The following is a 72,089-nucleotide window of genomic DNA, read 5'->3' on the forward strand; positions in this document are numbered from 1 at the left end:
TGTGCATTGACATCTGTGCTGGGGGAGTCACTTGTAAACTAGATCAATGTTACAGCCGTGTAATGTGATGGGTTACAATGTGACAACGATAAGATGCAGCATTACAATACGACATCACGCTCTTCATAGGACCCGCTCACCTGACCTGACCTGACCCTGCACTAGTTGTAAGTGTTATAGCTATAACAACAGTGCTGGGGAAATACAACTCACTACTTATTAACTTGAATGAAGCCGTCCAGTTCTGTCTAGTGTATAGGTGTCAGTGCTAGGAGGCTGCAGGAACAGCAAAACAGTTTCCAAGCCAAACTTCACACTCCAGCTTCACCAATAGGGTCACTGACTTTACAGTCCTGTTATCCTGGTCCCTCTAGCAGTGGTGGGCTTTCCTTCCCAAGGCCTTATTCTTCTGATCTGTAGCGGAGGAGCTTCACTACTGAGCATGTACATAAAGTGCAGCACACATTCATCTCAACTAAAACACTGGAAGAGGCAGGACAACCCATATCCATTGGCCACAGGCGACCTGCTTATAGGGTCACAGTGCAGTGAGCAGACACTGTCTCATCACACCGTGACCGAGCACAGAAAAATACACGACATGTGCTGTGTTTTACCGTCATACAGCGTCGGACGCTCAGCCTTCAATGGAGAGGTGAGGAGCGCTTCTTCCTCCTGCACCGGCCTGCATCCTACCTGGGCCGCAGCACATCCGCTCATCTGCATGAGGCCTTATACAGGCAGTCCCCAGGTTACATACAAGATAGGTTCTGTAGGGTTGTTCTTAAGTTGAATTTGTATGTAAGTTGGAACTGTGTACTTTATAATTGTAACTCCAGACAAAAAATGTTTGGTCTCTGTGAAAATTGGATTTTAAAAATGTTGGGTTGTAATAAGAACCAGGATTATCAATAAAGCTTCATTACAGACACCTGTGATAACTGTTACAGCTGATTATTGTAGCCTAAGGCTAAAGTACAGTAAATTACCAGCATCCAGTGGTCTGTTTGTAACTAGGGGTCGTCTGTATGTCAGGTGTTCTCAAGTAGGGGACTGCCTGTATCTATGTGACTAGGCTGAAGCTCAGTAATAAAGACAACCCCAGAGCCCAAATACTGCATCCAGAGCAGACCCAGCAGTGATTCCTCAGCTACACTCCCGGCCTCCTGCACCAGTGATGGAAGTGTCTCTGGTGCTTGTGGCCGCTGCGCTGTGTATCCACATCATGTGACGTGTATAGTACATGTTATTATGTTATTGATCATGTTATTATTACCTGCAGGGTTTGGTGATGTCCCGGCTGTACCCACATGTGCAGTGACTGCAGGCGCAGGGAGCTACACATTGCAGTAAGTGAAAACTTTTTAAAATGTATTTATTTTATATAGCTGGACGAGCTAAAGGGCTTTTTGGGACACTAAACCTGGACCTGCTGGGTTGTTTAGTGTCCCAAATCCCATTAAGTTGTCCTTTAACCCCTTAACGCTCTGCGCCGTAGCTCTACGGCGCAGAGGTGTAAGGGATGTATGAAGAGGGCTCACGGGCTGAGTCCTCTTCATACAAAGGTGAGCCAGTGGCTCATTGTAATGAATGTGCTGCAAAAATGCCATATATTGCAATACAGAAGTATTGCAGTATATGGTAGCAGCGATCTGACCATCTAGGGTTAATGTACCCTAGATGGTCTAAAAGATAGTGAAAAAAAAAAGAAAAAAAAAAGTTTAAAAAAGAAAAAAAATTACTAAAATATTAAAAGTTCAAATCACCCCCCTTTCCCTAGAACGGATATAAAACATAACAAACAGTAAAAATCACAGACATATTAGGTATCGCCGCGTCCCAAAATGCCCGATCTATCAAAATATAAAAACGGTTACAGGCGGCGGTGACCTCCGAGGCGGGAAATGGCGCCCAAATGTCCGAAATGCGACTTTTACACCTTTTTACATAACAAAAAATGAAATAAAAAATGATCAAAATGTCGCACAGACCTCAAAATGGTAGCAATAAAAACGTCGCCTCATTTCGCAAAAAATGACCCCTCACACATCTCCATGCGCCAAAGTATGAAAAAGTTATTAGCATCAGAAGATGGCAAAAATTTTTTTTCTTTTTTGTACACATTCGTTTAATTTTTGAAAATGTATTAAAACACAATAAAACCTATATAAATTTGGTATCACCGCGATCGCACCGAACCAAAGAATAAAGTAGGCGTGTTATTTGGAGCGAAGAGTGAAAGTCGTAAAAACTGAGCCCACAAGAACATGACGCACGTGACGTTTTTTTTCAATTTTTCCACATTTGGAATTTTTTTTCAGCTTTGCAGTACACGGCATGTTAAAATAAATAACATTACGGGAAAGTAAAATTTGTTACGCACAAAATAAGCCCTCACACAGGTCTGTACACGGAAAAATGAAAAAGTTATGGATTTTTGAAGTTGGAGAGCGAGAAATGAGCCGAAAAACCCTCCGTCCTTAAGGGGTTAAGGAGCCGAAAGTGGGGAAAGCCTTTTTTTTGCTGCAATTTACAATGAGGGTGCATTCACACGTTGCATTTTGTCCTGCGTTTTCATTGCGTTTGAAACGCGTTACGACAGCTGAGAAGAGGTGATTTGCCTAATTACATTACTGTTTAAAGTTTAAAGCTCGTTCCTGATCGCAGGCGTTTCCATAGAAACGCCAATGCAATCGGGCCGCGGCTTTGTCTGCGTTTGCGGTACGTGTGGCACCAGCCTTAGCTGTTGTAATGCGTTTTATAACACAATGAAAACGCAACCAAAGCGCAACATGTGAACGCGCCCTGAGCCTATATCCCTGTATCCAGCGCTGTGTATTGGACGGCCATTGTGTTAGAGCCGCACACTGACCCGTGTACAGGGGATGTTACAGAGCAGCAGGTTTCAAAAGGCAATGAAAATACCTCCTGCACACTGGTGTAGTCACCCACCATAGACTGCACTTGGCGTTAAAGGGGTGACATAGCTGACGCCTTGTCTGCCAAGGGGGCAGGGGTAGGTAGATAGTGGGGGGCAGGGGCTAGTGACAGGGGTAGGTAGATAACGGGGGGGGGGGGCAGGGGCTGGTGACAGGGGTAAGTAGGTAGTGGGGGGCAGGTGCTGGTGACAGGGGTAGGTAGATAACGGGGGGGGGGCAGGGGCTGGTGACAGGGGTAGGTAGATAACGGGGGGGCAGGGGCTGGTGATGGGTAGGTAGGTAGTGGGGGGCAGGGGCTGGTGACAGGGGTAGGCAGATAACGGGGGGGGCAGGTGACAGGGGTAGGTAGATAACGGGGGGGGGCAGGGGCTGGTGACAGGGGTAGGTAGGTAGTGGGGGGCAGGGGCTGGTGCCGGGGTGGGTAGGTGGTTAGTGGGGGGGGGCAGGGGCTGGTGACAGGGGTAGGTAGGTAAATTGTGGTGGGGCAGGGGCTGGTGACAGTGGGCAGGGGTAAGTAGTGGTGGGGCAGGGGCTGGTGACAGTGGGCAGGGGTAAGTAGTGGTGGGGCAGGGGCTGGTGACAGTGGGCAGGGGTAAGTAGTGGTGGGGCAGGGGCTGGTGACAGTGGGCAGGGGTAAGTAGTGGTGGGGCAGGGGCTGGTGACAGTGGGCAGGGGTAGGTAGTGGTGGGGCTGGTGACAGTGGGCAGGGGCTGGTGACAGTGGGCAGGGGTAAGTAGTGGTGGGCAGGGGTAAGTAGTGGTGGGGCAGGGGCTGGTGACAGTGGGCAGGGTTAAGTAGTGATGGGGCAGGGGCTGGTGACAGTGGGCAGGGGTAAGTAGTGGTGGGCAGGGGTAAGTAGTGGTGGGGCAGGGGCTGGTGACAGTGGGCAGGGGTAAGTAGTGGTGGGGCAGGGGCTGGTGACAGTGGGCAGGGGCTGGTGACAGTGGGCAGGGGTAAGTAGTGATGGGGCAGGGGCTGGTGACAGTGGGCAGGGGTAAGTAGTGGTGGGCAGGGGTAAGTAGTGATGGGGCAGGGGCTGGTGACAGTGGGCAGGGGTAAGTAGTGGTGGGCAGGGGTAAGTAGTGATGGGGCAGGGGCTGGTGACAGTGGGCAGGGGTAAGTAGTGGTGGGCAGGGGTAAGTAGTGATGGGGCAGGGGCTGGTGACAGTGGGAAGGGGTAAGTAGTGGTGGGGCAGGGGCTGGTGACAGTGGGCAGGGGTAAGTAGTGGTGGGCAAGGGTAAGTAGTGATGGGGCAGGGGCTGGTGACAGTGGGCAGGGGTAAGTAGTGGTGGGCAGGGGTAAGTAGTGGTGGGGCAGGGGCTGGTGACAGTGGGCAGGGTTAAGTAGTGATGGGGCAGGGGCTGGTGACAGTGGGCAGGGGTAAGTAGTGATGGGGCAGGGGCTGGTGACAGTGGGCAGGGGTAGGTAGTGGTGGGGCAGGGGCTGGTGACAGTGGGCAGGGGTAGGTAGTGATGGGGCAGGGGCTGGTGACAGTGGGCAGGGGTAGGTAGTGGTGGGGCAGGGGCTGGTGACAGTGGGCAGGGATAAGTAGTGATGGGGCAGGGGCTGGTGACAGTGGGCAGGGGTAGGTAGTGGTGGGGCAGGGATAAGTAGTGATGGGGCAGGGGCTGGTGACAGTGGGCAGGGGTAGGTAGTGGTGGGGCAGGGGCTGGTGACAGTGGGCAGGGGTAGGTAGTGGTGGGGCTGGTGACAGTGGGCAGGGGTAGGTAGTGGTGGGGCAGGGGCTGGTGACAGTGGGCAGGGGTAGGTAGTGGTGGGGCTGGTGACAGTGGGCAGGGGTAGGTAGTGGTGGGGCAGGGGCTGGTGACAGTGGGCAGGGGTAGGTAGTGGTGGGGCTGGTGACAGTGGGCAGGGGTAGGTAGTGGTGGGGCAGGGGCTGGTGACAGTGGGCAGGGGTAGGTAGTGGTGGGGCAGGGGCTGGTGACAGTGGGCAGGGGTAGGTAGTGGTGGGGCAGGGGCTGGTGACAGTGGGCAGGGGTAGGTAGTGGGGGGTAGAGGCTGGTGACAGTGGGCAGGGGTAGGTAGTGGTGGGGCAGGGGCTGGTGACAGTGGGCAGGGGTAGGTAGTGGGGGGTAGAGGCTGGTGACACGCCGGTCACTGCTTGCATCATTGCAGTGACAGACGCCATAGAGGAGGAGCCCGGAGCCGGCAGCGCTGTTACGTCATGTGTCCTGTACCAATCACTGAGACCGGGAGGCGGGGACAGGGCGGGGCCTGGGGGTCTATATATAAACTCCCCGGTACCGGCACCGGCTCTTATAGAACACACAGACAGCAGAGATGACACAGGACACGGCGCTGGACATGAAGGACGTGGAGCTCAATGAGATCGACCCCGAGAAGCAGCCGATGGCCGCGGGGGCCGGGGAGTCCCCTGTGGGGGGAGAGAAGAACGGGGTGGTCAAGGTGAAGCTGGATGACGAGGACGATGATGGCGGCATCCGGGCCACGAAATTCACCGGCCTGTCCAAGGAGGAGCTGCTGAAGGTGGCGGGCACCCCGGGTTGGGTGCGGGTCCGCTGGGCGCTGCTCGTCCTCTTCTGGCTGGGCTGGGCCGGCATGCTGGCCGGAGCCGTGGTCATCATCGTGCAGGCACCTCGCTGCCGCCCCCTGCCGGCCATGGAGTGGTGGAACAAGGGACCACTCTACCAGATAGGAGACCCCGCCACCTTCCAGGACGCCGAGGGACAGGACGGGGTCGGCGATCTGCTGGGTGAGTCATGACGACAGCAGCGTGACGTCACCGGAAGCTGAGCCGGTCCCTGTCATGTTGCATCAGCTGCTGTGTGCGGCCTGTGCTGGGAGACTCGGGATAGTCGCTGTCAATGAATGGAAATGGACTCTAATAGAGCAGATCCTGAAATTACAGGACAGGAAAGGGATGTGGGGGTCATGTAATGCTTCAGATCTCCTGTGGCGGCGCTGTAGCAGTCAGCATGTGCTAAAGGTTTCATATAGAGGTCCAGGAAATGGGGTGCAGCCTACAGGGAACAGATCTCTTATCTTTTATTGCAAGTTATGACTTCCGTCTGTTTAAAGGGGTTCTTCAGGTGACGTGTCTCTATAGAGTATAGTTCTAGGGATCTATAGGTATGATGGGTTATCCCGGATAAGGGGGGGTCTGACAAGCCGGACCACTGACATAAAGGCATCTGTCACAGAGGGAGAATGTGGCCAGAAGTCCAGCTCCATGTCCTCTGCAGCTCTGTATGAAATGAATGGGAGCTGAGCTACAATTCTTGAGGGAGAAGCTGGACTTCTGTCTAGGAGGGAAAATCTGGTCCTTAAGTTTCACCCCTTGCTGACCTGATACAAAATAATATAACTTTAATAATCCCCTGGTTTGGAGAAATGGTCCAATCTTTTATACCTTCTTAGGTATGAAAATGATTTTACAATATGAACCTTTTATTTATTTTTGTGTGGATTTATTTTGAGGATCTGTAACTTATTTTGTTGTTATTTTTAGGTATACAAAATAGACTGGACTCCCTCAGCACCCTAAAAGTGAAGGGTCTGATGATTGGGCCCCTGCACATCAATGATAAAGATGATCCATCATTAACCAGGCTCAAGGAAATCGAGAAGAAGTACGGAACACTAGAAAGCTTCAAGTCCCTGCTAGAGGCCGCCCGGAAGAAAAGTGAGTAACACACGTTGTATGAGTAGTCCATGTCCTCGCTGTGTGTGTGGTAGTGGCAGGAGGAGCCGAGCTTCTGCCCTGTCCCCGGATGGTTCCTCATGACCTTGTTAACTAACTGGGATTTTGTCTTCAGGCATTCAGATCATTCTGGACCTCACTCCAAATTACAAAGGGGAAGATGTCTGGTTCAACAATGAAATGAAAACCCCAGACAGCATCTTACTGACACAGATAAAGGTGAGGACACAGAGACTGCTCTGTCTCTGTAGAGATCACTTTGCGGAAGGCTAGTTTTGATATACAGGCGGTCCCCTGCTTAAGAACACTCGACTTACATACGACCCCTAGTTACAAACGGACCTCTGGATATTGGTAATTTATTGTACTTTAGTCCTAGGCTACAATGATCAGCTGTAACAGCTATCACAGGTGTCTGTAATGAAGCTTTATTGTTAATCCTGGTTCTTATGACAATCCAACATTTTTAAAATCCAATTGTCACAGAGACTAAAAAAAGTTCTGGCTGGGATTACAATGATAAAATATACAGTTCCGACTTACATACAAATTCAACTTAAGAACAAACCTACAGACCCTATCTTGTATGTAACCCGGGGACTGCCTGTAGTCACACACATCTTATTTCTTTCCAAATGCTTTAACCCCTTCATCGTTTGGAAGAGATCTCCAGTTATGTCCTGGAGGACACAAAGTTCACAAACCATCTTAATTTTTTACTATTCCTCCCTGCAGGACGCTATGAACTTCTGGTATGAAAATGGTGTTGGAGGAATTTACATAAGTGGATTTGAGAGAATCCAGAATGTAAGTGCGTTCTCCTGCCCGGGCCCATGTTCTGTTGTGTTATTAGTTCTGTACAATGATGAAGCTTTATTCTTCTCTCACAGGCGGATGAGATTCTACCTGAACTGCAGAATATCACCGCTAACCACAGCACGGATGGAAAAGCAAGGTGAGTATCCAGAGGTTGTCTGGGAAATCCCACAAATGCACGGAGCAAGATTCTTGGACCACTTGTCACTTGTGGGCAATGGGCTAAAAGGCATTGTCCGGAGGTTGAAAGACATGACTGCTTTCTTCTAGAACACGTTATCTGACCATGGGTAGTGCAGAGAATGGAGCTGAGATGCAGCATTGACACCAGCCATGGTTGGGTGTTTTTGGAAGAAAGTCACGTTTATCAACCTCTGAACAACTCCTTTTAAGACTAGTTCTAAGGTTCTTGTGATCCAACTTCACATGTACATGAACATTATAAGGGGATGTCTCTGATGAGTGAGAATCTTACCTTTGGGACCCCCATATTTATTACAAAGGGGGTTGTCTGAACATCTGGGTCTTGCATGGGCACGGCCACTTATATAAAGTCTGTGCTTGGTTTCTTTTGACATTATGGGGAATAAATTGGGATCACGTGTGTGTGAACCGGAATCCAGTTTTTACAATTTGGGGGTGCTAGCTGTTAGCCCACTGCCTTCAGCTATGTTATTTACCTTTCCTCTGATAGAACAGTAATCATCCTAGCATTATGTTCCGGGGAGAGATAATGTAGAGTGGTGCCTTGTGTCAGTCTACTCCCCGCTCCCCTTTTAGAGCACATGCACACTCTGCATGAGCTTGTGTCTGGGAATATTACCAGCTATAGAGGGATCTTTACCGGTCACATACTAAAGTGTTTGTGTGTTTTCTCTTGATAGGGTGCTGCTTATCGCATCCAACGAGGTTCCCAACAACCAGATACTGGACATCCTCAATGACACGACCTCAGGCATACTAGGCGCTAGCTACTTGTTGAGTAAGGGCAATGAAAGCGACAAAACTCTGGGAGAACGCATCCGGCATTACCAAGGATTTGGGGTGCAGGACAGGATCCTCTGGACAGTAAGTGCACCCCATTGTTTCTGTCTTCTGCACACATCCAGTAGTTCTCGCTGCTTCTCAGTCTTGTGATGATCTGGAAACCAATGTCAATGTATATTTTGTTTTTCCTCTGTAGGTTAGACCACAATTGGGTCACATGGCGTCTGCGGTGAAGGAGAATCTGCTGCGTGTCTATCAGCTCCTGCTCTTCACTCTTCAGGGAACGCCTTTAACCGTGTATGGGGATGAGATCGGTCTTAAAGATTTGCCTGGGCAGGTAAGTGTTCCCCACGCCTCACATTTATTAGCGTGCAGATTACCCAAAAGTCATTAAAAGTTACATCAGTTACTGACTCTGACTCTCCTCTTCAGCCGGCTCGAGGCCCCTACATGCAGTGGGATGATACGAAGAATCATGGATTTTCAGAAGGATCAGTGAGCGAAGCAAATGACCTCAACATGAACATTTCCTTTAAGGTGAGGAGTGGACACATTACCGTTCACAGAACCACAGCTATATCTGTCCTTTATTCAAAGTTTCTTGGAAAACTGTGAGACACATAGTGACATCAGCATCATAGTACAGATGTGCGATAATCTAATCAGTGGGGATCTGTTGCATAGTCGGTACGGATGAGAATAAGACTCGTTCTATGAAGAAAGGGAAGGGATGCAAGGAACACAATTCTCTACTATAACTATCACTGTTCTATACATCTAGACCCCTGTTGAAGCTCTCTGCTGCGTCTGAGGCAGGCTATTCCACACATTCACATTTTACAGTAGAGCTTTTAATATGGAAACTATAGAATTTTAGATTACTGTGCAGATTTCTCAATCGTGCAACCTGTGTTCTTGGGGTCCCAGGAAAGTTTCCACTCGCCACATTAGCTTTTGACCTCTCAAAGTTTTAATGCACTGCAGATGTAGTGTGTGTGTGTGTGTGTATATATATATATCTATATATCTCTCTAAGCGTCAGCGCTCGGTTATGAGTGCACACTCCAGGTTGATGACCTTGGTTCTCAGCAGTGCACTATGTACTATGCACTTGCTTGTTTTTCTCCAATCTTTGCGCTTTGTTCCTCCCTGATATCTGCTGCCCCTGCAGTTCCCTCACATTGTGCACAGCAGACACTTCCCCCTCCTCCTCCCCTCATTCCTGACTCAGCGGATTCTATTGTCCGCTGTAATCCTGTCTCTGCACAACTCTTGGATACAACCTTTGTCCTACTTATCAGCACAGCATGTCGTGTACGCGGCTTAATCTCGTGTACTATCGCCACTTGTTCTAGAACCTGAATGTATTTTATACCCACACTTCTAATGTGTTGTTGTTCTTTTTGTCTCCAGGCTCAGGAAGACGATAAAACATCATTATTAAGTCAGTTCAAGCGTCTGAGCGAGTTCCGGGGGAAGGAGCGATCACTTCTTCACGGAGACTTCATTCTCCTGCACCACACGGACACGGCGCTAGCGTTTGCCCGCGTCTGGGACCAGAATGAAAGATTTGTGAGCGTAGTGAACTTTTCTCCGGATACGGTAACGGAGGTGTCCATCGTACACGAGGAAATACCGGAGCAGTGTTCAGTCGTCATGAGCTCGGACCCCGAGCGGAAGGAAGGGAGCAGTGTAACGGTGAAGAATCTAAAGTTATCAGCCGGAGAAGCGTTACTGCTGAAATATCCATACGGCGCGTGAGCGATCCCAGCGGATATAGCCGTACTCTCACATTCCATAGTCTGACCCTAGTTCCCCCCCTCCAGGAGGCACAGTATTAACCCTCGCCAAGCCCCTTTCGCTCCTCCCTCCCTGTCATCCTTACATTAGCAGTAAGAGTCCACCACCACCATCGATGTCTAAATTTTTAAGAGCAAGAGGTTTCTCGAAACGCGTTAACAGCAATAAGTGTCGTGTGCTTTACCGTGTCGTGATCTTGTAGATGCTCTAGTATGTGTGCGCACACGTGTGTATGGATGATTGTATCACACAGAGATTACAGTATCAGGTCAGGCTGGAGGGAATACTAAAAGGGGAGCAAACGCATTGTGGTCAGAAGAACTTTCCTTTTAATAAAAAAGAAAAAATAGTTTACATGTCGACTGATATTGATGTGTGGTTATTATACAATGAGATGGGGTCTTGTTATTTAAGCACTGGAGTAAAGAGGTTCTGCATCAGTTACAGTATGGAGTACAGATAATGTATCCAATACTATAAACCTGCCGCCTCTCAATTGTCCCATATTCAGCAAGAATGGAGCAATGTCTTTACTCGCCCCCTACAGACTGCAGGAGGAATGGAGATAGAGGCGGGGGAACAAATTTGGCTACACGGGTGCAAAAGAGACAACTGTGGGGGTAACTTAAAGCAGGACTGTAACCACATGCTCCGGGGTCTGTGCCATATTGTTATAATACAGCTATTAGAAGCGTGTGGTATACTGCTGTACAGGCAGAAATTGGGGCCAGGTCGCTGAGCCCTGGGTGGGTCTGGAAGGAGGATGGAAAGGGTTACACCTCTGACCTGAGGGTAGTGAGGAGAGGAAGCCATTCAGCCTTGTGTGTTACTCGTGTAGCTGAATATTGCTGTGTCATCCCTGTGCTTCACACCACACTGCGTGCCTAAAAGAGCTGAGGCTCCCTGATCACTCCCCAAACTTTAGATGTTACAATATTTTTTTCCTAAGTCAATTTTGGTGACCTGAATATACATAGTTCTCTTTTAAAGGGAACCTGTCACCACATTTTTTTACAAATACAGCTAGTGGCAGGTTCCCATAGAGCCCTAGTAACTGACCCCCTTCATTTAGCTAAATATTGTTTCCCTCAGATCTCCATATATTCAACTTTATAAATTTACCTGGTATCCAGGGATATCTATAGCGAGTCAAGGTGGGTGTGGCCTCCTCATCCCTTCCCTTTCTCAGGATTCCGCAGTAATGTCATGTGACCAGGGTGACATCATCTCAGGTCCACATTAGCAAACTGTACCCCATGCACATATATTTGATCAACGAAACCACAGCAGCCTCCGTGGAGAGGAGTAGAAGTCCACTGCGGATGCTGTGATTTCATTGATCAGATCGATATATGCTTGGTTTACAGTTTGCTAATGTTAAGAGGCTAAAGGACCGGACATGTCACCCTAGTCACATGACATTACTGCTGAATGCTCATAAGCGGCCATAACTGTCCATGACCGATAAACCTTCCAGGACCTTTATCTTGTATTCATGAATATTATCATAACTGCTCTTGGTCATTGAGGGTGTGGTCACACGTATAGAAGCAGGCGCAGGGGGCGGTGCTACGGCTGATCACATGTTCTATGGAGTCACAGCGCAGTCGTGTGGCGTCACCCTAAACATCATGACCAAACTACAAGCAACAGCAGAGCGTTCAACAAGACCTGTATCTGACATCATTAAAGAAAATGCTGTGCGCTCTGGGGACTGGAAAATCGCACGGTTGGCGGCTGTGACTTCTCTATAAGAAGTGTAATGTAGCTCAGCGTTTAGGAGCCACAGAGCAAAGCACATGACCGGATGAACTCTGCACTTCCCCAATCACTGGGGATATACAAGTCACACGTCGTGTAAGGTCCACAGACTGGAGAGTGCTCCCCTATCTGTCACAGCGGGGTGCGCCCCTGCACCAGGAATCTCTGGCCACAAATAATCCTGTACATGAGACCTAAGATTAAGTCCCCCAATCCCAACACCCCTCCCTCAGTCTTGCTGTGTTTGCTCCACTCCTTGAAGTTCGGGCAATCCGGAGTTTCCTAAAAGTTGCAGTCACCCTGTCCATCACATGGCACTGTGTATTAGGTTAGTGCCAGACAGGTCAGGAGGTCAATTTTGGTGCCAAATTTAATCTATAAAAAGCTCGTGTGCAACCACCTCCATGTCACGAGTTACACAAGTCTGAGAGTTTCATATTTTGTAAAATTGTGATTATTCCCAAAACATAATTTTATCAGGAAATATTAGTATAAAGTAGCATCCGATGTGAACCGATAATCACAAATGAATAAAGTTTTTTATAAAACATTTTTTTTTTGTTTGGTGTCCAGACTGGATAATCCCCTTCTCTGTAACGCAACCAAACATTGCGACCACCACTGCCTCAGCAGCTTCAGTGTGACCAGGGACCTGCAGACCAGTCACACATTGATCTTCTGCCACCTAGTGGAGAACTTAAACAACTGCAACTTCACATCCTCATTTTTAGCATGACAAAGCAAAAAAAAAAAAAAGGGATATTTACACAGAAATAATGATGTATCTAAAAACCACAAATACAGGCGGTCCCCTACTTAAGAACACCTGACTTACAGACAACCCCTAGTTACAAATGGACCCCTGGATTTTGGAAATTTACTGTAACAGTTATCACAGGCGTCTGAAATGAAGATTTATTGTTAATCCTGGTTCTTATGACAACCCCAAAGTTCTGAAATCCAATTGTCATAGACAGCAAAAAAATTTTTTGGCTTGGGTTACAATTATAAAGTATACAGTTCCGACTTACAAACAAATTCACCTTAAGAACAAAACTGCGGAACATATCTTGTACGTAACCCGAGGACTGCCTGTATATATACAGTATAGGGGGTCTGACTGCTGGAACCCCCATTGATCATAAGAATGGACCCCAGGATGAGCTCATCTCCTGCCGATCCATTTAAGGCCGCGGTCACACATTCCATTAGGCGTCCGTTCATAGCATGAAGCTAGCGCACAGGGGGCGGTCCTGGGCCCGAACACACATGCGTTTCCAGGGAGCACATGCGATCGGCTTATCAATCACATGCGTTTGGGCTGAGGATCGCCCCCTGTGCGCTAGCGTCGTGTGATCGCTGCCTTATAGTGTTGAAAATTTCACTTGGGTATCAACCCGAATTTTCTAGTCCTCATCCAAAACGAATCATTCTCTATGCTGTGGGAGACAGAAATCAAATTTACCCTTTAAAAGGGCAGACATTGAACAAGCAAGACACATACTTCCAGTGTCGGACTGGGGTGCCTGGGGCCCACCAGAGAAATTGATTCTCCCCCCCCCCATACCGCTACCTAGAAATATTTCACAGGAGGCCGAATTGTGCTTAGCCAATAAGAATAACTTCACCTTCTCCGTATGTTCTCCACCACATAAGAAGACAGGGCTATGATATTACAGAAATAGTCTGGATAGTTATCAGATCTTTATCTCTGTGTGGCACATCTCCACACTGTGCAACTAAAAATATCACTGTCACTATAGCATAATGTCACCTGAATAACAATGTCCCACAGTGTGCTCCTAAATAATATTTACCACTCATAACACAACTGACCACACTTTGCCCCCCACAAATATCAAATATACCCCCATAACAAAAACCATACTGTGCCCTCTCCATAAATCAAATATTACATTGTGACTTCTCAGTATATTACAATACACACCCTGAGTAAATAATATGTTACACTTAATAAAATTAAAATTGAATCGGACATCATTCCCTTTAATTACATAATATATAATTTCCAATTAATCATTTCATCTATAGTCCTACAGTGCTCATACTTATTAATTATGTTTTATATAATGCTCTCCTTAATTATTCTTCTTATATTTACTGCTCCTCTTATCAAGTATTTTATATAAAAGTCCTAATAAATACAAATATTTGGTATATATTGGTACAGCACAGTCCTACTACTCCTATCCTGTATATGTGGACACAGCACAGTACTACTACTCCTATCCTGTATATATGGATACAGCACAGTACTACTACTCCTATCCTGTATATGTGGACACAGCACAGTACTACTACTCCTATCCTGTGTATATGGGCACACTATAGTACTACTACTCCTACTGTATATATGGATACAGCACAGTACTACTACTCCTATCCTGTATATATGGGTGCAGCACAGTACTACTACTCCTATCCTGTATATATGGACACAGCACAGCACTACTATTCATATCATGTATATATGGGCACAGTACTACTACTCCTATCCTGTATACATGGGCACATCACAGTACTACTACTCCTATCCTGTATATATGGGCAGCGCACAGTACTACTACTCCTATCCTGTATATATGGGCACAGCACAGTACTACTACTCCTATCCTGTATATATGGGCACAGCACAGTACTACTACTCCTATCCTATATATATGGACACTGCACAGCACTACTATTCATATCCTGTATATATGGGCACAGCACAGTACTACTACTCCTATCCTGTATATATGGGCACAGCACAGTACTACTACTCCTATCCTGTATATATGGGAACAGAACAGTACTACTACTCCTATCCTGTATATATGGGCACAGCACAGTACTACTACTCCTATATCATGTGTCTATGGGCACAGTACTACTACTTCTCTCCTGTATATATGGACACAGCACAGTACTACTACACCTATCCTGTATATATGGGCACAGCACACTACTACTCCTAATCTGTATATATGGGCACAGCACACTACTACTACTCTTATCCTGTATATATGGGCATAGCACAGTACTACTACTCCTATCCTGTATGTATGGGAACAGCACAGTACTACTACTCCTATCCTGTATATATGGGGACAGCACAGTACTACTACTCCTATCCTGTATATATGGGGACAGCACAGTACTACTACTCCTATCCTGTATATATGGGCAGAGCACAGTACTATTACTCCTATCCTGTATGTATGGGCACAGCACAGTACTACTACTCCTATCCTGTATATATGGGCACAGTACTACTACTCCTATCCTGTATGTATGGGAACAGCACAGTACTACTACTCCTATCCTGTATGTATGGGAACAGCACAGTACTACTACTCCTATCCTGTATATATGGGTACAGCACAGTACTACTACTCTTATCCTGTATATATGAGCACAGCACAGTACTACTACTCCTATCCTGTATATATGGATATAGCACAGTACTACTACTCCTATACTGTATATATGGGCCCAGCACAGTACTACTATTCATATCCTGTATATATGTATGTAGCCCCCCCCCCCCCCCCCCAAGTACATATAGTCCACTAGTGCACCCTTATTATATTACATACAGTCCTCTATGGGGCCCTTTAATTATATATATATATACACACATACACATAACATATATATATTACACACACACACACACACACTTCAATGGGGGTCCTTTGCAATGTAGTCCCTTACTATATATAGTTCTGCAATGGGCCCCTTTATAATAGATTTAGTCTGGTAGTTGAAAATAATAAAACTCACTTACCAGTAGCAGTGCTCTCACGTCCTCCATCTCTCTTCTCCCGACAGGAGAGGTAGAGTAAGTCTCTGCACGCTGCTGCTTGTTGGCAGGAAGTGCCTGTGTCTGAGCTGTTCTTGTAATGCAGGGGGTAGAGGCAGAGAGAACTGCAGTGTGTAGACAAGAGAAGCTATTAATGGTCATATCCAGGGGCAACCAAATTGTGTACACCAGGACTGATAGAGACAGGTTGGAATTATATCTGTGAAATGCTGGATTCTTGTTAATAACAGTGAATTAGAGAATGTGTTATTTTATTATCCTGAGTATATTTAAGAATCTGGTCTTTATGGGAATACCCCTTTAAGCAAGTCAAATCGTCCTATTATATTGTAAAGGGGTATGTTACTTATGTATGCTCCAATCCACTGGATAGAACTTGCTGATGGGGGTCAGGCCCCCCACAAACACCTCCACTGATCAAGAGAATAAGGGGCCCCTTGTTCCTACAAATGAAAGGAGTGACTGGATACCATTGAGTCGCTCCTATGCCGCTACAGGAGAGATAACAGCAGAAGTCCCACTGGTCGGACCCTTATGATGCTATAGAATTGAGATAGGTGTACGAAGAGACACTGAAACTTGACTCATCTCAGGCCAAATATGACTCTTCTCTGCTCATTGTCACGACTTTGGAGGAGATTTTCCTTTTTAGGTAAAAGATTTCACATGAAAGGGGAAATTTTAGAAACTAACAGAGGGGGGTTTTGTATCAGAATAAAACATCTACATCACAGTGGGAAAAAAAAACAAACTTTATTTCATAAAAACAAGATATCATGATCCACAAAATTCTTAAATAATACATTCCGGTTCGATTTCATTGCACAATGACCATTAACCAATGTTCACGTCAAGTGTATTAGCCGACCAGAACTATCCGACCCGGCCAACCGGTTACATTCAGGAGATGCCAACCTCACCCAATGCCACCATATTCCATAACATCCCACAAGTGATTCTGGCTAATGCCGGCCACAGAGATTCTGGGAATGGGCCAAACAATCTCACGGACAGTTCCAGGTGTTAGAACAAGAATGACCTCCGATTCCAAAACTCGTCTGTAATGCCGATTCCACCACTGTATAGTCAGAAAAGTGCATGTAGGACAATGCCCGCTCATACATACAGTAGTTATTATGTGGAATAACTTATCACATCCGTGTAATGTTCTACAAAATCCAGAGAAATCCATAAACCTGTGGATGACGTTCCCTTGATAATGGGATATTTAACGCCCCTTTAGGATGGACCCCCATCAGGGGGTGTTCACACTACTAATGTTTTCAGATTGTCCGCTCTTGTATCTAGTCTGGTGTTCCAGCTCCGGATCTCACCCAATACGATACATATTGTTCTGTGTAATCCAAGACGATGCCTCCAAAACGTCTCAAAAGTAAATTTAAGTGCAACACTAGTTAACCCTTTAACTTATTATGTATCTATACGCAACATATATAGTCATCTTACCTGGTACCCCTAGTCCTGTTTTGGTCCCCCACAGAGATTTCTTTCAAGATGGCCAAAGTGTCTCATAATTTACCACGTAGGAAAGTCAGGGTCCTGTCCCTGGACTTCATTGCTCTTACAGGGAAAGGACACAGCACCCCCTTCAAAGTCTAGCCCTACCTAAATCTATAGACCTTGTCACAATTTCCCATATATCCCTAAGATACATTTGGAATAAGAACATTCCACTCCCACTAGAGAAACGCTCAACGTTGTGGTGCCGCCTGGCCAGGGTGCCCAGCCGTGGTGCCGCCCGGCCAGGGCGAGAGACTTATGGCTCCATGCATACGTCCGTATATGGCTAGCTCACAGCTACATAGGGGAGCATTATATCACGTGCGTGCTCAGCTGCCTATGAACAGGGGAGGGGTGAGGAGCCCCAACCCCTTTCTCCACCATAGTTAAGATATAGTGGAGCCTAAGTTTGTTCAATACCAAAAAAATTTCAAGCCAAAATAGCCCATACCCCAGTAATATATCTATGTACAATATTCATTAATTATTTTGTAATATATCTTAAAAGGAAAATGTCTTCTTTCTCCACTTATCTGGCTCTTTCCTGTTTCTAATATATACGTCTATGCAGAGGGCAGGGGGGAGAGGAGGCTACACAAACTATATAGAATATATGTATGATGCTCTACCACAGCTTGGAGACAGGGAAGAAGTCACTTACCTTCCACTTTCCTTTACTGTTAGAAATTAAAGGGAACCTATCAGCAAATACTGACGTAATAAATCACCATCAGTTTGTTGTCATGCCGCTGAACATCTTTGAGAGCATGTGTGTTGGCATCATCCACAAAATTAACTTTGAAGCGAGATGTAAATTGGTTGTATAAAGTCGAGGCGGCTGAGAATTTAGCACTGAAGTCCAGCTCTCCCCGCTTCAGAATGCCTCTTCACTGTAGTTGATAGTCCTGCATCCAGATACATTACTAATTAGAGTCCGGTGCGTGGGGGGTGGAAAGAGATTAACTTCAATTTTAAACTCTCCGCCTACTTGACTCTATACAACCAGTTTGCATCTTACTTCAAAGTTGATTTTCTGGATGATAGAACCAAGCTGGACCAATAAAGAAATATAATCTGTGAGATGTTAAGCTGCTTGACAACATACTAGTAGTGGTTTATTAGGCCCATTTCTGATGACAGGTTCCCTTTAAGGGCAATAATAGGAGGAGGAGGAGGAAAGCAGCCGGATAAGCAGAGGAGGAAGTGTCATTCTATAATAGGATATACTAGGCCATTTCTTTTAGTAATTTTGTTCTATTGCATCATGGAAATTCATTTCAAAGCTGGAGGGACAACACTTGCAGTCTGTGATACGAAAAAGCCACTATACTCCCATTGGTTGAAGTTATCCGATACTTGATGAAATCCTCATTACATATAGATTATGGATTTTGCTTTGGTTATGGAATGGTCACATAGAAACAGCAATAGAATTAATATCCCAGCAAATTCAGGCCCAAAAATATGTTGGAATTAAAGCAAACTTCACCCAATTTTTAGCACTTCCGGTAGGGTTGGTGTCCTAATAGCGGGGGTGGTGCTAAGCTTAAATGTTGACAACAACGTACGTATGACATGGTCAGACATCTAACAACCAATCATCCAAGGTAGTGTATACTAAAAGGGATTGATCGAATGGGACAAGCCCTTTAAGAGTATACAAATTAAATCTAAAATTCGCAATACTAGAAATAAAGAGATGCCTTAAAGTAAATCTGCACCTTTTATCATCAAGTTATTTTTACAACCGCTGATTAATTTCCTAATGTATCATCATAGTTTCTAGAGCTCTGTTTTCTTATATAGAGATACAAATTCCATCTAAAAATGTTGAAGTATAAGATGACATTTCTGTATGCCTGTTGTTACCACTAGGGGGAGCTGACTGGACATTACTGGCTCCCTTCTAAAACAGCACACATTAAGCTAATGAGCTCCACCTAGTGGTGGCAGCAGGTATATGCAATATTAAGAAAATTGATAGTGAAGCATTTTGAAACACTTCGTAGCTAAAAAAAAGTGAAGAATTCTACATTAACTGGTCTAGGAACTTTTTTCTTTTCTTTTAATCCAAAGCAAAATAAGTCACTGTTAACCATGAATATTGCATAATTACATGTGATTGAAAACTTTCTTTAAAGGGGTTGGCCACTTTACCTCACAGTTTTTGTAATGTGTGCAAGTGTGGGGGGCAGGACATTAGGTAATTTACAAATATACATCTATTAATAGTTCTGTGTCGCTTTCTTGATATGTAAAGTGAAGCCTCCTGTCTTTTACCTCATCAGCCAGAGACTCCTGACCATAACATGGCCACAGATGCAGGGTCATGTGATCTCTATCTGTCCGTGAATAATCACCCTGCCTCAATCTTATATTCATGAATTCTATCATAAGGTCCTGGCAAAGCGATTGCTCATGGATAGTGAGAGATCACATGACCCTCCATCTGCGGCCATTTTATGGATTTGAATGTCTGGCTGATGAGGTAAACGACAGGAGGATTCACTTTACATATTAAGAATTACAAATTAAGAGATGTATATTAGTCAATTACCTAATATCCAGCCCCCCACACTTACACACACACACATTACAAAGATCATGAGGTAAATCAGTCAACCCCTTTAACATTGAGTTACTTTGAGGCAGGTTTTCATATTAGTCGGAGAACAACTTTAAATCTCATCTCTTCCTGGGTTTTCTACTTTTTGCGTTTTTTTCCAGTCCTTTGTAAAAAAAATTTCAGTCAGATTTGCCTTACTACAGTGCAACACTCTCATTAAGGCTATATTCACACTGCCGTATGGGGGACGTATATGCGTACGGCACCGTACCGTTCCATAGCCGGGAGAAAGATAGGACATGTCTTACTTCTTTCGGCTCCATGGTCTCTGGTCACAACCTACCAAAATGTGATCAGTATTGGGTGCTGGGACCAGATATCGATGGTCGGCCATCAATTGTAATTCTAGTCATCCTGTCATGCCTTATAGCCTTTGGTTGGGCATTTCCCCTGTAGAGACCACTAGTGACCCAAATGGATCGACATCAGATGGATGGGATCAGAATCTGGATTTGTTCACATTTCTATCCCACTGAGGGTTACACATGGAATAATGAGCTGCAGGGATGGCTCTGAATATGGCGGGGGCGATGCTCTGCAGTACACATATATACAGGTCACATATAGAAATAACACGGAGCCCTCTCGCATGTGATAACAGTCCCTGTGGGAAGGATATCCTCCCGGTATTAACCCTTTACACCCAAAGCATAGATCATCTGCAAATCTGTGTAGCATAAAAATACATTTACTGTACATTTTCGCTTAATATATACAAAATAAGTGCCCCAGTTTAAACACTGAATACGAAACAGCACAAAGATCTAGCTGTATAATGCTCTGCGTGTCTATACACGGACTTGCACACCCGGCTAAACAGCGCTATGCATAGATAATAAAAAAACGAAGGCAAAGCCATTAAACTAGGACTACGCCATTTACACGAGATACAAACATAGAAAGAACAGCAGCCTTTTAGTAGATCTGGTACGAAATGTAAAGCAGAATCTCACACACACACATTCTATAACAATGCAAGACAATAGCTGGATAAAGGAACGATGCTAAATAAATAGGAAGCTCTCCCAGGGTGGGATATAGGGATATAGGTTACCCTCTGCCCGTGATGTGGGTAAAGCCCAAATCATACAGTGAAGTTTACAAACAAGGGGCTGGATATAGACCATGTAAGAAGGTCCTGCAGGGGGTTAGGCCTCACCCACAGGGCCAAAGCCTCACCCACAGGGCCAAAGCCTCACCCACAGGGCCAAAGCCTCACCCACAGGGCCAAAGCCAATCCTCACAAATCACAAGCCCACCCGAGTCTCTTCTTCCTCGAAAAACAGCAGGGCCTAATAATGGCTGCAATTCCGTGTTGCTGTCTGGCCAGGAAAAAGGGCTCCAAAGTCTGGGAGCTGGGACTGTGATTTTGGTGTGAAATCCACCCAGCAAATGCTGCATTTTTCACAGGTAGACCGGTCGTGTTGGTGCCAACCTTACTCCATACAGAGGAAACACAGCGAATGGGTCTCATACATATTAAAGGGGTTGGCCACTTCCAACAAATAACTGATAGTGTTTGTGTAATTGAAAAGTATTAATTTTCCAATATACCTTTAGTATCGATTCCTCACAGTTTTCTAGATCTCTGCTTGCTGTCATTCTATAACAATCCATTTACCATGGATAAACAACGGTCTCTGGTCATGTGATGTCAAACAGGTTCACGGTTCGTTATTATCATAGAGTAAACAGAGCTGTGGGATATAACGAACCGTGCACCTGTGTGACATCACATGACCAGCAATACAACGACCTGTGTCACATCAAATGACCAGGGATATGATGAGCCGTGCACCTATGTGACATCACATGACCAGGGATATAACGAGCCGTGCACCTGTGTTACATCACATGACCAGGGATATAACGAGCCGTGCACCTATGTGACATCACATGACCAGGGATATAACGAGCCGTGCACCTGTGTGACATCACATGACCAGGGATATAACGAGCCGTGCACCTGTGTGACATCACATGACCAGGGATATTACGAGCCGTGCACCTGTGTGACATCACATGACCAGGGATATAACGAGCCGTGCACCTGTGTGACATCACATGACCAGGGATATTACGAGCCGTGCACCTGTGTGACATCACATGACCAGGGATATTACGAGCCGTGCACCTGTGTGACATCACATGACCAGGGATATTACGAGCCGTGCACCTGTGTGACATCACTTGACCAGGGATATAACGAGCCGTGCACCTGTGTGACATCACATGACCTGGGATATAACGAGCCGTGCACCTGTGTGACATCACATGGCCAGGGATATAACGAGCCGTGCACCTATGTGACATTACATGACCAGGGACTGTTTTTTTATCCACAGGAAGTAAACAATGAAGCTTCCTATAGAATGACAGCAAGCAGAGATTTAAAAAAACCTTGAGGAATTGATACAGAAAGTACATTAGAAAATTGTGTAACTTTTCATCATACAAACAACATCACTAACTTGCTGAAGTGGACAAAGCCCTTTAATTCCCTGGCGCTTTCCAATAACTTTTTTCTGGTAATATATAAAAAAATAATCTATGGAGGGGAACACACACACACACACACAACTCGTACACACAGTTATCTGTTACAAGCACACATGGCCCTTAAAAAGCTTGAGTACAAGCCTGTTCATAGTAAAATTTCAAGGTTAGAAACATATATATATAGATATATACATATTATTATAAAGGAAAAAAAAATATATGACATCAATCTGGAACACTGAAATATACACAGTAAATGCTGGTGCAGGGGGCACAGGACACGTAACCCAGCGGTCACATCCAAAAACCTTCCCTGCTTTAACACATTTAGAGCGCGAGGGAAGACTCACATTCACCGATACTTGGACAGTGGCTAGTGTCTATGTATATACTCCGTATACACCGGGCAGTGATGGCGCCCACTTCTCTCTGTACACATAATGCAAACACGGCACATGATTGATAGACGTCCCCATATGTAAAATGGTGGACAGAAGGTGCTCCTCTTGCCTTTTTTTGGTCCGCCTGTAGCCAGGGCCTGTAGTGTATTCAAAAGAAAGCAACCAGTTAAGAATTTGCAGGCCTGTGACCTTGTGGGGGTGCTCTGGATTTGGGGGATCGAGCTGCATTGGTAGCGGATGAGGACGACGAAGAAGAAGAAGATGAAGATCCACTGCGAGCGTCACCTCCCGTGCTGCACTGCTTCAGTTTTCGCCTTTTAGCCAAAGGGGCGTTATCCACACTCTTTAGGAAGACTCCCTCACGTTTACCCCGATTAAATGCCTGTAAAAAAAATGTGGATAGGATCCCTCAGTAAAAACTTTTAAAACATGTCACAAACCCTACGATTGGGAATGCAATATTTTAAAGGGAACCAGTCACCAGGATGGTCATTTTTCACCCTTGGGTGGCCATTGCGGCTCCCTCCCGGAGAGATCACAGCGCTGGACACCGGGAGGGACCGGAGGGGTAAGTACATGTTTATTTTTTTTTTATCCCGTCCCATCCTGGCCACCAAAGGGTTTTTTTTAATACCTTCGGACAACCCCTTTAATCTGCCTTGTAAAACAACAACAACAAAAAAAGTAAAAAGAAAATTATACAAATCATCAACAGGTGGCGCTGCAAACACATTGAGCAGATGCACTGCACAAAGGGAGATTAAATGGGAATAAAACTGCTCAGCAATTATATCAATTAGGCAGAAATTTTCACATTAAGGATAACGTCACGTTGATACAAAGAGCCTGCGAATTAATGATTCAGGAGCAAACATAATAATTATACACCGGAAGAGTCTCCAAAAAACACTTTCCATATTGCTAGATCACCCTGTGCAGGTGCGGATGTACATACTACCACATGTCTGGTCACAGTAGTTCACCTTCAGCTATGTGGGAGGAGGAGGAAGATGGCGAAATACACCTTTAACATAGTGCTGAGCTCATGGATGTACTTACCATGAATGTGGCGTGTACACAGGTTTTTGTCGCCATCCCGCTGGATTCCAGAACATCCGGTGTCATGAGTGGGGTGGACGAGAGGGGTCGCCCTCCTCGTAGCCACTCGCTTTCCTGCAGTTCATTAAGGCTCAGCCGACAAGACGGATCTACAGTCAGCAAACCTGAAAATGGAAGGAAACTGTGTTAATGGTAGAAAGTGCTATAGCTAAAATAAAAAAAAAAAATTCCTTTATATAGCGCACACAGATTATGCAGCGCTGCACAGAGTTTGCCAAATCAGCCCCTGTCCCCAATGGGGCTCACTATCTAATCAACCTACCAGTATATTTTGGTGTGTGGGAGGAAACCAGAGGACCTGGAGGAAACCCACACAAAAATGGAGAGAACATACAAACTCTTTGCAGATGTTGACCCTAGGACTTGAACCCAGGTCCCCAGCGCTGCAAGGCTGTAGTGCTAACCACTAAGAAAAGGGAATACCCTATTCCTATACCAGCTTGGTTGATGCCATGCCAACATACAGGGCATCATCATCACAGGGCACCCAGACACAAAAATGGGTTATACTGTAAGTATATTGAAAAGATGTTAGAATTTTACAATACTGTATATTTGTGAAGACCTATAGACTGAACAACTCCTTCACATAGCTGGCTGTCCTGCTACATCTTTGACAGCTCTGTTTCTGCTTTCCACTTCTCTCATCTCACCACAATTCACAGGCTGCAGAAAAAATCTGAGCTGAAATAGACTTGATCTTAAAGGGGTTGTACAAAGTTTGATTGTTATTCCCTATCCTGTCGATCTAATTGATGGGGAGCCAACTGCTGCAAATCCAAAGATCAAAGCAGGTCATTTTTACACTATCTGATGTAGTTCTGCTGCTCCATTCATTACTATGGGAGTATCACAGCTCCGGTATCTCCGGGAATCCTGTTTCCGGTCTTTAAATGCGCTGGTGATAACCAAGTGCTGTACTTGGCAATTTCCAATGCTCCCCTAGGATTGAATGGAGCAGCAGTACTGATAATTAACCTGTCACTTCATTCAGTGACTTGTGATCAGTAGGGGTCCCATTTACACTAACTGATGTAGTCCTGCCGCTCCATTCATTACTATTGGAGTATCACATCTCCGGCACTCCTGTTTCCTGTCTTTAAATGCGCTGAAGATAACCGAGTGCTGTGCTTGGCAATTTCCGATGCTCCCCTAGTATTAAATGGAGCAGCAGTATTGATAATTATCCTGACACTTCTTTCAATCAGTAACTTGTGATCAGTGGGGGTCCCAGCATTCGGACACCCACTGATCATATTATCACTTAGACTAGGGGATACCAATAGAACTTGGTAAAGCCCCTTTAAACCCTAAGAATGTCAGATTTTTCTTTGCACTTCAGAATCATAGGGTGAAATTTCCAAGAAACATGACTATTAGCCGAATCTACTATTACAGTTCAGTCCCAATCATTTTCTAAGGACATTAGACACAGACCATGGATACCAAAGGCCCCGCACCAGAACCCTTTGTCACACATTGTATGAGCAGGAGATGTCTGCCAAAGGATTGGGTTACACAAGAGAAAAACAGGAAAGGCTAAAATCCTGTTTTGGACAACTAAACATAAGGCTTCCACATGGACGGTTCCTCGTAACATGTGAATGAAGTCTAAGTGAACAATATGTGTGAAGCAGTTTTACAGCACAACAGTATAAGGCTCTTACAGATGGCCTGTAGACAGGTTCAAGTAATTTTAAGCAAGTTTCCTAAAAATAAAACTATGGAAAACCAAGAACACATGCTAGGGCAGTGATGGTGAACCTATGACACGCGTGTCAGCACTGACACGCGTAGTCATGTTCGCTGACACGCTGGTCGTGGCTGTGTGGCCGGTCGCCGTTGTCTGTGGGAGGTCGGCCGTGCAGGTGGGCGAGCGGGCGCTCGATGATACGGCGCTGATTCTGTCCTCTCCGCGTTCCGCGGCGATACGCGTGGGGCATTGTCTGGACTCCCCTTGGACCTCTTCCACTTGGGTAATTTCATGCTTTCCAGTATTGCATTCAGCAGCTTGTACCCCATTATCTTTTTCACTGGGATTTTTTGCCCGTCTCATTTTGTGTACTGGAGCACTCTAGTGACTCATTTATTTCAGTGTTGGTCCTGGGGGGTCCTTTTGCAGGTTGTCAGTCACTATTGTATGACTGCACCTGCTACGTCTTCATCACGAAAGCAGTTGATCTGCTTTTTTCGTGTTTTAATTGCTTTTATACTGTCTGTCCATTTGATTTTCCTATGTGTGTATTTGAAATAAAGGATTTATTATATCTTAGTTACTTGACACATGTTTCTGTTTTTGGTCTTCATGTGCTATCTTTTCATGTGTGTAGCACCATTCTGATATGGTTACTTTATCGGGATTTGATTCCGTTCTGGACAATCTGTCCTCTCATCCTGCTCTGCGGAGGCCGCGCACTCCGCACGTCAGAGCGTGGAGACAGAGCAGCCCCGGTAACCTGTGCTGTGCCTGCTGTAGCCCACTCAGCTCCAGCCTCTGCTCCTGGCCCCAACGCCCTGCGCTCCAGCGTGAGAAATAGAGAAGTACCTCTCCCCGGCGGCTCCTGATTTCCTGCGCGGTGACGTCATCGCACCAGCACTCTCAGTCAGTCCTGCACTTCACTGAGTCGCTGCACTCCGGCCCGTGGCTGCTGCACATGCTAAGTAAATACATATTTTTTCTCTACTGATGTGGAGGGTTGTGATTTGGCCCTGTAACTATACTGGGGGGCCCTATGACAATATTGGGGAGGGGGGGCCCTGTGACTATACTGGGGGGGGGCCTGTAACTATACTGGGGGGCCCTATGAAATTATTGGGGAGGGGGGGGGTCCTGTGACTATACTGGGGGGCCCTATGACAATATTGGGGAGGGGGGGCCCTGTGACTATACTGGGGGGGGGGGGCCTGTAACTATACTGGGAGGCCCTATGACATTATTGGGGAGGGGGGGGGGGTCCTGTGACTATACTGGGGGGCCCTATGACAATATTGGGGAGGGGGCCCTGTGACTATACTGAGGGGCCCTATGACATTATTGGGGAGGGGGGGGGGGGGGAGGTCCTGTGACTATACTGGGGGCCCTATGACAATATTGGGGAGGGGGGGCCCCTCACTTATCTTAGTTCATGGCACCCCACACAAGTTAAATAACAGCAAGACCAACAAAAGAAACCAACTGACAGATTAACAAAGAAGTCACTAAGCAGGTACGTTAAATAATTATACATATTTGTTATTTAAACTCTAAATATCACAAAATTAGGGTTTTTTCCTAAAAGTGACATGCCACCCGAATTATGCTCGTTTTTTTTGGCGAATTTTGACACGCCAAGCTCAAAAGGTTGCCCATCACTGTGCTAGGGTGTTCCTCCTGAAACGGAATCCGTTCTTCCTTTTGTTTTTGCATCCAAGGTGGTATATTCCTTTAAAGATCGGTTTTAATTTTCTAGAATGATCATCCATTACCTTTATATTTTTCTATTGTGAAAAAGTATAAAGCTTTGTATTACTTATTTATAAAAATATATATAAAAAAAAAAAGAAAAAATAAGTCTTTGAAAAATGTTAATTGTATCGGGATAGGTCGATTTGGCCAACAAACATGGTGTACGAAATAAAAGCTGTCATTTGATTGGTTGTTGGGGCAGCTTCCTACATTTACCCCAGCTTTGATCCGTCACCAGTTGTTTGCTGGTGGATACAATGGCATCCAGTCTGTACTGAGGGCTAGCCGGCATGAAACCACACTCATACATTGCTCATTACACTATCAGGACCTGATAAGAGAGGTTAGATTTGCTGTATGGAAGCAATTGTAGCAAACCGTCAGCATTGAAACCCCCGGGCACACATAACTAAGCATGTTATTTGTTCAATGTCAGCAATCAGAGGTAGGTGATGTATATAGTATATATTGCGGTGAGAGGTAAACAAAAAAGCCTAGTGGTCAAAGCGTTTTAGGCTGCAAACATCTCTCATTTTATTGCCCCCTAAATGTAAAATGAACAAATAAGACCTCGCCGTGTGACCGAGCCTTTCCCATATGGACAGGATGTACGTTTCAGAAGCAATAAAAGTTGAAGAACAATAAACGTTTCTGAGTTTTCTAGCCTAAAACAACACAACTGCTGGTCTTTTGAGACAATGAAATATATATTATTGCTGTAGAATACAAGAATATGATTGCTACATAAACTTCAACGAGTATCCACTCATTGGGGCACATGTATCATAGTGTTTCAGCTGCCACTTTTTTTCCAAGTTTCCTGAAGTTTGCCTACTTAACCCCTTAACGACCTAGCCCATTTTTGTTTTTTCATTTCCATTTTCACTCCCCACCTTCAAAAATCTATAACTTTTTTTATTTTTACACGTAAAGAGCTGTGTGATGGTTTGTTTTCTGCTTAACAAATTGCACCTAATAGTGATGGTATTGAATATTCCTTGCCGTGTACTTGGAAGGTGGAATTTCAAAGGCAGTGAAAATGGTGAAAAAAAACGACGTTTTCTTGTGGGCTTGGAATTTACGGCTTTCACTGTGCGCCCCAAATGACTCGTCTACAGGCGGTCCCCTACTTAAGGACACCCGACTTACAGACAACCCATAGTTACAGACCCCTCTGACCTCTGGTAAAGCTCTCCGAATGCTTTACTAGAGTCCCAGACTGCAATGATCAGCTGTAAGGTGTCTGTAATGAAGTTTTATTGATCATCCTTGGTCCCCTTACAGCAAAAAATGTTTAAACTCCAATTGTCACTGAGGCCAAAATTTTTTTTTTGTCTGGATCTACAATTATAAAATATACAGTTTCGACTTCCATACAAATTCAACTTAAGAACAAACCTCCGGACCCTATCTTGTACGTAACCCGGGGGGAACTGCCTGTACTTTATTCTTTGGGTCGGTACAATCACGTGGATAACAAATTTCTACAGGTTGTTATTATGTTTTCATACATTTACAAAATGGTGCTAATAACTTTTTCATACTTCGGTGTACGGAGCTGTGGGGGGTGTCATTTTTTGCTAATTTTGATAAAGTCTTCAATGCTATCATTTTTAGAACTGTATGACCACTGTTTGATCACTTCATTTTTTTCAAATGGCAAAAGAAAAGTGCCATTTTCGACTTTGGGCGCTATTTTCCGTTACGGGGTTAAATGCAGTGAAAAACCGTTAATATATATTGATAGATCGGGTATTTTTGGACGCGACGATACCCAATGTGTTTATGATTTTTACTGTTAATTTATATTTATATCAGTTCTAGAGATGATCTTCGGCACCGCCTGCTTTTTGAAGCCGCCCGCGGCTTTGACGTCGGCGATCGGCGGGATAGGGTGCTACAGGCAAGTCTTTGCTGCATATTGCAGCTTACCGGCTATGGAGAGGGCTCAGCCCGTGATCCCTTTCCATTAACCAGCACCGTAATAGTACGGCGCACGTCCTTAATGGGTTAAGGGACATGTGTGCCCTCCAAAAAAGAACATTTTGTGACAGACACAAAAAAAAAAAACAATATTATAAAAAAAAACAGGAAAAAAATAAATAAATCAAACAAATACAACAACATACATAGACTCTCAGATAAAACAAAAATGGAATTGAACATAGACAACCAAGTCAAAAACAAATTGTAATAATGAATATAATAATAATAATATTTTTTCTTACATTTTACTAAATTTGTCAAATAAAATGTGGGGAAAAATCTATCATATTTGTATTGCCATCTTCCAAGTGGCATAACTTTGTTACTTTTCTGGCTACGGAGCTGGTTGATGGCTTGTTTTTTGCAGCACATGTTGTACTTTGCACCAGTATCATTCTGGAGTACATATGTTTTTTGATCACTTTTTATAGCATTTTTTTGTGGGATTGAATAGGTAAAAAAAATCATAATTTTTGGAGGGTTTATAACAGTTTTTTTTTTTTACGTTTATCGTATGGGTTCAATAAATATTTATTATTATTCTACGGGTTGTTACGGACGAGGTGATACTATTTATGTGGGGTTTGGGTTTTCATTTAGAATTTATTTGGGGTTATAAGTCTCTTTATGTGTTTTGGGGCTTTTGGGCATTTTTATTGATTTCTTTCTTTATTTTTTATTGAATACATTTTTTTTTTTTTTTTTTACTTTTTCACTTGTTCCACCATGGCACATGAACAAGCAATCATCTAATTGCTTGTTCATGCTAATACTGTGCAATACTGATGTATTGCAGGGTATTAGCAGTGTCAGCCTTTGCACTTGCATAGGCTGGCACTCTGCCAGTAAGATGATGTCACAGACTCCATCTTACCGTCAGTTCTTGCAGGCAGTGCTGGGGACCTGATCGGACCCCAGAGTTGCTATAGCAATGATCGGTGCCCCCCGAAAACGGTTCGGGGGGGGGGCGATCATGGGGGAGAGACACCCTAGAGGCATGTTAGATGCCGTGGTCGCGCTGACTGCGGCATTTAATGGGTTAAGCACCCGCGATCAGAGCTCACTCTGATCACGGGTGTTACACTGGGGTGCCGGCTTGGTTGCAATCCACAAATGTGTTTAAAAATATATTACACACAAAGCAAGAAGCTCCTATTCTGTCAAATTCAAAGTTTTAATATATTAATAAAAATAACTTTTAATTCATACACACTACCACCCTCATGGAACTTTGCAGTAAACCGCTTTACTAAAACAGCAGGATGGGAGGAGATCATACAGACCCTACATGTGTATATTCACCAAAGTATGCAGCAAAGGGAACGTTACACCCACAGGGGACTCCAAACTATTTGTGCAGGAGATTGCACTGACCGTCACACAGATCTATCATTATATGCTCCTTACACAATGGTCACCCAAATAATAACTATATATCCATAAACCAAGCTTATTAGATAATAAAAGTCACATTTAGATGTGCGCCATTGCATTAGCCACACAATAACGGAAGCCTCCGCGCTTCATAAGAATTTGAATCACAACGCCATAACAAAGGAGTAAATAATGGAGGATGGTGTATAATAAAAACTTTATTCAGGAACGTGTGTGTGTTCTTTGTGTTACATATAGCTTTATGGACATGTTCTGGGTCACGGTGTTAATTGTTGTAACCACAATAGGTAAAAAGGATCAAATGTTCATTGTTTCACTTAATTTTTGTAAATAAAAAAAAACCTCATCATAAAATATAAGGCGATCAGAGATAATGTGTGTTCTCAGATTGTTCTGGATAGGGAGAGGGTTAAAAACATGAACATTAGTTGATATTATCCCTTATCAAAAATTTGCAACATTTAGGGGCACATTTACTAAGGGTTTTTGGCGCATGTGATCGGATAGCATCGCATCGGCGCCGACTTGCATGCGACACAAATCGATGGGGCGCGGCCGTCGGACAACCCGATTGATTCGGACAAACCGTGGAATTTAAAAAGCAAACTGTGTCGCAAGATCAGCACTCACATGCACCGGGAAGAAGAAGGTGAACTCGGCGGACCTCAGCGGGGGAAGCGACACATGGGAGAAATTGAACGCACGATCTTAGTGAATCGCAGCAGACCCGAATCCTCGTTGGACAACGCACGGCGCGGAGCGCGACGGGACGTGTAAGTAAATCTGCCCCATAAAGTCAATATTTACATTATCCATGAGGTGCAGCATGGTCTAAATTCTTCTTGCAGCCTGATGGCTACGAATCTGGAAGGAGGGGGGGCAACCTGCAGCGGACTAGATCTTTGACACCTAGAACCTCACTTATTTTTATCTACGAGAGAGAAAGACGAGAATCTTCTCTTTCATACAAATCTAAATTCGTCTGTTGTAGGCGTCAGGAAACTGGAGATATTGGGGGTCATTTACTAAGGGCCCGATTCGCGTTTTCCCGACGTGTTACCCGAATATTTCCGATTTGCGCCGATTTCCCCTGGGATTTTGGCGCACGCGATCGGATTGTGGCACATCGGCGCTGGCATGCACGCAACGGAAATCGGGGGGCGTGGCTGAACGAAAACCCGACGGATTCGGAAAAACCGCTGCATTTAAAACAAAAAATCTGTTGCGGAGCTTGCACTTACCTTCACTCGGGGCGTTGGGGGGGGGGGGGGGGGAGATAGGGGTGTTGGTTGCCTGACTCCCTTCTAAGATAAACAGATGTGCAGCCACTTCCCATTCAACTTAATAGGAGAACTTGGTGTATAGTCTCTGCTATTTTCGTTGCTGCTATAGACATGAATGGAAAGTTTTTATTCTTCAACTTCAGAAACTCTTTGTTATGTCCCTCTGCAGGAAGGTGGTCAGCCTTATTCAGGAGATAGATGTACATCCTATCTCATCATAAATAGTCCAAAATAATTAAATAATAAAATTAAATAATAATTCCTTAATTTATATAGTGCACACAGATTACGCAGCACTGCACAGAACTTGCCAAATTGGTCCCTGTCCCCAATGGGGCTCACAATCTAATCAAACTACCAGTATGTTTTGGACTGTGGGAGGAAACTGGAGGACCCGGAGGAAACCCACGCAAACACGGACAAACATACAAACTCTTTGCGGATGTCTAGATGGGAAACCTCCTTCAAATCCTTGTTGTGGATAAAGCCTTGGTGCCGTTGAATGCCCAATACTCCATTACTCATACTGGAATTTCGATCCATTGTTTCCTGATCACTGGGGGTCCCAGCAGTCAGACCCCTCCTACCTACCTATAATCTATCCAGTGGACTGGTATACAAATGACAGTATCTTCATAATAAAAGCCTCTCACCTTTCACCAGCTCCTTTGCTTCATCACTCACATGATCCCAGCTTTCTCCCTGCATCATGAAGTCTCCCTCCTTGATCTTGTGGATAATGTCGGCTGCACGACTCTGAGGAGAGCCTCCCCTCTCCCCCTGGAAGGGAACCTGGCCGCACAGCATTGTGTACTGCAGAAAGGTAGAAAGACAATTACCTCAATATGAATTCTGCCCTCACTACCCATCGCACGGCAAACCAGACCCGTACCAATCCCCCCCCCCCCCCGATAGTCAGCGACGCTCATCCTTATAGAAAATGCAGAAAATCAATGTTTGTGTTGTTTTGTATATCTGATACTTCTCATCTCTTATCTCGTGTATAAAACTACTGGAAACTATAAAGCCTTATAATGTCAGCAAGTAACTAAATCCCCTGTAATCCCTCCTAAAGATTACAGGGTCAAAGTGCCGTCCTGCTAATAGGATTTGCAGACGGGTCTTGTGTGCCGACTGGGCGCATAATGGTGAAAACATTTTTCGTCTAATTAATTCAATCGCGGATAATCCGGAGCAAGAACTCAACAGAATTTGTAACAATTTGCTGGTGGAAAGACTGACCAGTCGCCTTGCGGTGAGAGAACCCTAGGGATTACATAACCAGTAAAGAACTAAGGCTGTATCCATGTATATGTTACTATACCCTAGTGATGTCATATCCCTTAGGTCCTGTGTTCATCTCAGTCCCATTCAAGAGAATATCCAGCTCAGCCACTATGCAGTATATGGCGCTGTGTCTGGTAGCCAATCCCACCAATCAGCAGGTTATATGGACTTATCAAGAAAGTGGAGCAGAACTTTTAATAGATTAATATTTGTAAATTAACTAAAATCCTGCCACCTAAACTTACTCACACTTCACAAGAAACATAAGGTAAAGAGGTGAACCCCTTCAAATTCTTTCTGCATTCACTGGACCTAGATAAAGTCAAATGCAAATGCCAAAGGAGCCCTGCACCACCACTGTTTCTCTGCTGCTGTGTGCTGGTGTGATGCCAAGTTCAGAGCCGCATACAGCAGCAGCAAAAAAGATAAAAAAAAGAGAGGACTGCTCCAGGGAAATAGGCAAGTAGGAAGGAGGGGAGCATTATAGATAGGGGGGAGGGTATAAAAATGTGGGTGCAATAAGAAAGAGGTGCATAAATCAAAGGCAAGATATAAAAAGGGGCACATTGTAAGTGCAAGGGCTACAGAAAGCAGGGCATTTATATGGATACTAAACAAAAAGGGGGCATTATATAGCGTGGGGGGGGCACAGCAATAGGGCATTTTACTAGGAAGAGACCTTGTGAACTGAAAAACTTTCACCATGCCAAAAGTTGGGGGGGGGGGGGGGGGGTACAGTGGATCAATAAACCCAGAAATGTCTCTTTAAATAACTGCACCACCAAGTTCTTCAGCCGGTATATTTATGTGGTGCAGTTGCCAAGTGGTTAAACTATTTTGGCCACATTACATATTGATCCCAAAATAGTACCCAGAAGACTACCCTACCCCTGACTGTGCATGTTAATGAAGAAACATGTTCTTGACAACAGCTTGTGTAGCAGTCAGCGCTGGAGCTAGTGGCAGATGGTTGTGGGTAGTGTTCATGTGATGACTCTCTTGGAAATTAGGTCATTGAGGAACAGTATGTTTTCTCCACATTGTCTTCAACTAAAAAGCTCTGAAATTATCTGGTAATGGCAACAAGCAGGATTCAATGGCGATATAATTACACATAATACGAGCCGCAGCCAAGTAAGGAGGTCATCCGACACTTACCATGATTACCCCGAGGCTCCATAAGTCACAGGACTCATCATAGCCCTGCCGAGAAAGCAGCTCTGGGGCGGCGTAGTGCAGCGTAAAGCAAGGGGTGTGCAAGGGTCGGGACCCTGGTGGACGGAGTCTGGCAAAGCCAAAATCTATCACTTTTAGGACGGCGTCTTCCCCAGGAGATGAAAGGAGGAGATTCTGGGTGAAGTAATAGGAGTTTATAGTGAATAAACACACATGTCATGGATTCCGATGTTCTAGAATGGAGGACAACGTTGGCCTGGACTGGGCTAGAACCTCACCTCCGGTTTAAGATCTCTGTGCACGACTCCGGCTCCATGCATATGAGCGACAGCACTCACAAGACTACGCATGAGACTACTTGCCTCTACCTCACTGAAGCGCGACTGCTTTTTGATCCGATCCAACAACTCGCCGCCATCCAGGAGCTCCATCACAAGATACGAGTGATACTACAAATTAAGGGGTATTCTGCAGTTAATATTGATGGCCTATTCCCCCACTGAACACCCATCTGTGACAATGCAGTTATGGCGCCACACATTCTATAGTGGCTGAGCACAGTGTTGCGCTTATCAATATCCAATCCCCTTGCATATAACGGAGCTGCACACAAAAAGTGTGACCCTGGACCTAAATGTAGGACTGCAACACCTACCTAAGTATTATGGCCGATTGCGGGGGTTGTAGGGATGCAACATACATTTTACACAATGGGGGGGGGGGGGGGGGGGTAGGAAGGTGAGACTTGTAAACCTATACTATTTGTATTGTTTTCAAGAAATGGGCGGCTTTCCAATGCCTGCGCTAAGTGAATGGAAAATTTCTGACACACTTCCTGGTAGAACATAAAACTGATATTTCCTTTTTGCCTTGGCATCAGATCAAAATAGACATTTGTTTTTAATTTGTTTCCATTTTGCTATAAAGTATGTATAAAAGTTAGCTTCATATTACAAAAAACTCAACCAGGGGTCCAAACAAGAAACATGAAAAATGCAGTATAACAAGCAGGATGTCATAGAGCAGCAGGAGCTGAGCAGATTCTACATAGCGTCCTATCTGCAGGCAGAATGTTATAGAGCAGGAGAAGCTGAGCAGATATAACATAGGACACTATGTCCAATCTGCTCAGCTCCTCCTGCTCTATATCATGCTGCCTGCACACAGGATACTATGTACAAAGTGCTCAGTTATTTCTACCAGTAAATTGAATAGCATTTTTATGGTAATATGTTCCCTTTCAAAGTATTTGTACATCAGTTGGCCATGACTCTTACCCAATCCCACCAACATACCTGAAAATCAATCATTTATATTTCATCAATTGCAATTTTAGTAAACATATATGGTTGCTGCTTTACCATTCACAAGCTATTACAAGACACCAGGGGCGTAACTACAGGGGTAGCAGCCATAACAGCTGCAAAGGGGCCCACAGTGTCATAGGGCCCCAGGATCTGGGGTATTCAGTGTGAATATGCCATGTGTGTGTATTTGTGATGTGCACATGCTCTAAATGTATATGCATATGTAATGTGTATCTGGTAGTGTATGTATGTTTGATGTATATATACACTGTATGTATATTTTATAAGGGTTAAGTGGGGCCTCATTCAGAAGTCCGCTATGGGGCCTGCCTCTCTTAGTTACAAACCTGAAAGACAGAGGAAGTAGGGAAAAGAATGACCACTGTTTGAAGAAAAAAAAAAAAATGGCAGACCTGGTCATGAAGAACATCATGAAGATTCACAATGTTGGGGTGCCCCTGACATAACTTCAGAGCCGCTACTTCCCGTTGAGTGTTCACTTCCATCCTATTAAAAAGGAAAAATGGGACCAACGTTTTAGGAGAAGATAATAATATGTGTAAAGATTTAATGCAACATGTATAGTGTAAACTAATCATGAAAAACTTCCACTTAAAGGACACCTGTCATCAGGTCCCTGTCACTACTACCTGTTGGAGCAGCTCACAAGGATCCCATCCCAGCCTTTATCTAGTTATTTCATACATTATTCATTGTAAAATCATCTATTTTTTTATCATGTAAATGAGGCTGGTCACTTGGTCAGAGGCAGTGATGTCACCCCTGTTACCCCTCCCCTCTCCTCCCCCTGCTCAGGTCTGTGTGTAATGTATAGTAAAGCATTGCTGGTGTCTGTGCTTTATCTGCTGACATGCTCTCCCTCCTAATTCACAGAGACACAGACATCAGCTACAAAAGTACCTGAAATGTTCTGCTACAACATGGCTCCCTGGAGCTGCTGTATCTCTCCTATACACACACACAGGATGCAGGGGTATAGGCCTCCAGCAAGCACATGGAGCAGCCTTTACACCCCACACCATTATACAGGCCGTCATTCAAGCACTGGGGGTATGGCTATACCTCCCACTCATAAATAAGCTGGACAGCTTGAATATGAAAATGACTCATTGGACATCTCTCAGGTCCTTTGCATACAGCTTTAGGACCTCATTGCTTGGGTTTACAGGCACAAGGTCCTATGAAGGGATAGAGGCAATGCTCTCTAATGGCAGTTTATGAAAATATATTTAGATTAGGGGGTTATTTTGCATGACGGGTTCTCTTTAAAGGGGTTTTCTCAATGCAAACACTTATCCTGTCAAAATATGATCTTCGGGATATATTCTCATGGACAGGGAAAAATACATTTGTTTAGAATTTCATCTAAGATAAAGCATTGTGCTTAGAACTTTACATTTCATTTACTAAAGAAATGAATGCTCGCTGACCTCTTACTTAGGATTTTCACGGCATACTCCTTCTTGCTCTGTCGATGTCTACACTTTCTACACACTGAAAAGCTGCCAGATCCAAGTGCCGACTCTTGTAGATCCATCTCGTATTGCTGAAAGAATGGAGAGTCCTAGGAAGAACCCAAAAAGAGAAAGAGATATAAAATGAAAGCCTATGGGTGAAACGGGATATAGGTTTCACTTTTATAAAGGACCCTTCACCACCGCACACATGTGGAGATGAACATACCGCGGGGTAGGGGCTGCTACACAGTTCAGGGACACTGGGGCACATTTATTTACCCGTCCGGAAAAGTTCACAGAAAGTGCATTGTCCGTGTATAATGCACTGTGCCGCAATTCACTAAGAACGTGCGCCCGATATCCTTTGTGTCGCTTAACCGCTCAGGTCCGACAGAGTTCACTTTTTTCTTCCCGGTGTATGTAAGTGCTTGATCTTGCATCACAATTTATAAGTTAAATTCCTGTGCTCAGTCCGAATCAGTCAGATCGTCTAATGGCCCGCCCTCCGATTTCTGTCGCATGAAAGCAGCGCAACTGCGCCAGAATCCGATTGCGTGCGACACAGTCCCCTCTTAAATACCTGTTACAGCCAGGAAAGTCAGACGAAAGTGCGTCTGCAGACCCTTAGTAAATAAGTCCCACTGAGTTTTCTTTCTAGCCCCTACAGGTGCTAAGTTATCGGTAAAAGATATCTGACCATTATAATCCTCTCCACTCAAAGAGGAGGAGCCGGAGCAGAGGTAGGGGTGTGGTATGATAATTTTCTATTTGTCAATCAGATCATAACACATGCCTGCTCCTCCAGCACCTCCTCTCTGACAGTGGAGAGGATATAATGGTCAGATATCTTTTACCGAGCCAAACCGCGCTCTGGCTTTCAAATTACCTCGCTGTTCCACTACTTCCGGTTTCGGGATTCACTTCATCCGAATCAGTTGCTTCCTCAGACCAGGGGACAACACAGAAAGTGAAGTCCCCTGGTAAATGGAAGTGATGTCCCATGTCCAAGGAGGCCACATATGGGATGAGGCGGGTCCCATGACTCCACAGGACTTCCAGTCGGGTGCAGGCCAAAAACTGGAAGCACTGGACAGTGACATGGGAATTAGGAGTGAGGTAACAATGCATTGGTTTTTCTTCTTACCCCAGTCCTACCGCACATAGAATTTTCATTGAAACATTTTTCAACCCTTTTGAACTACGGATAAGGAAACAGCAAAACACTTTACCTTCATAGCTGCACTCAGAGCCAGCGTAGGGCTACAAGGTTTGTCAGCAGAAGGAGCGGGCATGTCCGTCATGATTGCGTTTACCCCGAAGAGGACAGAAGGCGCCACAAAGGAATAGCCCTGAGTCAAAACACAATAAAATATAAATCTCAGAGAATGTAGCACATAGGTTTATTCTGCCAAGCAGAAACTTGTACATGGTCACTTCTAATCGGATTTTAATTAAAGGAAATCTACCACCGGTATATGAGGGTTTGTTTTTTTTTTAGCTAAAGGCACTTACTGGTGGGCTCTGTGCTTCTGATCCTGTAACATATTGTGGTTAGGCGACGCACCCGTCTCTTCTCATGCATGTGCATTATATACTACACTCATGTGTCCGGCTGTTCCTTACAGCGGCTGCGCGAGAACCTGGAACAGCCAGCCGCATTAGTGTAGTATATAATGCACATGCGCGAGAAGCGCCAAGAGCCGGGTAACGTCACCGACTGTCGGAGGCAGGGGGAGGAGGCCAGCAAAAGAGGAGGTGTGCATAATTATAATTCAGCAGACGGCCGAATGTAAGCTATGACGTGGAGGTAAAGCCTGAGCTTCATTTGTCAAAAAATCAACTTTAGATGATATTCAAAGGCAACGGTTTTTGTGCCACGATATGTTACAGGATCAGAAGCACAGAGCCCACCAGTAAGCGTCTTTAGCCCAAAACCTCATATACCATTGGTAGATTATCTTTAGTTAAAAGTGAATTTTTTATTCTAATTTATGCAACAATCTAGTCCCAGATGCTGTGAACAGCAATCTAGGAATCTGGTCGCCAAAGAACCATTTGGTTTCTATTGGATAGTGAAAGTTGTGGGCATGCTCCTGCGTGGAGGTCTTTGTGCAGGAAGGTAGACAGGGTGAGCTGTGTTCCTCATCTATAGCCAGTGGCACAACTTGTGATCTCTATATACAAGTGTACGATCCTGCTTGTGATGATAAAAAGATGACCTCTTAGCAGTGATCTCTACAGAACAGGAGGTGTCAGCCCACGGACAGATTAAAAGGGGTTTTCCATCTAACTAAAGTTAGGCCCTATCCACGGGATAGTTTATATCTGGGTTCAGTGCAGCTTTAATGCCTGGATACATTCTTACACATGCATAAAGCAGTTACTCATTCATTAGAGAGTCACTCATGAAATATTCAGGATGAGTGTGGTGTGATAACATCTACTAGAAGATTAAAAATATACCTTTTAATGGAAGAGAAGAAATTAAAATGTAGGGTGTTCTGTTTGTAGAGCATAGACAAGCGTAGAGTCAGGGGCGTAACTATAGTGGTAGCAGCAATAGCAACTGCCATGGGGCCCGTAATGTCAGGGGGCCCGACATCTGACCTGACACACTAAAGAATGGAGGATTTGCACCATAACATACACCTGTGTATATATGTATATAACAGTGCACAGCTTCCTCAGTGCACAGCATGAATCAGCAGCTCAAATACCCCCTAATATATATATATATATATATATATATATATATATATATATATATATATATATATATATATAAGGAAATAAGAATCAAGACCTGGAATATTCGAGCTCCAGAAGGTGGCGTGGCAGCAGGAGAGTACACTGGATCAAGACTCGTAAATTCATCAGAAAAATTACTGACGTCTGTCTCACTGCGAATCGATGGACGGAACGGAGGGTTGACTTTACGCTGAGACAGCAAGTCCCAGTCCAGACCCTGCAATAGGGAGGAATTATTAAACAAGATGTATATTAGACAGATCCTTGAATCGAAAATTTAAAAAGAAACCGGTCACCAGATTTTACCCTCATTAAACTATCATTAAACTGAATTAAAATTTCCTCTTTTTTGTGAAACCTCACCACTTTACCTATAAAATAACCTCCTCCAAGGTCACATGAAAATGAGCAGAGAAGGGTCATGTTTACCATAGATGCGGCAAGAGAATTCCTTCCTTAGACTCCCCTATCTTCGGTTCTATAGGACCTAGAAACATGCTTCTGGTGTTATATTAGAGTAAAAAATCTCATCTTTCAGATAACAACAGGCTAATGGTTTCGGGAGATTGAATTGGTAATACAGGAAGTTAAATACATAGTTGGAACTCTAAGCTGTAGATAAAGATACAATTCCCGGCTAGGTCTTTACGTGTCCGTACATCACAGAACCACAAGTCTGATGTGAGATTTTTCATGTATCTGGGTACAATAGAACCAAGGATAGTCTTGTCTGAAGTGACACTTCCCCTGCAGCCTCTAAACTTGACCCATCCAGGCAGTACATGACTCTTCGCTGCTCATTTTGATATAATTTTGGAGATTTTTTTAAATAGGTAAATGGCTAAGATGTTACATAAAATAGGGAATTCTAAACCTACCTGATGGGGGTAGAAGTTTAGTGGGGTGAAATCTGGTGACCAAGTCCATTTAACTTGGCTGCAAACAGAGATTGGTGTAAGCTTACCCGGTAAAAGGGGTGTTCTTTAATTTGGGAAGCCCCTCCTGCACCAAGTCGCTTTTTAGGATCCTTGCAGAGCAGTTTCTGGAGGAGATCCCGTGCTTCTAAACTTGAAGACGAGGGATACGTCGGTTCCATCTTTAGAATCCGCCTGCATTGACAAAAAATGTTTAGTTTTAAATCCTAAAATTAAAAGAGGGCTCCATCCCCACTACACTCCCAGTATTCTCAGGTAGGGTATGAAATATACTTTCTAGAATGTAGATGCTTCCTAAAAAAGCACACAGCACCATTTCTATCTATCTATTGGTCTGATATTGCAGCCAGCCCCCCTAAAACAATAGAGGTGAGCAGCAGTGACGGCCCATCACAGTACACTCTACACCAAGGAGCAGGAGGAATTTATTTTTTACTACTTTATTTTAATTACAGGACAGTAACATTCACAGGTCACAGATAGAATAACAGCGTTATCTTTACAATCTGGATTCTAATCTGATGTCCGCATGAAAAGCTCAAGGCTCAGTGTATGTATCACGTGCACATGACTTCTGACTGATGTAAGATTTGGGCCTACAGTGTTCTCCCCCGATGTTGTTTTATGTAATCTGGAGTCCACCCAATTTGTTTTGTATTAAACCACTCGCTATGCACAATTTTTTCCATTAAGCAGGAAGAATTTTAATCAATAAGTTACAAGGAAGCTCAGCACTTCAGGCCTCTGTAACATGCCGCCTGCCGATAGGAAACTATAAACAAACAGCTTGGCTCCTCCTGCTGTATAATGTGCTGCCTGCAGAAAGAACACTATGTACAATCTGAACGACTTCTCCTGCTCTATAACATGCTGCAAGCAGATAGGACACTATGTACAATCTGATCAGCTACTCCTGCTCTATAACATGCTGCCTGCAAACAGGACACTGAGGCACATTTACTTACCAGGTCGGCGGAGTTCACCCATTGTGCAATGTCCGACGACTCACAAAGATCGTGCACTCGATATCCTGCATGTGTCGCTTCCCTGCTCAGGTTCGCAGGAGTTCACCTTCTTCTTCCCGATGTATGCAAGTGCATTGGTTGTGACACAATTTGAATATTAAATGGCGCGCTCAGTCCGAATCAGTCGAATCGTCCGATGGCCGTCCCCCCAGATTTCTGTCGCATGAAAGCCGCCCAAATCTGATCGCATGCGACACAATCCCCTGCTAAATAGCTGTCACAGCGGCGCAAATCCCGAAAATGTCTCAAATCTGACTAAAGTGCGTTCCGCGGACCCTTAGTAAATAAGCCCCACTATGTACAATCGGGTCAGCTTCTCCTGCACTATAACATGCTGCCTGCAGATAGGACATTATGGACAACCTGCTCAGCTCTTCCTGCTCTATAACAGGCCGCCTGCAGACAGGACAATATGTACAATCAGATCTGCTTCTCCTGCTCTATAACATACCACCTGTAGATAGGACACTATGTTTAATCTGATTAGCTATTTCTATTCTATAACATGCTGCCTGCAGATCGGACACTACATACAATCTGCTCAGCTCCTCCTGCTCTTTAACATGCTGCCTGCAGATGACACCATGTACAATCCGCTCAGCTTCTCCTGCTCTATAACATGCTGCCTGCAGATCGGACACTACATACAATCTGCTCAGCTCCTCCTGCTCTTTAACATGCTGCCTGCAGATGACACCATGTACAATCCACTCAGCTTCTCCTGCTCTATAACATGCTGCCTGCAGGTAGGACACTATATACAATCTGCTCAGCTCCTACTGCTCTATAACATGTTATATAAGTCAAAACATACTTCTCCTTTCACCCAGGTGTTTTCGCGTCTCACCTGGACACCTCACTTTGTGAGTTCTTTTCCCCTTCCAGTGTGAATGGAGATGCTCCTGTCAGCAGTTCATAAATGAGGATTCCCAGACTCCACCAGTCCACAGACTGCAATGACAAGGACACTATGTCTTATGACTCCAGTTCCAATTATAGCGATGCCATCAGAACATCAAAACTTACGAAGAAAATGATTACTCACCTTGCCATGACCCCCTTGCCCTCGGATTATTTCTGGTGCCATGTATTCAGTTGTGCCACAGAAGGAATACGTGCGCTCACACTATGTAACAGATGTAGAAAGTGAAGAGAAATAGGACAAGAGATGACAACGACAACGTACAAGACAACAGTCTCTCACCTCCTCAGCAACAAACTCCTTGCTTAGGCCAAAATCGGTCAGGACCACATGACCATCGCTGTCCAGCAAGATGTTCTCCAGCTTGATGTCACGATATACAATTCCCAGCTGGAGAAAGAAAATCCCGAATGAATAGGTGCATGTGTATCTTTGCTGATCTCTCTTCATACCATAACTAAAAAAATGAAAGGGGTTTTCAACACGATAGGGGAAAAATATCTAAATCACAGGGGATCTGACTGCAGGGACTGACCAGGATTGGCAGGTAAAAATATTTTATGGGAAAACCCTTTAAATCTGCCATCAAAAATCAAGCCAGGGGCACTAAATCATAGATACAAGCACTGTCACTGTTCTATCCTAACCTCCTTCCTTCTAAAAATCAACTTTTAATATTATGCTAATGAGCCAGAAGAGCTCTGGGAGTGTTACCAGATCCCCTACATGGTGTACCTTCACAGGCCATTACACTATGCAAGAGCTTTTCCAATTGGAATGTGTTCCCGCACAGTGTAACAGCCTGTGAAGCTACAGTGTGGAGGGGCACTGGTAACACGCCCCAGAGCACTTCGGTCTCATTAGCAAAATTGTAAAAGTTGCTTTTTAGAATGAATGAGGTCATAGATAACAAATATAAGAAGATTACCACAGTCACGTTCTGGATCTATGAGTAAGTGTCTCTGCTTGATGGATTTTAATGGTAGATTCCTGTTCCAGATCGCTCTTACCTTGTGTAAGTGCTCAAGAGCCAGAATAACTTCTCCGGAATAAAACCGCACTGCATCTTCAGAGAAGTTATCCCGCTGATAGAGGTGAGTGAAAAGTTCCCCACCGCTAACATAATCTGTGAGGATACAAAAGAACATGAGTGTCACCAAGAAGACGAGAGCTGAAACCAGCAGCGTTACATAAACCTTTTTAATTATGCAATTTTAAAAAAAAAACATTAAAAAAAAAAAAAAAAAAACCTCACTTTTACGGGGGGCCCCGCGGGTCTACTGTGCAGCAGGTCCGTTCGGCGCACAGCTCTGTCAGCCGCCACCGCTAACATCAAGCGTGTGTGCGGGCTGCTGGCACACACAATATCATTGCAGCGGCTGACGTCAGAGCATGTGACACTGCACAGACCTGCCGCCGCTGGATCGCACAGAAGACTTGCGGAGGCCGCCGGAAATGTGAGTTTTGATTTTTTTTTTTTTTACTCGAGTATAAGATGAGTTTTTTTTTGTGCTGAAAAACTCGGCTTATACTGGATTACATACGGTAAGTCTAAGGCCAAATCATTGCTTTATTAGTGATGTAATGATGGGTCAGTGTTATCTATATAGAGGTCATTGTACAGGTAGGGGGAGGAGATAAGCTGTGACATCATCTATTGTCAGTAGTGATGTAATGATGGGTCAGTGTTATCTACATAGAGGTCATTGTACAGGGAGGGGGAGGAGATAAGCTGTGACATCATCTATTGTCAGTAGTGATGTAATGATGGGTCAGTGTTATCTACATAGAGGTCATTGTACAGGGAGGAGGAGGAGATAAGCTGTGACATCATCTATTGTCAGTAGTGATGTAATGATGGGTCAGTGTTATCTATATAGAGGTCATTGTACAGGGAGGGGGAGGAGATAAGCTGTGACATCATCTATTGTCAGTAGTGATGTAATGATGGGTCAGTGTTATCTACATAGAGGTCATTGTACAGGGAGGAGGAGGAGATAAGCTGTGACATCATCTATTGTCAGTAGTGATGTAATGATGGGTCAGTGTTATCTATATAGAGGTCATTGTACAGGGAGGGGGAGGAGATAAGCTGTGACATCATCTATTGTCAGTAGTGATGTAATGATGGGTCAGTGTTATCTACATAGAGGTCATTGTACAGGGAGGAGGAGGAGATAAGCTGTGACATCATCTATTGTCAGTAGTGATGTAATGATGGGTCAGTGTTATCTATATAGAGGTCATTGTACAGGGAGGGGGAGGAGATAAGCTGTGACATCATCTATTGTCAGTAGTGATGTAATGATGGGTCAGTGTTATCTATATAGAGGTCATTGTACAGGGAGGGGGAGGAGATAAGCTGTGACATCATCTATTGTCAGTAGTGATGTAATGATGGGTCAGTGTTATCTACATAGAGGTCATTGTACAGGGAGGGGGAGAAGATAAGCTGTGACATCATCTATTGTCAGTAGTGATGTAATGATGGGTCAGTGTTATCTATATAGAGGTCATTGTACAGGAGGAGGGGGAGGAGATAAGCTGTGACATCATCTATTGTCAGTAGTGATGTAATGATGGGTCAGTGTTATCTATATAGAGGTCACTGTACAGGGAGGGGGAGGAGATAAGCTGTGACATCATCTATTGTCAGTAGTGATGTAATGATGGGTCAGTGTTATCTATATAGAGGTCATTGTACAGGGAGGGGGAGGAGATAAGCTATGACATCATCTATTGTCAGTAGTGATGTAATGATGGGTCAGTGTTATCTATATAGAGGTCATTGTACAGGAGGAGGGGGAGAAGATAAGCTGTGACATCATCTATTGTCAGTAGTGATGTAATGATGGGTCAGTGTTATCTATATAGAGGTCATTGTACAGGGAGGAGGAGGAGATAAGCTGTGACATCATCTATTGTCAGTAGTGATGTAATGATAGGTCAGTGTTATCTATATAGAGGTCATTGTACAGGGAGGGGGAGGAGATAAGCTGTGACATCATCTATTGTCAGTAGTGATGTAATGATGGGTCAGTGTTATCTATATAGAGGTCATTGTACAGGGAGGGGGAGGAGATAAGCTGTGACATCATCTATTGTCAGTAGTGATGTAATGATGGGTCAGTGTTATCTACATAGAGGTCATTGTACAGGGAGGAGGAGGAGATAAGCTGTGACATCATCTATTGTCAGTAGTGATGTAATGATGGGTCAGTGTTATCTATATAGAGGTCATTGTACAGGGAGGGGGAGGAGATAAGCTGTGACATCATCTATTGTCAGTAGTGATGTAATGATGGGTCAGTGTTATCTATATAGAGGTCATTGTACAGGGAGGGGGAGGAGATAAGCTGTGACATCATCTATTGTCAGTAGTGATGTAATGATGGGTCAGTGTTATCTACATAGAGGTCATTGTACAGGGAGGGGGAGGAGATAAGCTGTGACATCATCTATTGTCAGTAGTGATGTAATGATGGGTCAGTGTTATCTATATAGAGGTCACTGTACAGGGAGGGGGAGGAGATAAGCTGTGACATCATCTATTGTCAGTAGTGATGTAATGATGGGTCAGTGTTATCTATATAGAGGTCATTGTACAGGGAGGGGGAGGAGATAAGCTATGACATCATCTATTGTCAGTAGTGATGTAATGATGGGTCAGTGTTATCTATATAGAGGTCATTGTACAGGAGGAGGGGGAGAAGATAAGCTGTGACATCATCTATTGTCAGTAGTGATGTAATGATGGGTCAGTGTTATCTATATAGAGGTCATTGTACAGGGAGGAGGAGGAGATAAGCTGTGACATCATCTATTGTCAGTAGTGATGTAATGATGGGTCAGTGTTATCTATATAGAGGTCATTGTACAGGAGGAGGGGGAGGAGATAAGCTGTGACATCATCTATTGTCAGTAGTGATGTAGTTTATGGAGTTATGTTGTATATATTATTGTATAGAAGAGTTGTATTTTATATAGTAATCTTGTTTGTGTGTAAATGTAAATAGTTTTTTTTAAGCTGAAAAATATGGCAAAATAAACTGTACTATATGTGGGCACATTATCCCTGCACCATGACGCCACTGGGTGCATTATCCCTGCCCTGTGATATCATAATTTTTCCTGCGTATTAATGAACAATATAAAGTCCACAGCAGAATAAAAAGACACATGGTGAATAGTGAAGTGAGCGTTACATGATCCTACCTAGTATAAGGTGGAGTTTGGCATCAGTCTGGAAGGCATAATGAAGGGTCACAAGGAAGGGACTCTCTCGGACATGTTCTAGAACTGTGCGCTCTGTCCGCGTGTGTTCTGCGGTTTTCTCCTTCTGAACCAGGGCTGCCTTGCGCAGAACCTTCATCGCATAAAGACGCTTTGCATCAGGACCGGTGACTTTGCGGACAAGAAAAACTTTCCCATAAGCTGCAAGAAATAAGACAGGTGTTTGTTGCTGCCTATTGAGAGCATGACATGGCTATGCACGTCTGACCCAAATATAACAAAAATACCGGAGGACAGGATATTCCACATGGAATCAGTGCAGAAAATCCGCAAGTGATCAAAGTTACTGGGGCAGATTTACTTACTCGATCCTGTCGTGATCCCACAGTGCGTTGTCCGACGAGGATTCGGGTGTGCCGCGATTTACTAAGCTTCAGCGCTTCCAACTTCCGTCGGAGTTCACTTGCTTCTTCCCGGTGCTTGTAAGTGCGTGTCATGCGACACATTTCTAATTGCTAAATCCCATGCATTGTCATAATCCGTCGAGTTGTCCGACGTCCCACCCCCCCCCCCCCCGATTTCTGTCGCGTGCAAGTCAGCGCCGATGCGACAAAATCCGATAGCGTGTGACAAAATCCAGGGGCAATTTGGCGCAAAACGGAAATCGTCAGGAAACCCGGCGAAAATGTGTCTGACGAACCCTTAGTAAATGATCCCCACTGTGTGCACACATTAGAGAAATCGGGACTTATTTACTAAGGGTCCGCGGATTGCACTTTCGTTGGATTTTCGAAGTTTCCAGGATTTGCTCTGCTGGGACAGATATTTAACTGTGGATTGTGTCACACACGATCGAATTTTGTCCCAGCTGCGCTGCTTCCATGCGACAGAAATCGGGGGGCGTGCCGTGGGACGATCCGATCCGGACTGAGCGCGGGATTTAAGATTCAAATTGTGTCGCAAGACAATTCACTTACATGCACCAGGAAGAAGGTGAACTCCGGAGGTACTGAGCGGGAGAAGCGACAGATGTCGAATATCGGGCGCACAATCTTCCTGAATCGCAGCACAGTGCATTACACACGGACAATGCACTTTCGGGGATCGCGACAGGACATGTAAGTAAATGGGCCCATCCTCTATGGAATCTGTAGCTCAAAATTTGGGTCAAAGCTACATGCAGTAAATTTTTTGTGTAAATTAGTTACTTGAGAGATGAATCTGCATAGAAATTTTCAGTGTATTCATAGCCAGATTTATCTGCAGGTTGGGGGCCGACTTTTCAGCACTCAAAGCGAAACTAAACTTGACACTTTGTAAAACAATCTATTAAAGAAATCTGTTTCTGTGTCATCATTTTTCCCTGCCTTTCTTTCTTATTTGGTAGGGGTCTGACTGTTGCCCCCCCCCCCCATAGATCACTGGACCAAAGCAATCCAGAGAATTTAAGTTAAATCCTCACTAGTAAAATCCTGCTGCTCCATTATATAGTATGGGATTGTCGGAAACTCTCCGGATTGCTACGAGTCCATTCCAGTGGTCTTAGGGATCAGAACCTCACAAATCAGTCTATCTTTATGCTGTGTACAGGTCTTCAGATACACTGATCATTACAGGAGAAAGAAGCAGAACCAATCACTGAAAAGCATCTTTATTACAAAGTATATTACGAAGTTTACTATTACCACCAGTTCTTATTAAAAAAAAAAAAATCATTATTTATATGGCGACAACATTCTAACAAAATAATACTCATACTTATAACATAATACATTATAGAGTAATAACAGAAAAAAGTAGCCAAGTTCAAATGACTATATCTTCTACAGTCAGTTTTTTTTTGCATATACATCTCCCCATTCCTGACTGTCAATTTAACAGTTGATATATGCAGCTCTGCGGCATCTAGAAGTAAAATTCTGGTGCAATGCTAAAGGGGAGGTTCTCCTTTTTAATATGACACCAGAACTGTGCCGAACATATAGCTGATTGAAGTGTCCCCCCCCCCCCCCCCAACAGCTGAAGACAGAACAGAGAAGCAGCTGCTGAGAGACGGAGCTGACAGTTTGCAGCAGTACACGCACCCTCTGCACCAGTAGCCTAACATGTGGAATACTGATGGACTGACACATCAAATTCTTAACATATTTTGTTAAAGGTTTATTCAACTTCACTACTAAGAAACTTCAATGGAAAGAATTACAGAAAAAACATTTTTTTGTCTTTTGTTTGCTAATTCTATAAACAACAAATTATAAAACTATCCCAATACGTCAAAGTTTCACATGGCAAATAAGATATCGTCATTTAACCCTTTAACGACCAGACCTTTTTAGTTTTTTTGCATTTCCATGTTTCACTTCCGCTCTCTAAATATTCTTAACTTTTTTTTATTTACAAATGCTGTACAGAGCTGTATGAGGACTTCTTATCCCGAGTAACAAATTGTACTTCCCAATGTCAGGAATTTTTATTCCATTCCGTGCCCCGGAAGATGTAAAATAAAGTTCCAAATGCGTTGAAATTGACAAAAAAAAAAATGTACGCCATTTACTTGTGGGCCCTGTTTTAAGACTTTCATTTTGCGCTCTAATGCTTATGGATAAAAAATTGATCCTTTTGTACAAAAGTCTTTTAACTTTTTCGTAGTTTGGTGTTGTGGTCTGTGCAAGGTGTTATTTTTTGGGTTATTATTTTGGGGACTGTATGACCTTTTGACCACTTTTTATTCAAATTATTAGGAAATGTGAAATGGCACAAAAGTGGCGATTCGGACCTCTGGCCACTACTTCCGTCATGGGGTCCACCGTCAGAAATAACAGTTTTTTCATAGAGCAGGCATTTTGGGATTAGATAATAGATAAAATGTTTATGATTTTGTTAATTTTTAAATCAGCTATAAGTAAAGTGGGGTATTTAAACGTTTATGCTTTTATACATTTTTGCACTTTATTTTTACATTTTTTATAGTATTTGTAGGCCCCTCCCCCTATACTTTAACCCTAGGGCAGTGGTGTTGAACCTATGGCACTGGTGCCAGAGGTGGCACTCAAAAACTCTCTATGGGCACGCGCGCCATCACCCGAGCACAGAGTTCGGCAGACAGGACTTAAGGCCTCTTGTAGTCCCAGGCAGCCCAGGACCCTCGAATGAGCTACAATGATAATTCCAAAATGTCTTCTCCTTCTTTCTTCTGTCCTCAGGTGTTATTACAATTTAAACCTGTGACAGAGCAGGGAGTCATAAGTTACTGCTTAAATTGCTGCATCGCACTTCGCTAAAAATATGTGGGTTTTGGTTGTAGTTTGGGCACTCGATGTCTACAAGGTTTGCCATCACTGCCCTAGGTAGGGGATCTGATTGCTCCTATCATATACTGCAACACTACAGTATTGCAGTATAAGACAATATTTATGCAGATCTGTCACAGTGGGCAACCAGCAACAGATCGCCACCCCATGATGACATCGCGAGGAGGGGGCAAGAATACGGCCCAAGATCAGTGCTGACAAACATCCGGATCAGCTAACATCATGTGTGTTTTAAGAGAACTCAGCCCGTAAGCCTTCTTCATATACCTCCAACTGCATCAGGACGTGACGTGCCAATGGGTTAAAGAAGAAAGAACAAAACTGCAGAATTTGACCTGGACATTCAGTTACCAATATCCATTGACCATGAAAGTGTTAAGTCTTACCTCCGGTGCCCAGAATTTTAAGCAGTTCAAAGTCTTGCATTCCAACTTTGTCTTCATGGCCTGTCAGATTCACTGTAGGAAAAAATAAATAAATAAAATAAAAGAAAGATCTAATTTATACATGAAAATACTTAAAGGGGTTTTCCCATGAGGGATAGGGCCTAACTTGCTGAACTGTGGGGGGTCTTAGTACCGACGGACCCCTCGTTTTAGCGATTTGTGGCACCGAGACCCCCACTGATCATCGATCTCATCCCGTGGATAGGGCCTAACTTACCTTTGTGGGAAAACCGCTTTAAAAGCATCAAAAGTTTATCCTAAATCTACCAAGAGATTAACAGGGTACTGGTATTTTGTGCAAAACAGCATATATACAGCTCCTGCAACAGAGCCCTGTACTCCACCATGACCAGTGTGGACATGTAAATGTGTGTCTAATAAAATCCCAAGTCAAGAAACAATCTGAGAGCAGTCATGAATCAGCCTGTATCTAAGTCTCCTCTACTCCACACTTATCCTGCTCTCTACCCACTACCTGTCACATGGAAAGGAGGAGGCTGGTGCAGAAGAGAAGAAGAATGCAAGGAGGAGACACAGGCAACTGCTGACCCTCCCCCAGGACTCACCACACTGCTGGCAGAGAGCCAGGTAATGTGAAAGAAAGTTTTATAAAGTACTGCAACTATTTAGAATGCTGACAAAGGTATTTTTTAAAATCAGCATAGCATATGCTTTTGGAAACTGTCACCAGATAAAAATGACATTCCTGATGACAGGTTCGCTTTAATGAAGTACATTATAAAGTTTACTATTGTCACCTGTTCTGATAAATAATTATTTATAGGGCGGCTTTCTGCAGTTCAAGAAAGAAAACAAATAAAAGCTTCTCAAGTTCCAGTTACATGGCCCTGAGCTATATACTCATGCCTGATTAAATCCAACCATCAACAACATCCTTTATTTTTTTTCCTGGCTGCTTTATGTCCATGCGGTACTTATGTTTCCAATATATTTTTAGAATATAGATTACCAGTGATCCATGATAAAAGTAACATGACATTATTTGCTTCCCCCCCTATGGAGACTTATATTTTGTGAGATGAGTTGACGTTTCCATTTGCAACATAGTAGGGCACATTTACTAAGGGTCCGCAAACCGCATTTCCGTCGAGTTTCCCGTCGATTTCAGTTTTGCGCCGCATTTAACGGGATGTGTTGCAATTGCGTCGTCTTTCTCGCGACACAAATCGGGGAGCAGGCCGTAGGATGATCTGACAGATTCGGACAAACCGTGGGATTTAACTTTAAAATTGTGTCGCATATAATGCACCTACATGCACCAGGAAGAAGAAGGTGAACTCCGGCGGACCTGAGCGGGGAAGCGACACATGCAGGATATCAGGCGCACGATCTTAGTGAATCGCGGCAGATGTGCATTCTCGTCGGGGATCGCGCAGGGACAGGTAAGTAAATGTGCCCCAGTGAGTCACTGTTCATCATCATGGACTATTAGATCATTTTTATCATGTCTTTTATTTTAAAAAATTCATCACCTGTGTTTAAAAAGGCGAACATTTATAGATTCTTACGGATTCTGTTATGTTAATTATGCAGTTTTTTTTTTTAACTTTATGCTCGTTTTGCCAATAAACCATTCTAGAAGAGAAAAAAAATATTCCTTTATTGTTATATTTTTTAAATTTTCACTTAAGTGGATAAATTAATTTTACGCTTACACTTATGTACAGCTATTTGTTTCCAGGCTAACATACTACAAGCAAAGCAAACCCAGTGTAGTCTGCCCCAGCAGTCAGACTGTCATCCATCTACTTCCGATTGCCAAATATATGTGAATAAGAAGGGACAGATGGAAAAACATGGAGTATCAGACTCTGTAGTCTAAAGCTGCCGACATACTGTTATTCAGCTGTTACCTACTGCTTGCCATAGAATAGATATGTTACAGATAGAAGGGTCTGTTTGTAGTCTGTTACCATAGAGACACACAGGTCTGCAATGAAGCCGTCGAAGCACAGGTTCATTTAAATGCTGACTATCTGCAAAGTTCCTTCATTTTTCGTTCTTGGTTATTTGTGCAAGACAAGACAAGTTGTCAATGAATGGAGGTAATTCCGGATTGTTACTGTCAGGACTGAGTATCCTGCTAAGATTACTCCAAGAGCACAGCAGACAATCGTAACAGGAGTAAGAAACCAGAGGTAACAGCAAAAGATCAGCAGTGACATTCTGGAGCGAGTACGGTATCTCTTCTTCAAACACGTTCAGCTTTAATCATGTTTTCGGAGACAAAATCATCCCGATATACACCACTAGCATTATAATGAGAAACTCAATTTTAAGGGTCTGTAACAGGTTTGATTGATAAGGGTGGAACCATTACAAAAAACTGCAAGTCCCCCCCCCCCCATTGTGTAAAATAACAGACACCAATTCAGTGCCAAACAGGTCCACCAACCCCCCTTGGGCCCAGACTCTAAGCTTATATTGGAGAGACAACATCATTTGGAGTCTAGAAGGGGAATGAAGAAGAACGTGCCCTAGTATATTTTTGTCTGGTGGGCCCAGAAACGTCAGTCCGACCCTGTGCCCTAAATACCACATATACGATAATGGGGTTCCTGCAGTAGTATTTTGTATGGGATTATTAATGAAATCTGGGACAGAGGCTCCTAAAATAACAGTGCAAATCCACCTTTCCTGTGAAATCTATGAAAATGATAAGTACATAAATTAACCTTGTCAAAAAAATAAAATAAGCAATGACCATTCCTTCTGTTGTGAAAATGTATTAAAACAATTATCTATACATTTTTAGAATTGTCACATCCATACTGACATAATACCTGATTAAACATGTTTCCATGTATTCCAGCTTTCTAAACAATCATATAACATACATGTAATATAACACCTGAAATTACAACCTGTCCTGCAAAAAACAAGTCCCCAGCTACAAACACAATGTGGAATGTGAAAAATGAGTCAAGGAAAAAAAACACAAAAACAAATATGCAGGATCTCATAGGGCCAAAAGTTCTAAAAGTTCTTCAATTGTGATCGGATTTACATGTTCCCTATCACAGCAAAATGATCATCTTGAATTATTGCCTACAGTAGGTCCAAGAAACTTTGATCCATCGTCACATTCAGTGGGATCTAGTGGTTACCTGTCAAGTTTTTTTCCCCCTAATAAAGCCATAACTCTATTAGGCCTCATGCTACCCATCCCGTACCACTTCAGCACCACTTCAGCACTAAGCCACATTCACTTTAATGGGCAATACGGCCACCCATTTGAATGGCCATATTGCTCACCGTAGCACATGCTCTATCTTTAGCTGTATGTATGGCCCGGCTGCATGGTTCCCTATGGAGAGGGGAGGGGTGAGGAGTGCTCACCAAACCCCTTCTTTAGCTGGCACTATGCTATGCCTAGGTCCCGGCCTGTACATAGCATCAGTTTATCTGCATGATGCCTTTGTCTGTTAATCAAGCTGTATAGGAGCTTGCTTTTTGTGGGATGAGTCAGCCTTTTGTTGGTATTCTGTAGAGTACACAAGTTTTTTGATAACTGTTTAATTCCTTTTTTAATTAAGAAAATAGAGGTCATTATTATCTGTAACATACACCTTGTACTATATATATATATATATATATAGACCCTGCACATCACTGCGGTCTGTATATACTTTACATTAGTGGTTTATCCGATGATCCCCATATCTTTTTGTTCCTTGTTGGTTCCTCAGACCAATGAGGTATATAGGAATGTATCTTTATTAGAAGATTGTGTACTGTATGAAACTTGATAGGACGGATAGGGTCCTTGCTGACAGCAGCGATGCATCATGAGTGAAAATACCACTTCTTAACATATTATTATCCGGGTTTTGTGCATTGTATATTAGTCTGTGTGTTGTCTTTGTGTTTCCATTTTATCCCTACGGGAAGCTTTTTTGATTTACTAATAAAGTTTATTGAATTTTTGATAACTATATATGGTATTTTGATTATTCACTCATATTCAATAGGGGTGTTTGTTTTAGGAAGGGAGGTGGTGTGTTCTGCCCTACGACCACCCCCACATATTGTTTGGTGTATATATATATATATATATATATATATATATATATATATATATATATATATATATATATATATATATATATATAGTGGACTTTCTAATTACAGCCCAATGCAATTTTGAAGCTTTAGAATTTTAGATATTTGGCCACTTCTCACTAGCTTATTGCAGCCAAGATTCCAAGACCCGTGTGGTTTTCTCTGGATACAGTAACCCCCCTATCCATAGGTTATTTCTGGTATTTCAACCGAGCCCCATCACTGCAATGGAGCTGACCTACAATAACAGACTGACAAGTGTTGAGCGATTTGTCCCCCTTGTCCGTGTGCAAGTTCTTAGTTTATTATTTTTCTGTAGGAGGAAGGGGGGGGGGGGGGGGGGGGTTTAATAATGATGGGAGGTTGTAATAAACGCATCATGTTCCTAAGGGAACTTCTGATTAGGACACGTCCACCATCTGTAAACTGATAGTAGATGTCCTGTAAAGGCTTCTCTTATTAGAGGCTACCTTTCCTATAATTATCCCAGACTGCACTTGTAGCACCTCCACCTAAAAAAAGAGACTAAAGAGAAGCCGAATGTTCGGGGAAGGGGAGGTGTGAAATCCCATACATTATTCCTATAAGGTTACTGAGAGAAGTACAGTAGTTCTTCACTTACTCCTGGCAAACAGACTATGGCTTCTATGTAAAACCTCCGTTACCTTTCTACATCACTTCCTGATTTTCTGACACATTGATACAAAGTTATTAAACCAAACAACAAATTGTACAGACAATAGAAACAATATGAGTGTCACATCCTGGATAGAACTAGCACTAGGATTATGGAAGCAATGTCTACACTTGAGGGTCAGCAAACTACAATTCCCAGCATGCACTCTTGTTCAGTGCCATGAATGTAAATGATGCATGCTGGAATTTGTAGTTCATTGTACCTGTAGGGAGCAAATGTCAACAGGCAGAGCGATCGGCTTCTGGTATTGTGCTCTATGGGGTCCGGGTGTCAGACACTCAGATATTGATGGCATATCCTGTGGTGAGGCCATCAAAAGACTGGCTTCAGTGCCTAAACATGACCGAAGTGCCTAAACATGACCGAACATAGTGCAGAAGATGACCCTCTGTGCATCATAGTGATATGTGATACAAGGAGTCCCTCCTTCCCAGCAGAGGTTGGGATGCTGTGTATCATAGTAGTTTTTGTGATACAAGGAGTTCCTGCTTCCCAGCACAGTATGGGATGCTGTGCATTATTGTGATATATGATACAAGGGGTTCCTGCTTCCCCGCAGAGGACAGAACTCAGTGCATCATAGTGATGTGTGATACAAAGAGTTCCTGTTTTGCAGAAGAGGACAGGAATCCGTGCATCATAGTGATATGTGATACAAGGAGTTCCTGCTTCCCAGCACAGTATGGGATGCTGTGCATCATAGTGATATGTGATACAAGGAGTTCCTGCTTCCCAGCACAGTATGGGATGCTGTGCATCATAGTGATATGTGATACAAGGAGTTCCTGCTTCCCAGCACAGTATGGGATGCTGTGCATCATAGTGATATGTGATACAAGGAGTTCCTGCTTCCCAGCACAGTATGGGATGCTGTGCATCATAGTGATATGTGATACAAGGAGTTCCTGCTTCCCAGCACAGTATGGGATGCTGTGCATCATAGTGATATGTGATACAAGGAGTTCCGATTTCCCAGCAGAGGACAGGACTCTGTGCATCATAGTGATACATGATACAAGGGGTCCCTGCTTCCCTGGAAAAAAGATGCACCAGCAAATTGTCGTCACGATTAGTGCTTGGTGCTTCTTTTCTGCCGGTAAGCTGGGAGTCTATGCATGAAATCCAGCCAGCGGCGGTCTGTTTCATGAACCAAACACGGTCGTGTGGTGCTGGATTGAGACTAGGGCTGCACGGCAAATTTTCCTGCAACACACATCAAGTGTCTAAAGACGCCCTTCATCACAAATAATGAAAGAGAAAGGGGTCACATTGCAAACCAGAACTATTAATGACCCAATACACATTCACATCTCATATATTTAAACGCTACCAGTTCCATAGGTAGGAAAAAAAAAAAAAAAAAAATCAGACAGGTCCAATAAGAACAACCTATAACCACAAACACAAGTTATATATGTACACACAAATAAATACACAAAGCTGTATACATGCGCACAATATAAACAAACATCGCTACATGTGTATACACAAACAAAGCAACATACATACACTCAATCTCTACATAGACATAAATACATTTACCTTAACAAACATATACACACATATAGACCTAAACACAGGCATAATTATATAATCACATATTGCACTGTATGTATAGCTCCACACACACACACACACAAAACAAAAACACCTACACAAACATATACATATATACACATACATATAACCCTACAGACAGGTATACACACACACATACATACATACATACATAAGCTGCAGACATGTAAACACACACATACATACACACAGGTACACACACACACATGCATACATACATAAGCACAAATACATACACATAAGCCTTCAGATATGTAAACACACACATACATGACTTGTGCAGTGTGTGACATGTGGCAGCTGTGTCCCCTGTGGTTACATAATGTGTGACATATACACATACAGCCTGTGCTCCGTGTTCCCGCTGTGGTAGGGGAGGCGGCCCCTCACCTTGTATGGCGGTGCCGGTGTCACACTGAGTAGTGGCCGGATCTGCCATGTCCGGCAGTGCTGGGCCCTGGAGTCCGGTGACGGGCCCCGGCTCCTGGCTCCGGTCCGGGCTATGAGGAAGAGCAGGGAGATGGGCCACTTCCTGTCGGGCTGCGCTGTCAGTGTAATGTGACTCTGTAGTGTAATGTGCTGCACTGGGTGTGGCGCCACCTCAGAGGGCGTGGCCTGCACTCTGACTGACGGGCGGGGTACGGCTGTCATGGCGGGAGACTGGATATATGTATATATATATATATGTATACAGCGGTGTACAGCCACTATACATACAGCTGTATCCACCTATAAGTCTATTTATATGATATCTATATGCCTCATATCCAGCTTCTATCTATTTATCTACCTCCTGTCTAGCTAAGGCGCAGTTCACACTACAGTTTAAACCTCCGTTTCTCACCGCCCTTAAAGAAAGTGAAGAACGGAGGTTTTAACTCCCACTCGGCGTGGAGGTGACACAACAAGCCAGATTTTAGGCGTACAATCCCTGATTAATGTGGCCCATAGATAGAAGAAACAGATAGACATGAGATAAAGATCTATAATTTGTTATAGTAAATATTAAGAACAGACAGCAACAATGTGTTCAGGTATATTCAGTTTTTTATCAAGTTTTTTTTTCTTTTAAATACAAAGAAATAGTTGGAAATGTAGACAGTAGTGTGAACTGCGCCTCATATATTTATCTCTCTGTGTCTATCATCACATATATGTCTCTAGGGTTAACCCCTTACTGACTTGTGACAAAATAGTATGTCACATGTCGGCTGCGGGTGTATGGAGAGGGCTCATCAGCTGAGCCCTCTCTATACAAGGTAGGTGTTTGCTGCATATTGCAGCTAACACCCACAATCGGTGCTAGCACAGATAGCGGGTGTTAACCTTTCAATCTAGGCGCCGCCATATTGGCTAACATTGTCTCTATTGGCTAACATTGTCACACCCGTGATGTCATAGGGGAGTGATGATCTGCTACCATGAGAGCCTCAGGTCACACAAAGACCCAAGGCTGTCATGTTTTAGGCAATCTATTACAATGTGCCACTGTGCGAAATCCCCATATACTCCCATACAGTAGTATTGAAGTATATGGTAGGATCAATCAGACAACCTAGGGTTAAAGTACCCTAGGGGGTCTGAAAAATAGTAAAAAATAAATAAATGAAAAACTAAAAATTCAAATCATCCTCCGTTCTCTAGAACTGATCAAAATATAAATAAACGGTAAAAATCATAAACACATAGGTATCGCCACTTCCCCAAATGTCCGATCTATCAAAATATAACCCCGTAACGGAAAATAACCCCCAAAGTTGAAAATGCAACTGTTTTGTAAAAAAAATTCTATAAAACGTGATCAAAAGTCCATACAGTCCTCAAAAATTGTAGCATTGAAAGCACCACCAAGAGTCGGAAAAAATGACACCACCCACAGCACCATACACCGAAGTATGAAAAAGTTATTAGCGCCAGAAGATGGCAAAATTAAGATTTATTTTTTCGTACAGGAGGTTTTAATTTTTGAAAATGTGTGAAAACATTATAAAACCTATATAAATTTGTTATCCCCGTAATCGTACTGACCCAAAGAATAAAGTAGACATGTCATTTGGAGCGCACAGTGAAAGCCGTAAAATCCAAGCCGTCAAGAAAATGGCGCAAATGCGTCAATTAATTTCACTGCCTTTTTCACGCTTTCCAGTACACGGCATGGAATATTACATACCATCACTATGAAGTGCAATGGCAGAAAACAAGCCCTTACACATGGAAAAATATAAAAGTTATAGATTTTTGAAAGTGGGGTGTGAAAAATGGAAACACAAAAACGAAATAGGGCCTCAGCATCAAGGGGTTAAAGTACACTAGGGTATTAAACAAAAGTAAAAATAAAAGAAAAAGTAAAAGTTCAAATCATCCCAATTTCCCTAGAACTGATATAAAAATAAACGAATAAAATCATAAATATGTTCGGTATCGTCACATCCCAAAAGTCCCCAAAATGACAGCAATGAAAACGTCGATACGTCCTGCAAAAAAATGAAACCTTACACAGCGCCGTATGAAAAAGTTACTAGCGGCAAAAGTTAGCAAAGTAAAGAGTTTTTTTCATGCAGGTTTTAATTTTTTTTAATGTGATGTAATAAAAGGCAATAAAACCTGTATAAATTTGGTATTCTCATAACCGTACCGACCCAAAGAATAAAGGAGACGTGTAATTTAAAGCGTACAGGAAACGAAAAACAAGCCCATAAGAAAATGGCGCAAATGCACTTTTTCGTTGCATTTGGAGTTTTTTACCCCGCTTCTTAGTACTCGGCATAGAATATTAAATACTGTCACTACAAAATACAATTTGTTATGCAGAAAAACAAGCCCTCATAATGCTCCATATATGAAAAATAAAAAAGTGATGGAGTTTTAAATGAGAGGGGAAAAAAATGGAAACACAAAACTGAAAAAGAACAAGGGGCAGAAAGGGGTTAAAAGAGGAAATCCTTTTCACCCTCTATGTTCTATATACACGTTGCTTTTATAGTATCAAGAGGATGTCGCAACTTAGATTTAAACTACCGTATTTTTCGGACTATAAGGCATCGGACTATAAGGCGCACCATCAATAAATGCCTGCGTAAATGTCTAGGTTCATATGTAAGGCGCACCGGATTATAAGGCGCACCAGATTATAAGGATGAATGACCAGCAGGTGGCAGACCTGTGCACAGTTCAAGGCAGCTGTTGTTTGTAAGTACGGTTCATCTATAAGGCGCACCTTTGATTTCTGAGAAAATCAAAGGATTTTTTTAAGTGCCTTATAGTCCGAAAAATACAGTAACCCAATTTACATCTCTGAGGCCTGGGATACTGTATATCGTCTTGAGCCTGTTCTGTATAAGTACCAGGTATGTCAATGTGATTTTGGACCGGCTTGAGTTGACCTACACCTTAGGTACGTCGGTTTGGGATGGTTTTGGATGCTATAAAATCTGACAGCAGAGAAAAAAACACCCATTTCATTGATGAAATTTGTGTCATATGAAGAATAGTGCAGCCGCAACACATGTGGTGCAGACACTTCTTAAAGAGGACCTGTCACCCTTAAAACTCCTACATGTACATAAAGTGTTTGTCGCTGATCAAGTATATAGATAAGTGTGACTATATACAGTATACAGCCATGAAATAATAAGATCTGGGAGAATATTGTAGGAATTGTAGGAATATCTACATCAGATTAAAATCAATGCACATCATGTAATAGAAAAGAACTTCTATACACAGTGGCGTAACTAGAAGAGACAGGGCCCCCTAGCAGGCTACTGAACGGGGCCCTCCTTTCCACTTAAAAAATATACATATTAGTATACTCACACATATAAATACACTCATGTGCATATACACACACATATGTAACATACTCACATACAGTGTATACAGACACCATATACCAGTGATGGCTAACCTATGGCACTGGTGCCAGAGGTGGCACTCAGAGCCCTTTCTGTGGGCACTCAGGCCATCACCAGAGATGACTCCAGGTATCTTCCTGCAGTCCCAGACAGCCCAGGACTTGCTGTGCACAGAGCTATTTTAATGTGACAGCTGTAACTGGGACTATTTTCTGCTTTATTGGTGCCTCAGGTGCTGGTATCAATGAAAACTGTGACAGAGCAAGGAGTATAAATCACAAATTAAATTTCTGTGTTGGCACTTTGCGATAAATAAGCGGTTCTTAGTTGTAGTTTGGGCACTCGGTCTCTAAAAGGTTTGCCATCACTGCCATATACACATCACAGATACTGCATATATACATCACAGTATATGTTATATACATATTATGCTGGACAATGTGCAGTACAATATAGATATAATGGTGCACATCCTCCATTCTTTATTGTGTCAGGTCAGATGACGGGGCCCCCTGACACTGAGGGCCCCATAGCGACTTCTAAGGCTGCTACCACTGTAGTTACGCCCCTGTCTATACCTCCTTTACAAGTGGAGTAGTTGCTTGTAGTCAGTACTTACTGCTTTGAGTAGATAAAAAAAAAATTTTAATGCACAGGACAGATGTCAAATTAATCTGACCTGAGTGTATATGTGTGAACTCAGGCCATGCTGTCAGACCTGCTAGTAGCATTGTATACAGCAGGAGGAGCTGTGCATTGTACATTGGGGCACATTTACTTACAGGGTCACCGGAGTTCACAGAAAGTGCATTATCCGTCTATAATGCAGCATACGGCGATTCACTAAGACCGTGCGCCCGATATCCTGCATGCATATCCATGCATCTTCCCCTGACGAAGCCCGTGAGCCGGGCGATACGCGTGGGGCATCCTTGCTCCTTGCTCTCCCCAGCTATACATCTTCCACACGGTAACATCAATAACTTTTCTGTCTGCACCTTTACATGATGTTGGGCACCCCTGTGATTATATTGTTGTTAGGATATTACCATATTATTTTGTGTGCTGACTGGTGGCTTTATGCTTTACAGTGTTGCCGTGTGTTTATGTATATGCAGTCATTTTTACACCTCTGTTTGTGTACTATACACTACAGTTTTGTATGCTGGGGGGTTTATTTGTTACATTACCCTCTCTTATAGGGTTTTTAATTGTTTTTAGGAGTCACGTTTTTCTTAATAAAACTTGTCATAGTTTACCGCTATAGTCATTACCATCACCCCAACCCAATCAATCATCGATATCCTGCATGTGTCGCTTCCCCGCTCAGGTCCGACAGAGTTCACCATCTTTTTAGTGGTGTATGTAAGGGCTTGGGCTTGTGACACAATTTGAAAGTTAAATCCCGCACGCAGTCCCGAATCAGTTGGAGTGTCCGACAGCACACCCACTAATTCGCGTCGCATGTGAGCCAGCGCAGCTGCGCCACAAAAGGATCACGTAATCTTTTCAGGCCCTCGTTTACTAAGGATCTTGCGGCGCAGTGCATTCATCATCAGACAATGCACTTTCTGTGAACTCCGTGGGAGCGGGTAAGTAAATGTGCCCCTGTATGTTAAAGGGGCACCTAAAAAAAGATGGTGAACACTCCCAGCAGCATGGAGCTGAGCAGATTGTACATAGAGTCCTATCTGCAGGCAGCATGTTATAGAGCAGGAGGATCTTAGCAGATTGTACATAGTGTCCTATCTGCAGGCAGTATGTTATAGAGCAGGAGGAGCTGAGCAGAGTGTACATAGTGTCCTATCTGCAGGCAGCATGTTATAAAGAAGGAGGAGCTGAGCATATTGTACATAGAGTCCTATCTGCAGGCAGCATGTTATAGAGCAGGAGGAGCTCAGCAAATTGTACATAGTGTCCTATCTGCAGGCAGCATGTTATAGAGCAGGAGGAGCTGAGCATATTATATAAAGTGACCTATCTGCAGGCAGCATGTTATAGAGCAGGAGGAGCTCAGCAGATTGTACATAGTGTCCTATCTTCAGGCAGTATGTTATAGAGCAGGAGGAGCTGAGCATATTATATAAAGTGTCCTATCTGCAGGCAGCATGTTATAGAGCAGGAGGAGCTGAGCATATTATATAAAGTGTCCTATCTGCGGGCAGCATGTTATAGAGCAGGAGGAGCTCAGCAGATTATACATAGTGTCCTATCTGCAGGCAGTATGTTATAGAGCAGGAGGAGCTGAGCATATTATGTAAAGTGTCCTATCTGCAGGCAGCATGTTATAGACAAGGAGGAGCTGAGCAGATTGTACATAGTGTCCTAACTGCAGGTAGCATTTTATAGAGCAGGAGGAGCTGAGCAGAGTGTACATAGTGTCCTATCGGCAGGCAGTATGTTATAGAGCAGGAGGAGCTGAGCAGAGTGTACATTGGGGGTCATTTACTAAGGGCCTGATTCGCGTTTTCCCGACGTGTTACCCGAATATTTCCGATTTGCGCCAATTGTACCTGAATTGCCCCGGGATTTTGGTGCACGCGATCGGATTGTGGCGCATCGGCGACGGAAATCTGGGGGCGTGGCCGAACGAAAACCCGACGGATTCGAAAAAACCTCTGCATTTAAGACAAAAAATGTGTTGTGAAAATTACACTTACCTTCACCAGGTATAGGCCGGTGAATTTCAGGGCATTCCAGCGCGCCTCCGGGGAACATCAGCGCAGCAGCGCCACCTGGTGGACGGCAGAGGAACTACCTTAGTGAATCCCGGCCGGACCCGAATCCACCGCAGAGAACGTGCCGCTGGATCGCGAACGGACCGGGTAAGTAAATCTGCCCCATTGTGTCCAGTGGGCGGTCCTATTCAGTGATGGACAGCCTTCAGCCTGTGTACAGGGCTGTGAATAGCTGCATAGTAACTACAACATCAGTTATAATCTCATTCTATTGACATTCAGATGGAAATCTCTGCAATCCTTTCCCCGGATTACTCCTATTCATCCTCCTTGCAGTATGTGGGTGTGTTGCATAAAAGCTTCTCTGTTCCTCTTAAGGATTTTGCTTTCTTTTTTTGAACTTGTGTGACTTATATTTCATGATTGGGAAACCTCCAATGTCTCAACCACTTGTTTGATGTTTTCTATAGAAAAACTGCTGATCTGTACAGGAAAACAAGAAGGATTATAATCATTTACGCTTCTGCTTTTCTCCACATAATAGCAGTTACATTGCAACACATTGGGGCTCATTTACTAAGGGTCCGAATTCCGCACTTTCGTTGGGTTGCCCGAATATTTCTCTTTTGCCTTGAATCGCCCCGGGTTTTTGGTGCATGCGATTGTGGCGCATCGGCGCCGGCTTGCATGCGACAGAAATTGGGGGGCGTGGCCGTCGGATTCGGAAAAAAAGCTGAATTTAAAAAAGGAAATGTGTCGCAATATCAAGCACTCATATGCACCAGGAAGAAGCAAGTGAACTCCGGCGGACCTTGGCGCAGCAGCGACACGTGCAGGAACTCGGGCACACGATCTTAGTGAATGAATCGCGACGGGACCGGGTAAGTAAATCTGCCCCATTGTGACCCAGGATGTAGAATGTGACCTTAAAGGGGTTGTGCAAAGTTTGATTCATAGAATAGAATAAGGGATAACATAGTGATCGTTGGGGGTCCAGCTGCTCGGACCCTCATTGTTCACAAAAACAAGAGTCATATTCTCACTCATTGATGAAGCGTCCGGTCAAGCATGTGCTCAGTGGCGTAACAGTGGCAAAATGAAAAAAATAATTCTTCAATTTACCGCGTTCTGACACTAATAACGTTTACATATTACAACATACAGACCTGTATATGTTAAATGTTTTGCAGGACAAGATAACGGTTTCATGACTGCCATTTTGGGGACAGTTCGACCTTTACATCACTTTTTATTCAAGTTGCAAAATCGAGTCGCAAAATAGCGAGAAGGGGGGCAGGGCTCCTCCTGCTCAGACATGTGAGCGCTATTTTCTGTTACAGGGTTCACTGCAGGGAATAATCGCTTTTATATATTGATAATTTGCGACTATTGGGACGCGGCGATACCCAACTTGTTTATGATTTTTATTGTTTAGTTTATATCAATTCTAGCTAAAGGTTGATTTGAACTTTTAGGGCTTTTTATTTTTTTGCTATTTTTTAAGACCCCCTAAGGTACTTTACCCCAGGTGGTCTGATCAATGGTACCATGTACTAGTATTGTACTAGTACAGTGGTGGCGAACCTATGGCACGGGTGCCAGAGGTGGCACTCGGAGCCCTTTCGGTGGGCACTCAGGCCATCACCAGAGATGATTCCAGGTATCTTCCTGCAGTCCCAGACAGCACATGACTTGCTGTGCACAGAGATATTTTAAAGTGACAGTGCTACCTGTGACTACTGGAGGAGTGGGAAGGTGTGGACAGATCTGGATTATCATTGTAGCTCCTGCTCCAGCCCTGACAATTCTTCCTGTTTATGGGATCCTGGAGGGAAGCTACAATGATCATCCAAATTTCTTCTATTTTCTGCTTTATTGGTGTCCTCAGGTGCTGATATCAATGAAAACTGTGACAGAGAAGGGAGTATAAATCACAAATTAAATTTCTGTGTTGGCACTTTGCGATAAATAAGCGGGTCTTGGTTGTAGTTTGGGCACTCGGTCTCTAAAAGGTTCGCCATCACTGTACTAGTATATGGAGGTTCTGCACATGATCTGTTACAATGTGCCACCAGTACATTGTAACAGATCTGCATAAATGAAAAGTCCACTGGTCTTATAAAGAACCGAGGCAGTCATGGCGATAGATCGCTCCCCAATGATGTCCTGGGGAGCGAGGATCACAGCCTCCGCAGAATCAATGCCAGAAGTCTTGGGCTCTTGCTCCGGGTTTGCACGTGATTTAGCATCATCCAAATAAAAAGTATTGTAGGTAGGTCAGGGATGATTTCAGGAGCAGATTTTGATTTGGAAGACCACCATAAAAACTTTTTTGTGTGAGCATAACCCTAGGAGTGCGAGTAACCTGAATACAGCCATCATTTTACCAAACTTTGCCGACTTAAAACACATGAACAGCCATCAGCTTCCCCCCAACCCTAACCATATTTCACGGTTTCTCAAGTGGTTTTAAAACCAGCTTCACCCACTGATGAGAAAACACCATGGGGCAGATTTATTTACCCGGTCCTGTCGCGATCCCCGAGGTGCGTTCTCCGACAAGGATGAAGTCTGGCGCGATTCATCAAGATTGTGCATCCATTTTGCTGCATCTGTTGCTTCCCTGCTCAGGTCCGCCGGAGTTCTTTCTTAATTCTTTATTTTTTTTATATAGCGCACACAGATTACGCAGCGCTGCACAGGCATGTCAAATTGGTCCCTGTCCCCATGGGGCTCACAATCTAAGCAGCCTAACAGTATGTTTTGGAGTGTGGGAGGAAACCGGAGTACCCGGAGGAAACCCACGCAAACACGGAGAGAACATACAAACTCTTTGCAGATGTTGACCTGAGTGGGATTTGAACCCAGGACCCCAGTGCTGCAAGGCAGAAGTGCTACTCACTCCACCACCGTGCCGCCCTTCTTGTTCCCGGTGTATGTGAGTGCATTGTCTTGCAACACAATTGGAATTGTAAATCCCGCGCTCAGTCTGAATCAGTCGGGTTGTCCGTCAGCCAAGCCCCCCCCCCGATTTGTGTTGCATGCAAGTCGGCACCAAAATCCGATCGCATGCGCCAAAAACCCCACAATGCGGCACAAATGGGAAATGGGAAACCCGACGAACATGCGCCGCGCGGACCCTTAGTAAATGTGCCCCCATGTGCGAGGAAGAGCCACAATACATAACCAGAACATCACTAACATAAGGTCTCGGCAGGTAAGATCTGCTTCTACCTACTGTTTTCCTCCCCTGTCCTGCCCTAAATCATCCTTGTTTAAACCCCACCCAATTACCTCAAACGTCTATGGTATTATATCACCTCACCCACCCGCTATTGTTATTGAGCCCCCCCCTTAGAAAATACAGCTGCTGCATATGTGGTCAATATTAATTCGCCAATGTAATTCCTACACTGTCAAAAAAGTAACTCCTCATCCTTACCTAAACTTAAAACCCACCTCTAAGCCCCATTTTATCATTGGGGATCGGGCAAGATTCCCCGCTCCCTTTATTTTGGGGCTGGTCCATGTTCCCATGTAGCTATTCTGTATTTTCTTTGCATTAGTTATTCATAGACACCTCCCGTATGTTTTATTTTGGGATGGGGGGATCTAGTACATATCAGTTACCCCAGTTCTATTGCTTTATAGCAGCAAACAAGAAATAAAGGACGTATGAATTCATGCAGATGTTTTGAGGTTCATCCTCCGCCATCCCACGCGCTGTCACCCCCCTATTCCTCCTGTTATAACACCGGCTTCTCCGGCACAATCTCACGGAATCTCTGACAATAGAGAATTCTACAGAAATGGCAAATAATGACACAGTAGTGACAACTTATAATCTCCCTTTCTATTTTTCTTCTTAGGGCTCATTTATAGATTCAGTTTCTGTTTTCTTCTATCTGCACATATTGGGAATGGCGTCGCCCTCCAAGCTTTGACAACATCATAGAAGTTTCTGCGACAGCTAGTAAGTATCCCGTGAGCCACCTGCCTTTAAAGCTGCAGAATCTTCTCAGCAAGCGTAACCGCAGTTACACCATCTCACTCTGACTCCCACCACACCATGGATCCCTTTCATACCCAAACCTAATAGCAGGTCCTCATAGCATCTCCCCAAAGCAATGGCAACACCATAGAAGTTTTAGACACAACTAGTAAGTATTTATGCAAGCTTTGAGCAGCGCTGCGTAATCTGTATTATTATTATTTAAAGGGATTTTTAATGGAAAACAAAATTTCTATAGAACATTGACTTCTATATAAGGTTACTTAATAACCTAATTGCTCCTCCTCATGCTCCCTTTATTATATCTATCACCAGGGGACTAGGATGCAGTATCTTTCCACTGCTCTGTAATAACGTTCCGACTCCAGGTCACAGTATTCCACAGTACAAAGAGTCATGTAACCAGACGTTGGATTTATGCCCCCCCCCCCCCCCCCCCCCCTCAGAGTATCTGCAGCTCACTTAGGACTAAGGGGACTGGATCGCTTTAGAACAGTATGATATTGTTAAAGCTTTGAGAGAGATGCCGTGAGGGCTTGCTGTTGGGTTTGGGTATGAAAGACATTGGGGCTCATTTACTAAGGGTCCGAATCGCGCAATTTCGTCGGGTTTCCCGAGGATTTCCGATTTGCGCCGAATATGGGCGCAAACACTGCCAGTTGCGACTTGCAGAGCAGATTGGGGCACATTTACTAAGGGTCCAAATCATGTTTTTCCACCGGATTTCCCGAATTTTCCCGATTTGCGCCAAATTGACCCGGGATTTTAGCGCACGTGATCGGACTTTGGCACATCGGCGGCAGCTTTCTCGCATCAGAAATCGTGGGGCGTGGCCGTCGGACAGCTTGACGGATTCGGAAAAAATGTGGAATTTAAAAAGAATTTGTGTCGCAGGTTCAGCTTTAACATACACCGGGACGAAGAAGGTGAACTCTGGCAGACAGCGCACCTGGTGGATATCGGGCGCACGGACCTTAGTGAATCCTGGCAGACCCGAATCCTCGACGGAGAACGCGCTGCTGGATCGTGACTGGACCGCGTAAGTAAATGTGCCCCATTCTATGTCGAGTGTATCACCTGCTTCTGAAGCTGAAGTGACTTCTCAGTTAGCAGCTATCATAGCAAAGAAGTGGAAAGACACTGCTTCCATGTCCCTGAAATGGATCATTTATGTGGGGAAAAGGCAATTAGGTTACTAAGTGTGAACATGATGCTAAAATGTCACTTTCCGCAATTGACCCCATGACCCCATCTTTCAGCATTGCCGCCTAAAGCATAACCATTTTTCTACATATGCTGTACATTTTTGGAAAATTTGGGAAAATATGTCGCAGGCCATGGAACTAGATAGAATAAACACAATAAGGTCATGTGCACGAATTCTTATGACACTTCTTCCTACCATCCCTACACATGGGAGTAGCTGTTATGCAGCAGGACGGTGTTGCAATAGAAAATACTATGCCACCTATTATGTCTCCAGTGATGTTGTAAGGCAGGGTCATTCAGAAGAAGAAGCAATTTTTAAGCACAATGGATGAACTTTCTCAACAGGTTCCGGAACTCCACCTTCAATTGATTTTGGTGAATTGGAGAGGACTGCAGTAATTTTACAAAGTGTACGATGCTGGGTTACTCGCTAGTGCACTTTGTTGCTGGCTTCTGTGCACTTAAGGGGATGTTGGGTTTGTATATCCACTAATCTACTATTGATGACCTATGCTAAAGGTCATTTATAGTTAACTACTAGAAGCCCCTTTAAATTGTACATCCGGGGTTTAAAGCTGCACAATTGTATTGTCTACCTATATAGGTCAGGGTTTAGCAGCCGATTGAAAATGTTTACAGATATGAATCCACATTAAAACATCATTAGTTGTTAGAGGTTATACGTGTCTGGGTTCATACAAGGACACACATAAAGCATGCGGTATTACTGTATATCTAGCTTCTGGTATAATTATTAAAAAAAAAACTCATTCATACATGGTAGAAAAACATCAATTCAAAGGGAGAAGGGGGAAAAAAAAAAGGGGGGCTTCAGAAAGAAGGTAATTATTAGTTAATGGGCAACATTAGGGGCCTTTATTTATGTGGTCCGCAGAGGGGAATGATACAGTTTGGGAGGGGGCCACAAAGCAGAAGGCATTATACACTGGGTATCACTAGGAGGGGGACACAGGAACAGGGCATTATACAGGGTGGAATGTTACAGGAAGGGGGCATCATACTATGTGTGACCCCATAAAAGTGGCATTATACAGTGATATTACACAGCAGTACAACTATCCCTATGTAAAACAAAAATAGAAAAAAAATATATAGAAGAACAGCTCACCGCATGGAGACCCCAAAACGTAGTAGACGGCTGTCTACACCGGATCCTAGAAAACTATTCAGCTTAAATTGGCATTTCACAGAACGGAAGGCAGGTGGAGTCCAACTCAGGTAAACCAGATATTCAATCTGTTAAAAGTTCACAACTATCCCTATATTGTTCCTCCCTATAGTTGATTCACCATCTATGCATATTAATGTTCTTCTTAATGTTTAGTCATCATAAACTGATCTATTGTATGTTTGTTTAATGTTTATTTCACAAATTTTAATTTCTACCTTTTAATGAATTATTATAGGAAACCTACCACTTAAAAGTGGTAGTTCTAAGAGACATATACATGGCACCAGCTCAGGGTGAGCTGGTGCCGGAGCATATTTTTATTAGTAGAATTAACCGCTGTATCACCGATTTAGAGGTTATATTAACATTTATCTCGGCGCACCGCACTAGGGCACGGCGCACCATGCGCGTGCTCGTGCGTGCGCCGGAATCTGAAGTACTGGAGAGACGGTGACGTCACCGAGCTCTCCGGCACAACTTCGCACGGGGAAAAAGGGCGTGCTAAGTTGTGTGTGTCGGTGACGTCTCCGGCTCTCCAGCACTTCAGAATCCGGCGCACGTATGGGCGCGCGCATGGTGCGCTGTGCCTTAGTGCGGTGCGCCGAGTTAAATGTCAATATAACTTATAAATCGGTGATACAGCGGTTTATTTCACTAATAAAAATATGCTCTGGCACCAGCTCACCCTGAGCTGGTGCCATGTATATGTGTGTAAAACCTACCACTTTTAAGTGGTAGATAACTAACTGTACACTAAAGATTGTCTCCCCAAATAAAATGTCATTCTGCCCATACAACACAAAAAAGGATTAGGTGATTAGGTAAGTTACAGCTCACCCCTGTAATGTTCTGGTGTTTGGACAGTCCTGTGAATGGTATGCTAAAGGGGCATCGGAGGGGGCCTGTTGAACCTCCTGGAGTATTCAATTGAAGAAAATAGGGAATCCCTATGACTTTCTTTAAAACTAATTCTTCTTATACCAATCCTAGCGCTGGTATTATGCAATGTCCAGCTCTCCAGGCTGTTGATCATTCACGCCTCCTGCGCGATAGATACACTTGCTGGGAGGTGACAAGATAGGCGTGTCAAGATCAAAGAGGACCAGCACTGGGATCAAGGAGAAGACTATAGCTATGTATCTGTAGTTTAATTTTACTTTAATTTTCCCTTAGATTTCCTTTCAAGCGGTAATCCCATCTGGCTAATTAGATTTCATTTCCTATTCTTTATTTTTTGCGTTTCTGTTTTTTACTCCCGTCATTCCAAACATTTTTATTTTTCATTTAACACATATATATACACTCACCGGCCACTTTATTAGGTACACCATGCTAGTAACGGGTTGGACCCCCTTTTGCCTTCAGAACTGCCTCAATTCTTCGTGGCATAGATTCAACAAGTTTCTGGAAGCATTCCTCAGAGATTTTGGTCCATATTGACATGATGGCATCACACAGTTGCTGCAGATTTGTCGGCTGCACATCCATGATGCGAATCTCCCGTTCCACCACATCCCAAAGATGCTCTATTGGATTGAGATCTGGTGACTGTGGAGGCCATTTGAGTACAGTGAACTCATTGTTATGTTCAAGAAACCAGTCTGAGATCATTCCAGCTTTATGACATGGCGCATTATCCTGCTGAAAGTAGCCATCAGATGTTGGGTACATTGTGGTCATAAAGGGATGGACATGGTCAGCAACAATACTCAGGTAGGCTGTGGCGTTGCAACAATGCTCAATTGGTACCAAGGGGCCCAAAGAGTGCCAAGAAAATATTCTCCACACCATGACACCACCACCACCAGCCTGAACCGTTGATACAAGGCAG

At 43.8% G+C, this 72,089-nt stretch overlaps 2 protein-coding genes across 2 annotated transcripts; one reads left to right on the forward strand and one right to left on the reverse strand.

The window, feature by feature from the left end:
• The first annotated feature begins 5,202 nt into the window (after positions 1-5,202).
• LOC140071139 (amino acid transporter heavy chain SLC3A2-like) lies at positions 5,203-10,585 on the forward strand. Its single transcript, XM_072118459.1, has 9 exons — positions 5,203-5,674; positions 6,431-6,604; positions 6,738-6,841; positions 7,358-7,429; positions 7,513-7,577; positions 8,323-8,506; positions 8,622-8,762; positions 8,858-8,962; positions 9,839-10,585. Exons 1-9 carry the CDS (start codon positions 5,242-5,244, stop codon positions 10,184-10,186), a joined length of 1,626 nt encoding a protein of 541 aa, XP_071974560.1. The 5' UTR covers positions 5,203-5,241; the 3' UTR covers positions 10,187-10,585.
• Positions 10,586-16,548: 5,963 nt separating this feature from the next.
• On the reverse strand, positions 16,549-57,898 carry LOC140071140 (ribosomal protein S6 kinase alpha-4-like). The gene is made up of 17 exons (XM_072118460.1): positions 57,704-57,898; positions 50,896-50,967; positions 47,181-47,399; positions 43,976-44,091; positions 43,248-43,355; positions 43,089-43,169; positions 42,891-42,994; positions 41,048-41,192; positions 40,139-40,300; positions 38,565-38,684; positions 37,309-37,442; positions 36,271-36,364; positions 34,829-34,999; positions 34,533-34,724; positions 32,741-32,900; positions 23,919-24,082; positions 16,549-23,241 (listed from the first exon to the last, which is right to left on the reverse strand). The coding sequence occupies exons 1-17, from the start codon at positions 57,750-57,752 to the stop codon at positions 23,026-23,028; spliced, it is 2,307 nt and encodes a 768-aa protein (XP_071974561.1). The 5' UTR covers positions 57,753-57,898; the 3' UTR covers positions 16,549-23,025.
• Between the last annotated feature and the right edge of the window lie 14,191 nt (positions 57,899-72,089).

The sequence above is a fragment of the Engystomops pustulosus genome, chromosome 7, assembly GCF_040894005.1.
Source record: "Engystomops pustulosus chromosome 7, aEngPut4.maternal, whole genome shotgun sequence".
NCBI classification, from domain to species: domain Eukaryota; kingdom Metazoa; phylum Chordata; class Amphibia; order Anura; family Leptodactylidae; genus Engystomops; species Engystomops pustulosus.

Coding starts and splice junctions, on each gene's coding strand:
- LOC140071139 (XM_072118459.1), top strand. CDS start 5,242: ATGACACAGGACACGGCGCTGGACATGAAGGACGTGGAGCTCAATGAG. Junction 8,763..8,857: donor TTAAAGATTTGCCTGGGCAG/GTAAGTGTTCCC, acceptor TCTCCTCTTCAG/CCGGCTCGAGGCCCCTACAT. Junction 8,963..9,838: donor ACATGAACATTTCCTTTAAG/GTGAGGAGTGGA, acceptor TTTTGTCTCCAG/GCTCAGGAAGACGATAAAAC.
- LOC140071140 (XM_072118460.1), bottom strand. CDS start 57,752: ATGGCAGATCCGGCCACTACTCAGTGTGACACCGGCACCGCCATACAA. Junction 50,968..57,703: donor CACCGGCACCGCCATACAAG/GTGAGGGGCCGC, acceptor TTTTTCCTACAG/TGAATCTGACAGGCCATGAA. Junction 47,400..50,895: donor TAAAATTCTGGGCACCGGAG/GTAAGACTTAAC, acceptor TATTTCTTGCAG/CTTATGGGAAAGTTTTTCTT.